Consider the following 72,089-nt stretch of genomic DNA (forward strand, 5'->3'; position numbering starts at 1 on the left):
CATTTAATCTTGTCAACCCAAGGACATAAACTTGAAATGGTTGACATAGTATGTGCACTAGGTCTCTTAATGAGTCGGTAAGCTTATGTTGTAGGAAAGTAAAATGCAAGAAAAAGAACTTACACTATTGTTGCATAAAACTGACACATTTAACTCTATGAATACTGGAAATACAATAAAAGGATAACAAACATTCCAACTTGGTTCATTCGCAATAATTATTCTCACATATGCTACAGGAACATTCACAAAATGCGATGCTACAGGAAGGAACTTACAACTTCTAATTATGAAACTAAGAATGCTTGGAAATAAATCTATTCTATCCTAATCTAATCCACCTTCCAAGTGGTCCCCCTTGGTCAGCTTCACTAAACTACTAACACAAGATAGAAGCCAAAAACTATTTCATTAGATTTTAGAAATTTATTACATAACACAGAATTGTAAAAACACAACTTTAAAAGTCAACGGTCTATTCTCTTAAACTATTTCTTCTAACTAGTTCAAAACATAACACTTAGGTTGATTCCTATATATATAGGAAATCGACATTTATTCCATAATAGAAAAGTAAATGACCTAGCTTTAAATTTGCAAGAGAGAAAATAAGAACAATTGAAGATGGGAAGAGAGAATAACAACTAAAAGTGGGAATAATAAAGTCTGAACATCTTCTCGCCAAAGAATAAATGTAGAGAAGGTAATAAGTCTTCATAGCTCCTTCTTACTTGCTACCATGTCTTCTGGAACCGTTGCAACTTTTATCTACCGTGGTTGCTCCTTAGTGTTCTCTTCTCCTTGAATGCTATTGGCATTTAACTTTTGAATTCCTCCAATCATCTTTCAGTCTTCATTAAGAATTTAGTTTCAATATAAAGACACATTTGCAAATAAACATTTATCAAATTAAATTCAAATATAAGAATGCACATTTTGATAACTATATGAAATACTGCATATTATATATAATATTAGGAAAAGATTGCATAGTTCCTACCCATAGGTTTATCATAGGTTCGATAATCATTTGTCCACAAATGTTTTGACAAAGATAAAACAGAGTATCAACAAAGTATCTTAAAACTATCATAAAATAAAGGCAAATTTTGGTCTCATCAAGGTCTATGAAAGTTTTTGGCTATAAAGAGGGTATAGATCATCAAAAGGATCAAAGTAAGTACACAAAAACGATCTAAAACCCCATTTGAGAAAAACCCAAAAATTGTTTTCAAAATTGAGAACTTTGATTTTTTGGCAAATTAAGCACCTTGCACAAATTTCTCCTAGGTGCGCTGGTGCATTGGCGTGTAGGTGGACTACTTCTCCTAAGGTGTGTTTCTTCCAAGGTGCATTGATAGTTAACTACCAATTCTAAATTTAGAGCTTTCCATGCATTGAAAATGCATTCTGACGATAGTTTAACTCCTACAAACATCCAAAGAAGGCTGAGCTTCTATTTTTGGCATCTCTAGAGACTCCTACATCATTTGGTAGCTTTCTTCTTCTTATTTTCTCATGATTTTTTTTAAGACATGTAAAGACTCATGCACCCATTAAATGATATAAACAAGGGTGGAGTCCTACTTAACACCAGTTAGAGAGTCAATTTGTACATAAATAGATTTGTTTTATTAGTTTAGAAGCATATATTTGCATAAAGGGATCTCTCACTCTTAACACAAATTAAGGAGATGATTTCCTATAAATTCAGGAATGTAATATGTATTCCAAGTCACCACCATTATTTTGATGCAATAATATATGCTATTGGTGCTCGCATTTGGAGCATAGTGATTCTTTCCTAAGTGTGTTATATTTTGTGAATGTATGTTCATGGAATATAATTGAGCCAATAGCTTTATTGTGATATTGTTGTTGTGTGATCTTTTAATTCTAGTATTTTCTATGGGTCTACAAATTCTACTGACATAGAGAAGAGATCACCATTTTGTTCTTGCATAGCTTTTTTTCTCACATGAGTGAACTTTTTGTGGCCTTACAATTTATGAAAAGTGAAACATCTTACGATTATTGAATTCTCATTGGCGATTGCATTAGTGGAATTAAGGAAGTGCTGCTCATATTTTCTTGGTTACCTACCAATCTTTTCAAAGGCTTAACTCACAGACATGTTGTTATCATGGTTTATGTCTATTAGGATTTACTTTTCATGTTATTTTCTTAAATTTATTGTTTTCCTACCTTCATTATTTTCTTTACTATCCCTTGATTAAATTAGAAATTCATATAATTGCACTGTTAGATTGCATTCATTTAAAAAAAAAAAAAAAACCAAAAAACATATCTCTTTTGTGGTTAATCTTGAAACAACAAGCAGATTGGTCATCTTATCCAAAATTGGTTCAAACCAGCAAAGGCCATCTCATGAATACTCACATTTATCTTCTATTGAGAAAATTCCAATAGATCACAAGATTGCCTAGAACCTTGAAGTTGATCCCAGATTAACTTTACAAGAGAGGAGTTCAAAAGGATTCATACCATTAAGCATCATAAAAGATGAAAACTCAACACCTTGAAGACCAAGTCACAAACCTTAGATCCAAATATCAAACCTCGAATCACTCAGCAAAACCTCAATCATGAAGTTTCCTTCACTTCCACTCTGTTCTGCTCAACTTCGCATTTCACTCTTACTGCTGCTTACCATCAATTTCAACATATATCATGATAAATAAAAATGTCCTTCCTTTATACTAAGTCCATAAAATAATTCTTTGAGTCAGCTGCTGGACCTTCTCAATTAATTATTATAGGACCACATTAAGAACACATTACACTGAGCAATAACATTGATCTTCTACATTACAACTTGAATAATTTTCTGTACACATAATATTATCACTAGAGAACTTAGCCATGTCATCACCAACATGTCTTCTACATGTCCTCAACCTCAATTCTTGAAATATCAACTCTGCTAAGAGATATAAAAAGTTTACCAAAACATGCTTTTCTATACTCTATCTCAGAATAGACATCACCAAAACTTACATAACTTCTTCTATATTTATCCTTTTTCTTCTAATGTTAACTGCATATACTAGATACTCAAAAGTATCTCCCATAACCTTAGATAGTTAGAATACTCAACTAGCCATCTGTACCAACTTGATCTTTTCACTGTTCTTCTGTCATATACCACAGAAAATTGCTATGTTGACATCAATGACAAACTTAATCATGAATATAACATATCATCATAGTAACATATCTACAATACTCCCCCATAGGAATATCATTACAATTCATGTTTGCAACACATTCTATACAAGAACATAGGGCATATTAGTTTGGACTTCATTGAAGCCACTAAAGAGAATGGAGAGAACTTGCTCGTGCAAATGTGGACTTTCTTTTGGTAAAGGTTTTATCCATATGCCGATGCTATTGCTTTTTACAATGATGTTGTTTTCCCTATTACAAACATGTTAGTAGGTATTACTCAAAGAGTACCTAGAGGGGTAAGGATGCCAATGAGACAATCTTCTTTCCCAAATGGAGATAGGGTACTAAGTAATGATTGGGGTAGTTTGTTTCTCTTTGAAATTTTTTAAGTTACAAGGGTTTTTAGTTGTCCACAACCCCCTCATGTATTACCAAAAATTATCCCTAAAAGGTTAGGCCAATTACAATTTTGGAAATTGCTAATGATGAATAAATAATATTTAGCTCCTACTATTAAGAAAGGCTCTTTTGTAGCAAGGAATACAAAGGTAGGTGATTTTCTAATAGAAAAAGATACTATTGAAGAGATAGATCAGTGCATGGGAGAGTTCAATCTTCCCTCAACCCAAGCTAGGACCTATGATCCAAATGATTTGGTGAGACATGCTCTTAAATAGATGAGGAATTACACCATCCCTAGTAGAAAACCAAATTGGTAAGAGGACTAGATAGTGAACTATTTAGAAACAAAGTTTTGTAGGGATAGAACCCAAAGATGGAGTCAAATAATAAAAATTGAAGAAGCCATGAAGGTAGTTGATCCATCATTTCAAAGTTTCTACCATGAGGCAACATACCTAGATAGATATAATAGGTGCCTTGACAATTTTGATCAAATAATGGCACAGGTGCCTACTAAAATCAGAGATAGCGTAGAGCCTCAATCCTCTCAATAGGAGGATGTCATAACTATTAAGGTTGATGATGATCAACTAGAAATTTCCTCATGGGCACAAGGGAGGAAAGAAGAAAAAGTGACCGAGATCCCTGACAAGGTCAGAGAAAAAGGACTTCAAATTTTTCTTAAGGGATTCAATTTTTTTGATAGACACAATTTCTTGCTAAAGCAAGTAGGGGAGAATAAGAAGATCCCTAATAAAACTAAATTTCAAATTTGGATGCTAGATGATAAAATCATTCAAGCTCAAGAGTTCATGAAGGATGATGAATTTATTAATTCAGATGAATTCAAGACATTCTTATACAAGGTAAAGCAAATTGAGCTTACCTTACAACTACAACTAGGAGATTTCCTTGAGAAGACTACAAAGCTAGTACAAAGGTTGTAGAAATATGATCCTAGTAGTGAAGTTGTCATAGTAGAATAAACTAGAGAGCTTGTAATAAGAAGTGGGATTCTTCTCTTTCTAGAATGGGAGATGAGTTCATCTTTCATGCTAGGCCAGATTAAAAGACATGATAAGAAAATCTCTTTTGAAGAGACCAATATTGTTGGTGAGCTACAGGAGTTTTGATTCAACATTGATAGTAAGAAAATGGATGTATGGAGCATGGTTCTTGAGTGAAATAAGACAACCCTCATGGAGATAAAGGATTCTCCCCAAGGCAATGTAATATTTTGGAATGTCACTAGTATATCCAATGATCAAATCTATAATTTGTAGAATACAACATCATTGATGGGGAAGAACAAAATGGATATGCTAGAAGAATAAATCTATCAAAGATAAAACATTCCCATTGATGCTAGGAAGAAGTATGAGGAAGAAATAAAGAGGACTTATGTCCTAGAATAGAGGGTGGTTTCCTTAGAAGAAGAGACAAGAAGCCTTAGAACTATTACAAGGCCCATCATAGAGGTGAGAGACTAGGAAGCCCAAACAAAAGTTGATGAAAAAAATGTAGAAGAGGGTCAAAAGATGGATATAGATAAATGGGATGGTGCCAAGAAGGTAGAGATCAAGACAATTAAGAGCTTGAGTATGCACAAGATAGGTGCTCTACAAATTGTATCACAAAATGTGCATAAAAACTACATTTATCTGCAAGGAGCTGAGTTATAATGCTTAGAAGAAGTATCCCTTCTATCCTATTTATTATTTGATAGCTTGGTTCACCTGTTACCCCAAAAGAAGGAATTACCCAAGGCAGTAACTATTAATGCAAGAAAGATGATTAATAGGGTGAAAGAATTACATGGGTTTTTCTTAGGAAAAATGCAATTAATACAAGGTAAGATGAAGATAAATTCCATGGGGATTAAAATTTTTGTTCCTAATATTCTAAATGCTAATGGTGTTATAAAGGAATGGCAGGAGTGGTCTTCCTCTTTTGAGGATATTTTGAGACATCCACGGTTTGTGGCCTATTGCAATAATGAGACATATATAATAGTTGTCTATGACATGATTGACTTTCTATTTAGAATTGAGTCAGACATGAGAAATATTACCAGAGAATTGAAAGAGATAGCTGATATTAAATGGAATAAATACCTTGAAGAGTTGGATGCAGTTAAGGATTCCACATGGCTAGATGTGGATACTGATATTGCCATCTAGGAAGTCATTGCTGATATAAAGGCTATGCCATTTTTTGACAGTGACTAGGAAATGTAGGAATATAGTTGGAGGCATACGAAACAAGAGAATGGCAAGTAAAGAGATAGGAGCATGAAGACTAACAAAATTTGCAAGGATAGCTGCTAAAAATGCCACTTGCCAGTTTTGTAAATAGATCCATATTTTTGATCAAGTACAAAGAATATTTGTCATGTAACAAAAGTTTTTGACATTTGTCCTCCCATCTGAAGCTTGTTTCAATCCTCTATATAAGGATTTCTAGGATGTGGAGTGAGGGTTTAGAGTCTGTATAATTTAGTGCTTTTTCTATTCACAAGCAATCTAAATTTTGTCAATCATATGTTGTATTCAACTTTGTAAATCTAAGAATACAATGAACATTGAATGATTTAGTTATGTACCCTTATTTGGGGAACTTCCAAATTGAATTTGAGTCTAGATGTACTTCATTTATGCTATTACTATTTATAGTCCTGTATTCTAAATATTGGAAATCATGGAACAAATTTTTCAATACAACCCTACTTTTCTCAATGGTTATTTTCTTCTAATAATTTTTTTTAATAGGGAGACATGGATTATTACCTAAGGGACATAAAAAGGATTGAGAAATATTTTGTAGAGAAACCAATCAAAACTATTACAAAGAAATAATACAACTACTATATTTGTACTTATTTTATGTGGATCTTTTATTTGCACCAACTATAAATAAAATGAAACAATCAAATAGAGTAAAATTCATACTGATATACTAATCAAAATTTAATGTAGTGGTTGAACAATACTATATTTGTACTTTTTTATGTGGATCTTGTATTTGCACCCACTATAAATAAAATGAAACAATCGAAAAGAGTAAAATTCATACTGATCTGCTCATCAAAATTTAATGTAGTGGTTGAATAGTACTATATTTGTACTTTTTTATGTGGATCATGTATTTTCACCAACTATAAATAAAATAAAACCCTAATAAAAAAGAAGTAAAATTCATATTAATCTACTCACCATTATTGTCATTTGATTACTGCCAACAACCACATCCTGCATGTAAAACTATTGTTTCAGAGTCAGCTCTAGATCTAGCTACAACACCCAAAATGAGGCAAGTGGTAAAGCTATTGAATGAAATTGATTAATTAATGAACGCATGTTAGTTTGAGCTTCACTTTGTTTCAAGAATACTTTAATATTCTCTACTTAACAAGGCCAACAATGTGAAGGTGGAAGCTCATTTGGCCTTACCCCCTCCCCCTAACATCAATCTAAACTCCCCATTATCATCTAATTACATAATTCATTCATTGATTCATCCATTTATGAATTATAACATTCAATCAATACAATCACATAACATCCATTAATATGATATAAAATTCATTAATACACAATACTAATCAAGACTTCATTAATACATAAAAATATTCATTAACATGACATAAAAATCAATATTAATAAAAAAAATTCATAGATAATTACTTAAAACAACGTTCTTTCATAATCCAACAAAGTTTATCAAACAAGGTTTATCAAAGAGCATTTAAAAAAAAAAAGTTCTTCTTTTTGTTTTTTCTTAGCTCTCTTAAGGTAAAGGCTGATTGGAGCATCAATATCTTCCTCATTCTCCTCCTCTTGTGGCACATGTAATCTCAAATTATGATGCCTTATTCTAATTTGAGGAGTAGGAGGCTACTGCACTGAAGGGGGCTCTATTGTAATAACAAGTAAATGGGTTAAATTGGCATACTCTATTTCTTTTTTTTAACTATTACAAGTATTTAATTAACCAATAGAACACAACATGCATTTTTCTTACCTAACAATGCCATATCATGTACAATAAAATTTTTATCTGTTGCCACCTCAACATGCTAAACACTTGGAACATACTCTACTCTTTCACCATGATATTCAACATGCTCTAAAATATTCAAAAAAGGTTACACATCAAATTGCAATTGAAGATGTTAAATTGTATTCATAATTGCATAATTAATTTCCAATAGAAAGTGGATACCTCCACCACTATGATGGACATCATGGCCTTCATCATGCACAGGTTTTGTGATAGGATATGAAGGCTGCAATGAAATGTTATGTGCATTGTTATGCAACCAATTTATGTTGGAAACTAACACCAAAAAAGAAATTTCTCATCTATTCAATTTGATTTACTTTTCATTTGAACAATTTACCTATGTCTCATTTGGTGCACCAGATTCTTGGGTATGGATTTCAGAGTCTTGTCGTAGGGGTGCAACCATGACTTTATAGCCTTCCCTCAAGGCAACTTTTTTATCTTCATCTGTAGGCTCTACATTGAATTCTGTGCCCTATATTTTTTTCTTAATATCATTAGTTTTTCATGTATGATTTGATTAAACAATTTTTTTTGCAACATTATATTAAAAAATATATATGAAATTCCATTACTACTACTTACAAGTCAAGACCGAAGATTCGTATAGCCACCAGAGCAAAGTTTGTATTGGCCAACCTTTTCTAGTCTCACTTTTGTAGCCGTTGATGTGTCCTATAGTCTATGAACAATTTGAAACATGTTAGATTATATATTTACAAAGATCACTAATTAGTGCATGATTACATTCTACTTAATACTATCATGACATACCTTCTTTTTCCTTTTTCTGGTTCATTTTCTTTACCATGTAGCCTTTTCTCTTTTGTATCTTCTATTATTTCATTCCACTCCATCAGTGGAATCATAGGAGGATGGTTGTAATTTGGCTTATCCTTTAGATGCTCTTTTGAAAAGTAGGGCAGTGTCAATTTTTATATGTTTGGATACTCTTTTGAAAAGTAGGGCAGTGCCAATTTTTTTTTTCCAAAATAGTTGTCAAAAGATGTAATGAGCTAATTTTTTTAATTTAGGACCCTATTCATTCCACCTTTGAAAAAAAATAAAAAATTGTTAAATCAATAACTTTATTATAGTATGATAAATGGAAGAAAAGAAAAATATTTTGGCAATGATATGAAACTGTGTACCTTTTACGTATGGTGGTTCCAAATAGCTTCAATGTCATTTGAAAAACATGATCAAAGAATACATCATTTCCTACAAAAACATCATGGGATTATCAGTCCAAAAAGAGTTATGTGCAAATAAACTACAATTACACTATAAATAATAACAATTTTAAAGCACCTGGAAGTTTTCATAATTTTAACGGAAACATATTTTTCTTATTCAACAATAATGTCCCTACAAATGAACTAGTTATAGTCACATGAGCTGCTCCAGGAAATGGTTCAGCTTTAGTAGTACTATTTTGTGTAGTTCTATAAACTATAGGTTTGTCTATTTGTGCACAAAATAGGTCCATCAGTATAAAATCCACCCAACCAAAAAAAAGTGCATGATTAGCACATTACAAAATATAGAAAAACAAGGTTTTACCAGTTGTACTTGGCATAATCAAAGATGTTTGCAAGCTCCTTGTTGCCAACAATGCACTCAACAATATTAGAGCGATGATCAAAGGAGGTGTCCACACTTCATCATGAACTGATGAATACATTGTTAGCAAAGACAATTGGAATTGATAAAGATCAAATGGAATACTAGCTAGAAGTATCCAAAAATAAAAATTAAGTGTTATAATGTTGATGAAAATAAACAATGCTGCACTAGTAGGGCCACACTCTTCTGCTATTGCTCATATTATTTCACAATTTGTACATCTATTGCATTCTTCCTTCTCATAGGAATACGAGAAAGTATTAATTAAAGAGAAAGTGTAATAATACTATAATTTTTAGTAATGTTGAATATATGGATTAAATATATATACCAAGTTGGCACATATCTAACTAGTTCAAATAGAGACCCAATTATCAAATAGCACTCAGTCATAACTAAATCTACCTTAAATAAACTGAGTGATGTAATAAGATTGCAATTTTCAATAATGTTGTAAAGAGAAAGTGTTACTTACATGAAGGATATGTGTTACAACCCTCACCATGTTCACCATGTGATCTTGCAGGTGTCACACAATCCTATATAAGAACACATAATATTTTAGATCATGATCCATAAGATACTATAAAATATACACATCTATTGAACTTCTATTATTTCTTAAGATTAATTATTGCTTACTTTCAAAGAATTGACTCTAAGTATGCATTCTTCTTTCAGTGCCTCTATCTCCTCAGTTAGGTTTCTCTTAAGGATAATGTTAAGAATTTCATCACTATATCTTTTTATGAGTTGGTGGGCCATGAATATGGGGTTAGCACTACGAGAAATGCCATCTAGAAATGATTCCATTTTTTCAGATTGGATTTGATCTATTGCCACTTTCTCTTTTCCCTATCAATAAGTATCAAGCTGTGACATCAATATCAATAAAATTCCATCAAAATAGCTCCAAAGCCACAAATAAAAGAACATAATAATATGACATTTATTTCTATATAATTTGTACAATTACAATAATTAAGGTTTACCTTTGCTAATGAAGATGTGTGAACTGGTACATCCTCGCCTGTGCCTTGTAGTGTATCCATGTTGCCCTATGAAAAAGATTAGTAATTCTTAGCAATCAACAATGAAATGAAAGTAATAGACTTACCAAAAAAATCATTAATAGAACGACCGATAAAATTATTAAAAGTAGACTTATCATAAAATTATTTATGATATAGAATGTGATTATTGGGACATGCATGTATTGTCTGATACTTCATTCCAATTTGATTCATAATGGTAAATAATTCTCTATATGAATGAGGCAGAATGTTTGATGGTGATAACAAAAACTCACCTATAAACCTACAAAAAAAATATGAATTATTAATATAATGAATAGTAATGGTATTCTAGCATTGAAGATGACAAAAATGACATATCTTAGCATACGTGACATTACTACATTGGATAAACCATTCATAAACTTCAAGTTCACTAATAACACCACAATAGAGAGAAGAGTTGTTTAGGAGCCTTGGTATAGGGGCTTACATGCCTTCTCAAGTATAGGTATATCAAGACCATCTTCATCATCATTATTAGATGCACTAGTACCATCATCATGAACATCTTCATCAGCTATGCCAATACCATATTTTTCAAACATGTCCTCTAGAACATTATCATCTTCTTCTAGGGGAATTTAATCCTCAGTTTGGATATTCATACCTCCATGTTCCTCCAATTGGAAATCCACATTCACCAATCGACAAAAATCATGGCCCCTTCAATGTGACCATGTTGCCTATAATGACTCTAGGCTATTGTGATTAGAATTCTTCAATTAATACCACAATCTAGCAATTGTCTTGTTATTTTGTTTTGGGTTCATATTGCCAAGTGTGGTCTTTCTTTACAGAAAAATATATCTAAAAAATTATTAGACATGTTGTACTTAATGTTTATATTTACACAAATGGTTTTGAAAGAAAAATTTGGTCACCTCGTTCAAATTCACCCATATTATCTGCTGAGAGAAATTGTTCTTAGAGATGTGACCTAGGTATTAGAGGTTAATGATGATGCTAAATGGACCAAAATAAAAGATAATCCTTAGAAATATTGCATTTATCTATATTTCTTAAATACAACTCTAAGTTATATAAGAGCAAGAAGATCTTAGTATATTTAAACTATTACATTCATTCAACTTCTCTCTTGCCAATTAGTGAGTGTAGTCATTCATTGAGTGGTAGTAGATCATAGAATTTAGAATTTTTTTATGTGTAACCTTTCATTCCTCATCATTCTCCCAATGGAATCTGTATATTCAATGATTACACCATGCTTCAAATCAGCATTATGTCCTGACTCTAGAGGCTAGACCTTCATGATGCTCAGGTTGCCAATATTTAGCATGGGAGAGGATCTACACTAAGTTTCAATGAGAGGATTTTATCACATCATACCTAGGTTCACCATGCTCCAAAGAATGAAGAGGGTGGAAATTTTCTTATTCTCTTCAACAATTTTTAAATTTATCTTAAATACCATAGTAACAAGTATATACCTTCTAAACTGTAAAACATGATAATATTATACATTATAGGCATTCAAAATCTACCAAAAGCATATACACAATATAGTGATACAGTGATGAAGAGCCATGCACACCTAAAGAGCACAAATTATGATGCATGAGCTTGTATCTATGGCAAGTTTCAATGAAAGGATTTAACCCTAAATATGTTTGCATAGATTTTTTGATGCAAAATTTATGTAGTTCTGTACAATGAAAATACTACATATATACCATTTCAACCCGTAAACATTTGTAAGCTTTGAGCAATAGGAATTTACCCCAGGGTCTTGTTATACCAAGAGGTGTTCCTATACAATTCAAACACATACCAAACGGCAAACTCCCACCTCCAAACAAACCCGCCAAACAAACTTGCCAAATAATGAAATGGTGAATACGATTTTTTTTCATTATGAACCCAATTTGGTCAAAATTTTGACCAACTTGGGCATAAAAAGCCTAATTTGGTTGAAATTGCAACCAACGTGGGCATAAAAAGAAGAAGAAGAAGAAATCATAGGCCAATATGGCCTTTGGTCAAAATATTTGGTTGAAAAACAAGGGAAAATGTACTAGTGTTTTCTTGAATTGCTCCCTCAAGTAATGATACTTGATTGATACATACTTTCTCTTTGTATGCATCACTGAGTTTTTTGAAATATTTATAGCCCTTGTGTTATCATAGTAAATAATGATAGGCTTAGGTACTTTTTCTTGCATTCCTTCAAATAATTATCTAATCCATATAATATTTGAACAATTGATTGTAGAAACAACATATTCAACTTCAATAGTAGATTGTGAAACACAACATTATTTCTTTCTTATCCATGTGATCAGCTTTCCTCCTATTAAAAATGCTCCTCCACTTGTTCTTTTTCTATCATCAAAATTTATAGCCCAATCAACATATTTGTAGTCTTTAAGATTAAGCCATTTTCTTGTTTATACCATAGGCCATAATCTTCATTTCCTTTGAGATGTTTGAATATCCTTTGTACAATAGTCAAATGTATTTCCCCTTGGATTAGATGAAAACCTTGCAACTATTCTAAAAACTAGAGTAATATTTGGTATACTATATACAACATACTATTAACTTTCCAATCATAGATATGTATTGTGTTTGATCAACTTCACCAACAATGTCTTCCTTTGACAATTTTACTCTGGTCACCATAGGTGTACCAACTGGTTTAGAATCATCCATCCCAAATATTTTCAATATTTTCTTCACATGGATTGAGTAACATATATACCTTTAGGTGTTCGAAAAACTTGTAAGCCAATGAATTTTTTTTATTATATCTCCAAACATTGACATTTCAAATTTAGTACTCATTTGATCAACAAATGGCTTACTCAACATATCATTTCCTCCACATATTATGTCATCAAAAAATATTTCAGCAATCAACAACTTTTTTGTGATTCATTCTTCAAATGCAAATTACTATTTTCACTTGTTGTAGAAAATGTTATCTTAATTAGATAATAGTGTAACCTTTCATAACATGCTCTTGGGGCTTACTTCAGTCCATACAGTGCTTTGCTCAACTTGCATACCATGTCCTTCTTTCTAGGTTTAGCAAATTCTTTTGGCTATGCAATGTAGACTTACTCTTCAAGTATTCCATTAAAATATGTAGACTTAACCTCCATTTGTATACCTTGAATTTCTTGTATGTAGCATAAGCCAATAGAGTTATTACTCCTTCCAATCTTGCAACAAGTGCAAAAGTCTCACCATAATCAGTTCCTTCTTCTTGGGCATAAATTTTGTAAACCAATCTAGCTTTGTTTCTTACCACTTATCCATTCTCATTCAAATTGTTTCTGAATATCCACTTGTTGACATTAAGTCAAGTTTTTTATTAGTGACAACACTTATTCAGATTCTATATGGTTACCAAGCTCATTGAACAATCTACAGTGTTTGCCATGTAATTCAGTAGCCACTGAGCTTTACAGTTCCTACCGAGCATCCTAGTGGTTACCAAACGAAGTTGGTGTTTACCAAGTGTAGTCATGATAATTGTGTAATTTAGTTTCTATCAAGTTACATAGTATCTACCAAGTCACCTGTGTAGACCGAGTTTGAGACTACTCTGAGATGATTAGTATGGACCGAGCTTCTACTTCTACCAAATGCATAACGATGCCTAGTAATGACATTGGATGCCATGTATCAGAACTTCACCAAGTCAGTCTTCAGTACCTAACTGTCTTCATTTGAGTCAACTTTATAATATTGGTGTTAACTTGTATATTGGCTGAATTTGTGATTTTGTAAATTGGATATATATACATACATACATATGTATGTATGTATGTATGTATGTATATACATATATATACATATATATATATATATATATATATATGTATGTATGTATGTATATATATATATCCAATTTACAAAATCACAAATTCAGGCAATATACAAGTTAACACCAATATTATAAAGTTGACTCAAATGAAGACAGTTAGGTACTAAAGACTGACTTGAATTTGTGATTTTGTAAATTGGATATATATATATATATATATATATATATATATATATACCAAGCTTCTACTTCTACTAAATGCATAACGATGCCTAGTAATGACACTAGATGCCATGTATCAGAACTTCACCAAGTCAGTCTTCAGTACCTAACTGTCTTCATTTGAGTCAACTTTATAATATTGGTGTTAACTTGTATATTAGCTGAATTTGTGATTTTGTAAATTGGATATATATATATATATATATATATATATATATATATATATATATATATATATGTAATGTATTATATCACATCCATATAGAAGAATGTATGTATGCATGAATGAAAAGTAAAAGAAGCATGTGAATGTGAACAAGCAACAAAGTATATTGTAAGGCCATATCGAAAAAGGAGCAACAAAGTTATATCTATCACATAAAGGTGATTAGTACTTCAAGAGATCTCAATCAACAATTCAATTGTAAGTCAGAGATCTATTGTTTCATCCTAATAGGTGAATGAACTTCAAATCCTTTTGCAAGTAACCTAGCTAGTCTTGAATATTTCCAATAATTGGTATTAGAGAATTGTAGTTCTCAGGATAAAGCTTGATAGCTTGAGCAAGGATCAAGGACAATGGAGATATTCAGACTTAACAAAGCCATTAACAATGAAAAACTAGATCTAGAAATGGCCATAGCTTAACTCAAGAAAGCAAAGGAGCATCTTTCCCAATCTTTAAGAAGAAAGGAACTTGTAGATAAAATGAATGACCACCAGTATATTGAAGAGAAGGCTGAATATTTTCTCCCTTCAAGAAGTTTAGATGAAGCAAATGACACAATCAAAGAACTCCTAGAGAAGAATAGTTCCTTGCAAGAAGAGGTAAGGAAATTGAAAAGAGAGCAAGAAATTCAATCAATAAGATTATGTGAAACCTTGGAATAGAGAAATAAGGCAAAAGAAGAATTGGATGGAAGGAACAATGAAATTAAAAACCAATCCTTTTAGCAAGAAGACCTTATTGATCAACTCTCCAATACAAATGAAGAAATCATGAGTTTGAGGTCTGAAAGTGAAAGGTTAAGGAATGATATAAACTCTAAAAGAAAAATCAATGAAAGATTAAGGAATTATCTAAATATGAAAGATAAATCAATGAAAGGTTAAGGAATGATTTGAATTCTAAAAAGCAACTCAATAAAAGGATAATGAAATCTCAAGCCGATATGGATCAATTGAATCAACAGAATGATCAAAATCTTTATAGGCAAAAGGGAAAAGCAAGAATTTGATACAAAGAAGAAGGTGAGTCCTCCAAACAAGGTGCACAAAAGAATAAAAAATATACTTGCAACCACTATGGTAAGATAGGTCATACATCAAATAAATATTGGAGTAAAGGTAAAGCCAAATTCAATGGAAAATTCTATAATTGCAGTCAGCATGGTCATAGGGCTAATGAACATAAATTGAAACCAAAATTTGAGGGCAAGTGTCATAAATACAAGAAACAAGGTCACAAGGCATCTGAATGTAGATCTAAGTCAGTCAATCCAACTAAACAAATTTAGAAGGCAATATTCAATTGGGAAGACAACACTTGGTGTAGATGTCATTATTGTGGAGAATATGGATGTATTGGCATGAATTGTGTTAAACATCACATGAGAAGAAAGGATACCACCATATGATGTTACACATGCACTAAACTTGGTCATATAGCTAAGAATTGCATGAATACAGATAGAATTGAAGATGAAAAGAAAGAAAAAGTAGATAACATCAGGAAGCAGATGAGACAACAATGGATTCCTAAGTCTACTGAGCATGTTAGTTTAAGTGATTATAGTCATGTCTCTCAAGAAGTGGGTGACTCCTCCATTTTCAATTAAGTTCTTAAGAAAGAACTAGAACTGCATTGTCAAGGTCACATCTTAATAGTTCCAATTGAAAAGAAGTAAAGATCCAAATTGGTATTCAAGATACAAAAGAATCATCAACAAGATTGGTAATAGTTATCACTGAGTTGACTTCTCTACCAAGCAAGGTTGGGTTATGGACTCTATTGAGCAAAGTCAAGAGTAACATGGTATGTTTGGTTAACAAGTTGTAAAACCTTTATTGAGTAATCTGTATAGGTAGTGGATGATAGGCTATCACACACATGTCATCATAACTAACCGTTGTACCAAGAATTAATGAGAAGTTTTATCAAAAGAGTAGAAAATTAACTTCATTTTCACCAAGAATTCAAGTATTATTGCAATTAGAGTGATTTGCAAAGCATCAAAGTGGCTTTAATTGGAATTTGCAGTGAAGTTTTTTGAAGATTTTCTCAGCTTACTGAGTCATCATGGCATCTAGTAGCAATAGCAAAATGAAGAAAGGTTCAAAGATGTTGATCTGAGGTGTTGAATGGAAAGCCCTTGATTTTAAACATGTGCCAACAATCGCCGAAACCCTTGACCCAAATGGAGCACAGTCACAAATCCCACCAAAGGTACTTCTCATAAATGATATTCGAACTCATTTTAAATGTGCAATTCAGTAGATAGGTACCCTTAAAATGGATAAATCCCTAGGTGAACTCTGTGTGAATAGAATTCTCAAGCTCGAGCACAAACATTTGGAAGAGAAAGGCTTGAATCATATTCCTCACCTACCTTAGAGCTTCAAAATCAAATGGATTAGGTATATTCTAAGCTGATCTCACAATGGTCAACTATGGTTAGAGAAACCAATCTTAATCACCAAGAAAATGATATGTGGCATTACTGGTCTCCCCATGCTCACTAAAGCTAAAACCACTAAAACCCTAGGTCAAGCTGAGTTACAAAAGAAAACCCTAGTTGAATGGGATGGTAGAGGAATGAAAATTAGTAGTGTGATCGATGAAAAATTGAAATTTGACATCCATGTGATTGCACACAATATTAATGGTTTGATTCGGCTCAATAGTGTGTCATGCAAAGCAGTTGAGTTAGCCTACAAGGTTGTGAAGAATAATATGTAATATGACCTAGCAGATTTGTTGTTGAAGTAGTTGAACAAAAACATGGAAAGCATTAGAAATTCAAAAAGTAACCCATGTAAATTTGGTTCATTGTTGACATGTTTTTTTTTCTATGTACAAAAGTTTTTCCCTTCTAAAGGCACAATCGTATGGAGAAAAGATGTGCCAGCTTTGTATTAAATTAAAGAATATATTGCAAAAATGGGTGAGAATTTTGTCAGCATAATGGATAACTAATTTGATGTCTTCAAGGAGAAAATGAATAACAGATTCAAGATTTCTAGGAAATTGGTTGAAGATTACAAAGATGATGTTTGTTTCATGGTAAACAGTGACAAAATCTACATTCAGGCAGTAAAACCAAGATTTGTATGGGTAAAACCTCTTCCCTATGAGGTGAAATTTGATGAAGCAAAAGATATAATTTAATCTTTGATAAAAAAACTTGTTGACCCAAAGGCACCACACTTTGGAACATATGATGAGGCCAAGGCAAGAATAGAGCTTGAAATCAAGCTTCCACAGGCAATTAACAAACGCAAGAGGAGAATAACAAAACTCAAAACTAGCACATCTCTTATGTTGATTAAAGGTAAGGGAGAAGACAATGATGAATCAGAGCATGAAGAAGAGTCAAAAAATGAAGAAGAGCCAGTAAAGAAGAAAGGCAAGGTGATCATCACCATGCCATCCACTATAGTGTTTACCAAGAGATCCAGGAAGAAAGGTAGTGAAGTTGTGTTTAGCAAGCCTCCTACCACCTTCTAGGAAAAAATGAAACAATTGGAAGAAGGTGCAAGAATAATTAACTTCAAATCACTAAAGTATGAGACTAGGATAGAGGTTGAGAAGAAGCAGATTGAAGAATTGGTACTAACCAAGATGGGTAAATGGAAGTATTCCCTTGATCAGATAGCCTCCCAGATTTCTAATGATCTATTAGAGAGATTGAAGCCAAGATGGGACTTAGCTATGCAAACAACAAAAGATATCTATGAACAAACCCTGAGGTAGTTGTTACTAAGCATCACAGATGCTAAGGTAAAAGAGTCTATGGAGAAAAATGAAAACAAGATAACTCTTACATTCAATGCTTGTTTAATTCTATTAAAAGATATAGAGCATGTATTCAAGAATGCTATAAGTATGTGGAAGAATATCCATCACTTGCATAAATAGAGTGACTCTCTAGTAGAAGTCAAGGATGATGATAGTGGTGATGAGGAAGTAGGAACATACTTTGAGACAATACAGTTTGACAATGAAGGAGTTGAAGAAGATAAAGAGGAAGAAGCTATCAAGGAAGTCAAAGAAGATGATGAGGAGACTGATCCTATGAAGATAGTAGCTACAGTAATTGCCTCACTTCCTCATTCTCTAAGAAAATCAACAACTACATCAAGTTCAAAGACAACTTCAACAAGTTTGATTGTGACCACATCAGATACATCAAATGTCCAATCACTCTTCGCTCCCTCATAGCTCAACACATCACTAATGGAAGTATCTACCACTTCATCTACCAAGCTCCAACGTCCCTCTTCTTCAGTTCTTGAGTCAAGTTCATCATGTTGGAAATGATTGAAAAGATTATGAATGAAGAATAATCGAACTGGTAAAGAATGTTTTCAATCATTGTTTTGTCATTGATGTCAAACTTGCTACTTGTAGGAATAAAAATTGCTTAAGTGATCCAAATACTATCAATTGGTTGATTATCAAGGAGGTGGCAATCAATAAGATGTAACTAGAGTACCTAGAGAAAGGTTGAAGTTATGATGTTGTAATGAAGTATAAGGATCAACTAAGCCATTGATGAAATAGTGTATTGATGAAATAGTCTAAGAGGATGGACGCACTAAGACACATCAAAGATGTAAGGTTTAACTAAGTCATTTGTAAAGCCTAACTAAGTTCATTGGAGAGAGCCGAGCAAGCTAGTTAGAGACGAGTAGATTCTTAGTTGAAGTTGAGCAAGTTCAACTTTAGCGTGTGCCAAGAAATCCTTTAGGTGCTGAGTGATCTTTAGGTGCTGAGTGACTTTAGGTGCTGAGCATGATATAAGAGCTGAGTGATATTTAAGTGCTGAGTCACAGACAATGCCAAGCAAAATAGAAATGCAACAGGAGCTGAGTGAGATAGTTTTGTTACATGTGTCGAGCATCAAAAATTAATAAGTGCTAAGTAACACAGAATGCACATATGAGTTTGTAACATCAATGATTCAGATATAAACCATTTTTATGGCTGACATTGAAGGATCTAGAAGAATCAAACAGATAAGATCAAATCTTTTATTTTTCCTATGCAAACGACATGCAACCAATAACAAAAGTGCAAGGAATGAGAGGGAAACATAGATTCAATATGGATCGTAGATCTACACCTAACCCTAAGTCCTTGAATGTATTTATAAGGAAAAAAAATCTAATTGTATTATGAATGTATGAAGGAGTGTGAGAAGGGGGAGTTGGTCACAAGTGTGGTCAAAGCCAAGAGAAGGCTAATGTGAAGGAGGATACAATGAGGTATAAATACAGAGCATCAAGACTATAAGTTGATCAAGTGATCATGGAGTGCATTGGCATAATGAGTGGAAGAAATTAAGGAGATAGATCTTGAAGGGTGAACAAGCTGTCAGCACTACAAGCGAGGTAAGCAAAGCAAAGAAAAGAATTGAAGAGTGATCTGAAATCTACAAGGTTAGAGTTGCAATATGTATCAGGTCAAAACCTTTCTAATACTCTCTTACCATTGTATTAGATATTGAAATCCTACATTTCTAGGTTAGCTTAACAGCTAGGTGGATAAGCCTCAGGAAAAGGATAAAGAGATCCTTAGGAGAAGGATAAAGAGATCCTCAGGAAAAGGATCAAGAGACCCTTAGGAGAAGGATAAGAGATCCTTAGGAGGAGGATAGTAGATCCTTAGAGAGGGATGAAATATTCTTTTGAGAAGGTGACTATAAATTGCATGGACTTGGGTTAGCCTAACAACTCTATGTAAATCCTTTAATAGGGTGACATTCCAAGTTGAATGTTCTTAAGTCCTCTAATAGGGCACACTCCTAACAAGGTGTAGAAATCCTTTAATAGGGTCACATTTAACAATGTGTTGTAACCTTTAATAGGGCAAACCATCAGGAGTGGTTGAAATCAATTGCACAATCATTCTGTGGGTATCATCCCCACCCCAGTTTTACCTTCTTATTCTTGGAGGGTTTGTAGGTCATCAAAATCCTTAGTGTTATGGTGTGATGCATGTTTTCTTTTATGGTTGTTTAATGTTTAATTGCATGCATGATAATTTTAGTTATGTGCCATTAAGGATTAGAAGAAATATTTGTATTGGACATTATTGGACCTTGAATAACTAATTGACCCCCCACTCTCAGTTATTCTAAAGAATTCTAACAATTGGTATCAGAGCACACTGCTGATTTGTTTCAAGGTACTAGCTGCAGGAAGATCAAGATGTCCAAGAGAGAAGTTCCCAAGCTGAACAAAGACAACTTTGTTGCATGGCAAAGTCTAATGAAGCTACACCTCGGATCAATAGGTGACTATGCATAGACCTCAATCACAATTGATCATGTAGACCCTATAGGACCTCTCACTGCAGATGACATGAGCAAGAAGAAGGAGCACAATCAAGTGATGTTAGATATTACTTCAGCACTAAGCTATGCTAAGTATGATGATGTCAAAGGTTGTGATACTGCACATCAGATGTGGAAAACATTATCACAAATCTATGGAGGAGATGATAATGTCAAGAGAGCCAAAAGAGAGAGCCTAAGAGAAAAATTTGATGATATGAAAATGGAAGAAGGAGAGAATGTTGCTCAATATGGTGCAAGGATGAAAGAAGTAGTAAGTGCCATAAGATGCCTAGGAGGATAGTTAACAGAAGAAACAATATGTAGCAAATACTTGAGAACTTTGCTTCCTATCTATGCTCTAAGAGTATTAGCCATCTAAGAGCTAAGGTGTGTACCAAGAAACACATTGTCATTTGAAGGAATAATTGGAAGACTCACTACTTTTGAGCTATCCAACTTTGACAACTACAAGCCATAAAACTTTGAATCTACATTCAAAGCTAGAATGACTATAAAAGACAATGATGAGGTGCAAACAAAGAAAAAGAGTGGAAAAGGAAAGTATGTATCGAGTGATAGTAGTACTAATGAAGATGATGTGGACCAAATGGAGACATTACTAGCAAGAAGATTTCATAGAGGAAGGGGCAAATTCAAAGGTAAGCTACCAATCATTTGTTTCAATTGTAATGAGGTTGGTCACATTGCAGCTAGATGCACACAAAAGAAAAAATTACAAGGATGGAGGCAACCTCAAGAACAAGAAAGAGGACAAAAAGGACTACAGAGGAAAAGGAAAAAGATGCCACATTGTTGAAGAAGACTCTGACGAGAATGATGATGAAGTAGTCTATGTGGCAATGAAAGATGAATCAGATGAAGATGAAGCAACTATCCTGGTAACCTGCATGAACAAGAATGACAAATGGATCATAGACAATGGATGCTCTAATCACATGACTAGAGATAAAAGAAAGTTCATCACCTTTACTCAATATGAAGGAAATAGTGTTAGATTTGGTAACAATGCACCATGTCAGATCAAAGGGAAAGGTAGTATCATGCTTACTAAAAATATATCATGTGATAATGCATACTATGTTTAAGGCTTGAATTATAACTTTTTAAGTGTCTTACAGTTAGGCAACATAGGATGTAAGGTTGAATTTGAAAAAGGAGTTGCTAAGATTTATAATTCTCAAGGAAGTCTAATAGGAAAAGGTGATTAGACTAGGAGTAATTTATTCTACCTAGACATGGAAGATGCTTCTTGCCTCATTGTTCAAACTGATGATGTATGGTTATGGAGCAAGAAGCTATGTGATGTAAATTTTGACAATCTGGTAAGCATTAAAAAAAGGAAGAAAGTCAGAGGTCTACCAAAGTTGAAGAAACCTGATAACGCCATGTGCAAACAATGCCAACTAGGGAAGATGACCAAGTCAACTTTCAAAAGCAAGGCTTATACTTCTAATGAAGTATTAGAGTTAGTTCATATTGACTTGTGTGGTCCTATTGAAGTGCAAAGCTACAAAGGTGACAGATACATATTGCTATTGTAGATTACTATTCAAGGATGATGACAGTCATGTTCCTAAAACTAAAATTAGATGCATTTCAAATGTTCAAATGGTACTTGGCTAGAGTTGAGAAAGAAACTGGAAAAAGCCTAAAATTTCTCAAATCTGATAGAGAAGGTAAATTCACATCAAGAGAATTTGAAGAGTTCTGCAATGAAAGAGGAATCAAAAAACATCAGCAGCTAGGACTCCACCTCAAAATGGTATAGCAGAGAGAAGGAATAGATTAGTTATTGACTATGCCAAGACCTTAATGATGGAGAAAAATGTTGCACTCAAGTACTGGAGAGAAGCTGTAAGTACTGCAGTCTACACACTCAACAGAGTTCAAGTCAAGAAAGGTACAAATGCAACACCTTTTGAATTATGGTATGGAAATTCTCCTAATATAAAACATTTCAAAATATTTGGATGTAAATGCCATATATATAAAGAGTCTAGAAATGGAAAGTTTGATGCAAATAGTGAGGAAGGCACATTTCTTGGTTATTCTACTAGAAGCAAAGCTTATAAGTGCTTGAATGTTAACACTAACAAAGTAGTAGAAAGCACAAATGTGAAATTTGATGAGCTTGCAGAAGTTCAAAGTATTGAGGACACCAAAAAAATAGAAGAATACAAGACCTTTGTATACTTTTATGTACATCAAATCAGAAGAAGGTAAGGATATCATTGTATCTAAAATATTTGTGGATGATATAGTTTTTGGAGGAAAGGAAGCACTTTGCAAAAGTTTTGCTAACAAAATAAAACATGAGTTTGAGATGTCTATGTTTGGAGAAATCAAATTCTTTGTAGGATTGCAAGTACATCAACTAAAAAATGAAATATTTGTGACACAATCAAAGTACATCAAAGAGATACTTAAAATGTTTGGATTGGAAGACTCCAAACTAGTCATCACACCAATGGCAATAGGACATAAGCTATCTAAAAATGATGAATCAGCTAAAGTATATCAAATAATGTATGGATCCATGATTGGAAAACTAAAATATGTTGTACATAGCAGACCAGACATAGCACTAGCAGTTGGAACAGTGGCTAGATTCTCTGCTAATCCTAGATGAAATCATCTCGTGGTAGTAAAAAGGATAATGAGTTATCTCAAAGGAACTGATGATTATGGCCTATATTACGAAAAGAATGAGAAGTTTGAGCTCAATGTATACACAGACATAGATTGGGGAGGCAACATTGATGATAGGAAAAGCACAAGTGGAGGAGCATTATTCTTAGGTAAAAGGGTAGTTACTTGGACTAGTAAGAAACAAACATGCACATCTCAGTCCACTACAGAAGCAGAATATGTGGTAGTAACAGTTAATTGCACAAATATTGTGTGGCTTAAACATCTATTGAAAAGAATGAAAGAAGAGGTAACCAAACCTGTGAGACTATATTGTGATAATACAAGTGCTATAAACATATCCAAGAATCTAGTAATGAATGCAAAAACCAAGCATATTGCAATCAAGTATCACTATGTCAAAGAATTGGTGGAAAACAAACAAGTGAAGATGGAATACATTCACACAAAGGAACAAATTGCAAATATCTTCACCAAACCATATCCCAAGGATCCTTATGAATATCTTAGAGGCAAGTTGGGGGTAATGCCCCTAACTCAAGAAATCTAAAGAAACAAAGAAGCTACCCTGCATCAATAGGAGTAGATCACTGAAATATCAGAAGAATGATGCAACAGATCACAACAAGGACAACACTTCTAGATCAGTCACAAGCATGGTGACAGAGGGAGAAAACATGAAGATGCAAAGCTTATATTTAGCATGTTGAAGATGTTACATCTTTGGCATTTATGTCAAAGAGGGAGATATGAGAAATTGATCAAAGAAAGGTAAGAGGGAGATGTATATTTATGAAAGGAGAGATGATAGAAGGAGATTCAGAAGAGATAAGAATCAACAAGCAACTATAAAGGATTAGGAATACAACGTAACGATGCAATAGTCCAGAGGGAGAAGCAAAACAAAGGATTCAGTTTGTATCAGCAAAAGAAGGAGTTATATACTGAGTAGAAACGTATGTAATTTTGGTGGTAACTAAGTTGATCAATTCACTAGTTTGGTTTACCATAATGCCAAAGAGGGAGATTGTTGGAAATGATTGAAAAGATCATGAATGAAGAATAATGGAACTGGTAAAGAATGTTTTCAATCATTTTTTTTTCATTGATGTCAAACTTGCTACTTGTAGGAATGACAATTGCTTAAGTAATTCAAACACTATCAATTGGTTGATTGTCAAGTAGGTGGCAATCAATAAGATGTAACTAGAGTACATAGAGAAAGGTTGAAGTTATGATGTTGTAATGAAGTATAAGGATCAACTAAGCCATTGATGAAATAGTGTATTGATGACATACTCTAAGAGGATGGACACACTAAGACACATCAAAGGTGTAAGGTTTAACTAAGTCATTTGTAAAGCCTAACTAAGTTCATTGGAGAGAGCCGAGCAAGCTAGTTAGAGCTGAGTAGATTCTCAGTTGAAGCCGAGCAAGTTCAACTTTAGTGTGTGCCAAGCAATTCTTCAAGTGCCGAGTGATCTTCAGCTGTCAAGCAACTTTCAAGTGCTGAGTGAAGATCAAGTGTCGAGTGACTTCAGGTGCCGAGCATGATATAGGAGCCGAGTGATATTTAAGTGCCGAGTCATAGAATATGCTGAGAAAAATAGAAATGCAACATGAGCTGAGTGAGATAGTTTTGTTACATGTGTCGAGCATCAAAAATTAGTAAGTGTCGAGTAACACAGAATGCACATATGAGTTTGTAACATCACTGATTCAGATGTAAATCATTTTTATGCCCGACATTGAAGGATCTAGAAGAATCAAATAGATAAGATCGAATCTTTTATTTTTCCTATGAAAATGACATGCAACCAATAAAAAAAGTGTAAGGAATGAGCAGGAAACAAAGATTTAATATGGATCGTAGATCCACACCTAACCCTAAGTCTTCAAATGTCTTTATAATAAAGACAAAATTTCATTGTATTATGAATGGATGAAGGAGTGTGAGAAGGGTGAGTTGGTCACAAGTGTGTTCGAAGACAAGAGAAGGCTAATGTGAAGGAGGACATAGTGAGGTGTAAGTACAGAGCATCAAGACTCTAAGTTGATCAAGTGATCATGGAGTGCATTGGCATAACAAGTGGAAGAACTCAAGGAGACAGATCTTGAAGGGTGAACTTGCTGTCAACACTGCAAGGGGGTAATCCAAGCAAATAAAAGAACTAAAGAGTGATCTAAAATTTGCAAGGTTAGAGTTGCAATCTATATTAGGTCAAAACCTTTCTAATACTCTCTTACCATTGTATTAGATATTGAAATCCTACATTGCTAGGTTAGCTTAATAGCTAGGTGGATAAGCCTCAGGAAAAGGATAAAGAGATCCCTAGGAGAAGGATAAAGAGATCCTTAGGAAAAGGATAAAAAGATCCTTAGGAGAAGGATAAGAGATCCTTAGGAGGAGGATAGGAGATCCTTAGAGAGGGATGAAAGATTCTTTTGAGAAGGTGACTGTAAATCCCATGGACTTGGGTTACCCTAATAGCTCTATGTAAATCCTTTAACAGGGTGACATTCCAAGTTGAATTTTCTTAAGTCCTCTACTAGGGCACACTCTTAACAGGGTGTAGAAATCCTTTAACAGGGTCACATTTAACAATGTGTTGTAGCCTTTAACAGGGAAGACCATAAGAAGTGGTTGAAATCAATTGCATAGTTATTTTGTGGGTATCATCCCCACCCTAGTGTTACCTTCTTATTCCTAGAGGGTTTCTGGGTCATCAAAATCCTTAGTGTTATGGTGTGATGCATGTTTTCTTTTATGGTTGTTTAATGTTTAATTGCATGCATGATAATTTTAGTTATGTGCCATTAAGGATTAGAAGAAAAAGTTGTATTGGACATTATTGGACCTTGAATAACTGATTCAGCCCCCCTCTCAGTTATTCTAAAGAATTCTAACACATCAACAATGAGTACAACATGTTCTACAATTTTGTGTTCTTCAACAGTAAGCACAGTTTTGAGTTCTACAATTTTGGATTCTATAGTTTTGTTTTCTACAGCTTTGGATACTTCTATAAGTATATCAGTTTTGGATTTAGTAAGCATATCAGTTAGTATTCCATCTATTGGTGCTATATCAATTTTTACAGCTAGCCTTGCTATCTCCACTATTGTTCCCATTCTAAATTCTAAGGAATTATGTACAAAGGTAGTTGAAACTAAGGCTCAACCAAGTACAAGACTTTTTAGTGGAAAGGAGATAGAGGAGGATATTGACCTAGATGAAGAGATTGAAATTCCAAAGTGGGATTTTGATAATGCCATTGCAAATCAAATGCAAATAGCTAGTTAGCTCCTCCAAAAGAAAGCCAAACAAAAGAAATTGAGAGAGGAAAGAGACAGAGAATATAAAATCATAGAAAGTGCTAAGAATATTTTGACTGAGGTAATAGGCGTTGAAGTTGATACTTCTCAACACATCATGTTTCAATTAGAAGAATTAGTCTAGAATTTTAATGAGGACTCTAGTGGTCAAGACAAATTGATTGATAAAGCAGAGAAGAAATTTGATAAAAAAGTTCTTGAGCACATTGCTCAACAAATTTCCATCTAGCAAGTCGAGCTTTCCTCAATTTTGACCAATCTAGAAAAATCTTGCAGAAATGTAACATCACTTTTTAGAAAATTATTTAAGGTTACTAAGTTCACAAAGGAAATAAAGAGAAAACTAACAAAGATTGATGAAGATCTAAAGGCTAGTGCACAACTGTTCCAACTTGACCCTAGTTCAAGCTCTGCTCATCATATGCAAATCAGATTCTTGTTAGATATGCAGGGAAAAATATTGAGAGAAGAAGCAAGGATCCAATCTTCACTAATAGATATTCATAATATGATCCTTCCCATCATGGACACAATGTAGAAGCACATTATTTACTCAAAAAAATTGATCCATGACAACAACTTCTCAATTGCAGATCACATGATAGAACTCTCTGCAAAAGTCCAAGTTGCTCTACATACGTGCAAAGTTTTGCAAGAGAATTGGGATAAAAATTTAGCACTCATACTTAAGGTACATTCTAAGTTTCTTTCTTATATTGGTGTCTCTATGTAAATAAGTTTTGAATAAATCTTTGGCATTATTATCAAAAAGGGGGAGAGACAATATGTATATATGGAAATAAATAGTATGAATATTGTATGGTGGAGAATCATGCAAAGGAAAGGAAAGTATATTGTATATACTTACAAAGACAAATTTAAAAAAATCTGAAAAATAGCACCGAGCCAGTATCACACTGTAATTTATATAAGTTTTGGCTGATAATTGTTTTTGTCACTAATGCCAAAGGGGGAGATTATTGACATTAAGTCAAGTTTATTATTAGTGACAACACTTATTTAGTTTCTATATGGTTACCGAGCTCATTGAACAGTCTACAATGTTTGCCATGTAATTCAGTAGCCATCGAGCTTTATACTTCCTACCGAGCATCCCAATGGTTACCAAGTGAAGTTAGAATTTATCGAGTGCAATCATGATAATCGAGTAATTTAGTTTCTACCAAGTTACACAGTATCTACTAAGTCACCAGTGCAAACCAAGTTTAAGACTACTCTGAGATGATTAGTATGGAGTGAGCTTCGTCTTCAAAACCTGAGTGTCTTCATTTGAGCCAACTTTGTAATATTGGTGTTAACTTGTATACTAGCTGAATTTATGATTTTGTGGATTGATATATATATATATATATATATAAGAATGTATGTATGCATCAATGAAAAGTGAAAGAAGCATGCAAATGTGAACAAGTAGCTATTAGAAATTCTTTAAAATAACTAAGAGGGGAGGTTGAATCAGTTATTCAAGCTCAAAATGTCCTAATAAAACTTTTTCACCAAGTAAAGTGAGCTCATTAAACTGTTCATGCATCCAAGCTTAAACTTTCCTACTTAGCAAGTTACTATAATATCAACATGCAAGAATAACACATGAAAGATAAACACATAACACAATGATTTATTTAGAAATCCAATTTGGGAAAAACCACCATTAACATGCTACTAAAATCTCTCTCTTCTAAAGTGATTCCTTGTGAAGGCCTACCCTATTAAAGGCTACAACACACTATTAAATGTGACTTGGTTAAAGGATTTAACCACCTTGTTAGAAGTGGACCCGGTTAGAGGACTTTGGAACATTCACTTGGAATGCCACTATATTAAAAGATTTATGAATGGTTGTTAAACAAACCTAAGTCTATAGGATTTTACCCTAATAGGTACAATTGTTAGAGAGTATCAAAAAGGGCTTTTGATCTGATACAACTCATAACTTAACTTGCAAGTTTCATATCTCAGTTCAACTCTTAATTTTTTCCTAGCTTTCAATCTCTGTGGCTCTAAAAACTTGTCCACCTTTCAAGCTTTGTCTCCTTGAGTCTCCATGCTCGATGTACCAGTGCAATCTCCTATATGACCACTTATCGAAGCAAAGTCTCTGTGATCTATTCTTCTTCTTCTCTCGATGCCTTCTCCTTGACACCCTTCAACGACTTCAATCCAAAAACTCTAGCTTCTTGGCTTGTGACTCCTTAAATAGAACTTTGGAAACCTTTTCCCACTCTTAATCTTCCCACTTTTAATTTTAGATTGAATGGATTAGGTAGGATTCAATGAATCTAACCCATATCTTGTTCCTTCTAGAAACATCACAAAGAATCCTCCTGAATTTGCCTAAAAATAGTTTACCTAAGATTCTGTGCCACCAGCTCATCATCTTTATCCTCCATCTAGTTCACAAAATTCAAGGTAACAAACTTGTTAGCTCAAATTTGGTGAATCTTTGACTTTTCACATAATGCAGTAGCTCAACATCATTGAAATTCTAGTGCTCAGCTCATACTGCATTACTCAACACAACTATGTTTTACTGATGCTCAAAACCTATTGTAGATTTACTCGATATCAACTAAATTTTTTGATGCTTGATACCTGTTACTTTTTTTGGCACCTAAACTTTCTCAGCTCCTTTTGTATCACTCGACACACACTAGATTTTTCATTTACTTAGCACCAACTAAAAATTTGCTCGGTTACTTGACACCCACTTGTTAGAGCTTATTCTTCCAGTGTTTCTAGGTGTGGCCAACCATTGTATCTTTAAGTATATTGTCCATACATAATTTTACCATTTTCTTAATTGGTCCTTGTAGTTCATTACAAAATCATAACTCAACCTTTTCCTTAGGTACTTTTGTTACATCTTGTTAATTAAATCCTCTTCATCAATCAACTAAGTGATAGTACTTTGGATCTTATAAGAAATTGTCATTCCAACAAATAGTAGGTTTGACATTAGTGACAAAAAAATGATTGAGAATATTCTTTATCAATAATCTTCCTCTTTGGCATTGATGGCAAACCAAATTGATCAACCAAGTTATCAAAATACTAACTAGGTTAAAATAGTAAATAAAATGCCAAAAAGAAATTTTGTTACCATTTCTATCAACTTTCATGTTTCCCTCTCTAATCTGCTATCCTAATTTCTTTGCTTCTGCTTCTCCCTCTTAGCTACTATTTCCTTTCTCTTTCCTTTCTACAAACAATCTTCTGCATGTCTAATTATTTCCTATATGAATCCCTCCTTTTTGTAGCTTACTACTTTGCTCTTCTTAACTACAATTTCTCCTTCTTACATTTACTATTTTTTATTCTTACATTTTGTTCCTTTAAATGTTCCATTTCATGCCATTTCTCCCTCTATATGCATTGATCAGTTTTTGCTATTTTGGTATCACCTTCTTCTCCCTTTGTCCATTTGATGCTGTAGATTTGATCAGTTTCTATTATTTCTCCCTCTTTGGCAACAATGCCAAAGACATATTATTTCATAATCTTATTATGCAGGTGTAACATTTGTAGGAACTCTAATCTCTCCCTCTATCATCTTACTTGTGACTAATTTGGAACTTTAGCACTTTAGTTACTTTAAGAAAAATCCTAAAGTAAGTATCCTCTACATCAATTTGTAACATTTCAACAATCAACCTATTTGATGTAGGGCAATTTTGCTGTTGCTCAAACAACTTGGGTTAGGGGTATCACCCCTAAATTACCTCTAAGATACTCAAATGCATCTTTAGGTAATTCCTTTGTAAAGATGTTAGTAATTTGTTTCTTTGAACTAACATATTCCATCCTTACTTGCTTATCTTCCACCAATTCTCTTACACAGTGATACTAAATTGCAGTATGCTTTGTTTTTGCATGCATCACAAGATTCTTAGATATGTTGATGGCACTAGTGTTATCACAATATAGTATCACAAGTTCAATCATCTCTTCTGTCATACCTTGCAATAGATGTTTGATCCATACAATATTGGTGCAATTGATAGTAGCAACAACATACTCAGCTTCTATTGTGGACTATGAGGTACAAATTTTCTTTTTTCTAGTCCAAGTGACTAATCTTTTACCTAAGAAAAGTGCTCCTCCACTGGTGCTCTTTCTGTCATCAATATTACCTCCCCAGTTTGCATTAGTGTAGGCTCTCAACTCAAACTTTTCACTCATCTTCTAGAATAATCCAAAGTCATCAGTCCCTTTTAGGTACCTCAATATTCTCTTTACTTCCATTAGATGGTTTTCTCTTGGGTTAGTAGAAAATCTTACCACTATTCCAATAGCTAATGTAATGTCTAGTATACTATGCACAATATACTACAACCTTCCAATCATTGATCTATACAATGATTGATTCACTTTAGCTGACTCATCATTTTTGGATAACTTATGTCTTGTTACCATTGGTGTATTGACTAGTTTTGAATCTTCTAATCCAAAATTCTAGTATCTCCTTGATATATTTTGATTGGGTCACAAATATGCCATGCTTCAGTTGATGTACTTGCAATCTAACAAAGAATTTGATTCTCCAAACATTGACATCTTAAACTCATGCTTCATTTGATCAACAAAGTCTTTGCAAAGAGCATCTTTTCCTCAAAATATTATATCATCAACAAAGATTTTAGATATCAGAATATCTTTACCATTTTTTGCCTTGATATATAGGTTGTTGTTGTCATCTATTCTCTCAAATCTTATCTTTAGAAGATATTTGTGCAGTCTCTCATACCATGCTCTAGGTGCTTGCTTCAAGCCATAAAGTGCTTTGTGAAATTTAAAAATCATATCCTTGTTGTTTTCATCAACAAATCCCTCTGGTTGTTCTATGTAGACTTCCTCTTCCAGTATACCATTCAAAAAAGTAGACTTTACATCCATTTGGTAGACTTTGAAACCTTTGTAGGCAACATATGCAAGTAGTGTTCTTACTCCTTCCATTCTTGCAATAGGGGAAAATGTTTCTCCATAGTCTAGTCCTTCTTGTGCATACCCTTTGCAAACTAGTCTGGACTTATTTCTTGTGATCTCACCATTCTCATCTAGCTTGTTCCTAAATACCCATTTTGTACCAATCACATTCTTATCAACTGGTCTTGGAACTAAGGTCTAGGTTTTGTTCTTCTCTATCTTCTCTATCTCTTCTTCCATTGCTTTATTCCAATCATCATCTTGTAGTGCATCTTTCACAATTTTGGGTTCAATGTTTCTCAATAGACATGGTTCATTTCTTAGCCTATTCCTTGTCATTGGTCTAGCCTCCTTGTCACCAATGATTTGTTCTATAGGGTGATGTCTTTTCACATATTTGGATAGTCTTGGTTCTTTCTTTCTTTCCATATTTGATTCTTTAGCTTCAGATTCACTGAGCACATCTTTGTCTGGTATTTCATCATTTGTTTCATGTGTACTAATTTCAAAATCAAAATGTACATTTTTTCATTCTGCAACTCGGCTTCTGAATGCAGCTCAACATTTACTAGTTATGACTTGACTGATACTAAGACTTGTTGTTGATTCCCAACTTGATTGGTAGCTTCATCTTCATTAGGAATTCCTTCATAGAAGTATACAAAAGATTTGTATCCTTTTGGTTTCTTAGTTACATCAACCTGAGCTTCTGCATGCTCATCAAAATTTACATTTGCACTCTGCACAATCTTGTTAGTGTTAGTATTTAAACACTTATATGCTTTTCTTCTATTGGAGTATCCAAGAAATATGCCTTCATCACTCTTTGCATCAAACTTTCCATTTCTAGTATCTTTAAGAATATAGCATTTACAACCAAATACTTTGAAATGTTTTACATTGGGTGAGTGACAATACCATAATTCAAAGGGTGTTGCATTAGTACCTTTCTTGACTTGAACTCGATTCAAAGTGTAAACAACAGTGCTAATAGCTTCTCTCTAGTACTTTAGTGAAATATTTTTCTCCATCATTAATGTTCTGGCACAATCTATCACTAATCTATTGGTTCTTTCTACAATTCTATTTTGAGGTAGAGTTCTTGGTGTTGATGTTTGTCTTTTGATTCCTTTGTCATTGAAAAATGTCTCAAACTCTTTTGATGTGGACGCACCTCCTCTTTCTGATCTTAGGCACTTCAAACTCTTTCTTGTTTCTTTCTCAACCCTGTCCAAATACCACTTAAACATTTAAAATGCATAAGATTTTTGTTTTAAAAACATGTCAGTCATCATCCTAGAGTAGTCATCCATAAACAACATTATGTATCTATTTCCTTGGTAGCTTTGCACTTCTATTGGGCCACATAAGTGTGTACGGACTAAATCTAATACTTCTTTAGAGGTGTAGATTTTTCTTTTGAAACTTGACTTGGTCATCTTTCCTAGTTGAAATTGTTTGCACATTATATTTTTAGGCTTCTTTAGTTTTGGCAAACCTCTAACTTTCTTCATTTTGCTGATACTAATCAAATTTTCAAAGTTAACATGACATGGCCTTTTATGCCATAGTCACACATCATCAAGTTTTACAATAAGGCATGTTACATCTTCCATATCTAGGTAAAATAGATTGCTCCTATTTTGTTCACCTTTTCCTATTAGATTTCCATCAGTGTCATAGATTTTGGCAATTTTGTTTCCAAATTCTACTTTGCAACCTATATTGCATAGTTATGACACACTCAACAAATTATAGTTCAAACCTTCAACATAATATGCATTTCCACATAAAATTTTCTCTATAAGTTTAATAGAACCTTTTCCTTTGATTTGAAATGGAGCATCATTTCTAGACCTAACACTATTTCCATCAGATTGAGTAAAGGTAATAAACTTACTTTTGTCTCCTATCATGTGATGTGAGCATCCATTGTCTATGATCCACTTGTCATTTTTGTTCACATAGGTTACCAATGCTATTGCCTCATCTTCATCTAACTCATCCTTCATGGCTACATAGACTACCTCATCATCATTATCATCAGAATCTTCTTCTTCAACAATGTAGCACTTTTTACCTTTGTCTTTATAATCTCTACTATCATCTTCTCTTTTGTTCTTGTTCTTGTTGCCATCTCTGTGATTATTTTTCTATGTGCATCTTATAGTAATAAGTCCCACTTCATTGCAATTAAAAGATATGATATGCAACTTACCTTTGAATTTACCTTTGCCTCTATGAAATCTTCTAGCCAGTAGTGCTTCCAATTATTCCACATCTTCTTCATCTATGTTGCTATCACTGGTTGCATATTTTATCTTTTTCTTCTTCTTTGATTTCACCTCCTTAGTTTCTTTTAATGATAGCTTGGATTTGAAAGCATATTCAATATTCTCAAGTCTGTAGTTATCAAAGTTGGACAACTCAAATATAGTAAGTCTTCCTACTATACCTTCAAGGTCAATGTGTTTCCTAGTACACACCTTAACTCTTGGATGGCTGAAACTCTAATAGCATAGATAGGGAGTAGGGTTCTTAAGTATTTGCTATTAATAGTGTCATCTTCTAAATGACCACCCAAACTTCTTATTGCACTTACTACTTCTTTCATTTTAGAGGCATATTGAGCAGCATTCTCACCTTCCTCCATTTTCATGTCATCAAAATTTCCTCTGAGGCTTTCTCTTTTTGCTCTTTGAAAATTTTGATCTCCTCCATAAATATCAATCAAGGATTTCCACATCTTGAATGAAAAATCACATCCCTTGATGGCATCAAATTCAACATAGTTGAGGGTAGAGGCAATCTCCAGCATTGCCTGATTGTGCTCTTTCTTTTTCTTCATATCTTCTACAGTGGATACAGCTAGATCAACATGTTCTACTTCAATTGAAATTTGTGCATGATCACTTATTGATCCAAGGTGCAGCTTCATTAGATTTTCCCATGCAGTGAATTTATCTCTATTAAGCTTGGGAACTTCTCTCTTGGACATCTTGATCTTCCTGCTTCTAGTGCTTTTAAACTAAATCAACAAATGGCTCTGATACCAATTGTTAGAAATGCTTTAGAATAACTAAGAGGGGGGTGAATCAATTATTCAAGGTCCAAATGTCCTAATAAAACTTTTTCACCAAGTAAAGTGAGCTCATTAAACTATTCATGCATCCAAGCTTAAAATTTCCTACTTAGCAAGTTACTGTAAAATCAAAATGCAAGAATAACACATGAAAGATCAATGCATAACATAGTGATTTATGTGGAAACCTAATTTGGGAAAAACCACCAGTAACATGCTACTAAATTCTCACTCTTATGAAGTGATGCCCTATGAAAGACCTACCTTGTTAAAGGCTACAAAACACTGTTAAATGTGACCTAGTTAAAGGATTTAACCACCTTGTTAGAAGTGGGCCTAGTTAGAGGAATTTGGAAGATTCACTTGGAATGCCACCCTATTAAAGGATTTACAAATGGCTATTAGACCAACCTAAGTCCATAGGATTTTACCCTAACTGGTATAATTGTTAGAGAGTATCAACAAGGGCTTTTAACCTAATACAACTCACAACTTAACTTATAGGTTTCAGATCTTAGTTTAGCTCTTAATTTTTGCCTAGCTTTCAATCTCTGTGGTTCTAACAACTTGTCCTCCTTTCAAGCTTTGTCTCCTTGATTCTCCATGTTTGATGTACCAGTGTAATCTCCTATATGACCACTTATTGAAGTAGAGTCTCTGTACTCTATTCTTCTTCTTCTCTCAATGCCTTCTCCTTGACACCCTTCAACCACTTCAATCTAAAAACTCTAGCTTCTTGGTCTATGAGTCCTTAAATAGAAGTCTAGAAACCTTTTCCATCTCTTCATCTTACCACTTTTAATTTTAGATTGAATGGATTAGGTAGGATTCAATGAATCTAACCCATATCTTGTTCCTTCTAGAAACATCATTAAGAATCCTTCTAAATTTGCCTAAAAATAGTTTACCTAAGATTTTGTGCCACCAACTCATCATCCTTATCTTTAATTTGGTTCAAAAAATTCAAGGTAACAAACTTGTCAGCTCAGATTTGGTGAATCTTTGACTTTTCACATAATGTAGTAGCTCAACATCATTGAAATTCTGGTGCTTGGCCCATACTACGTTTCTTGGCACCAACTACATTTTATTGATGCTTGACACCTATTGTAGATTTACTCAACATTAACTAAATTTTCTGATGCTTGACACCTATTACTTTGTTTGGCACCTAAACTTGCTTAGTTGCTTCTACATCACTCGGCACACACTAGATTTTTCATTTGCTCGACACCAACTGAAAATCTTCTCGACATGAGCTAGCTTACTTGGCATCCACTTGTTACAACTTATTCTTCCAGTGTTTCTAAGTGTGTCCAACCACTATATCTTCAAGTATATTGTCAATACATCATTTTACCATTGTCTTAACCAGTCCTTGCACTTCATTACAAAACCATAACTCAACATTTCCCTTAGGTACTTTTGTTACATCTTATTGATTAAATCCTCTTCATCAATCAACTAAGTGATAGTACTTTGGATCTTATAAGCATTTGTCATTCCAACAAATAGCAGGTTTGATATCAATGAAAAAATAATGAGTGAAAACATTCTTTATCAACAATCTCCCTCTTTGCAAACAATATGATCTTTTCAATCAGATTTCCAACAGAAACAAAGTATATTGTAAGGCCATGTTAGCAAAGGAACAACATAGTTATATCTATCACATAAAGGTGATCAATACCTCAAGAGATCTCAATCAGCAATTTAGTTGTAAGTCATAGATCTACTATTTCATCCTAACAGGTGAATCAACTTCAAATCCTTTTTCAAGTAACCTAGCTAGTCTTGAATATTTCCAACACCACTTTGTTCCAATCACATTCTTATCAATAGGTCTTGGTACAAGTTTCTATGTATTATTCTTCTCAATTTGACCAATCTCTTCATTCATAGTGTTAATCCAAAATTAATCTTCAATGCATCTTTAATTGATCTAGGCTCAAAATCAACTAGTAAACATGTGCCTTCTCTTGTTTTTCTTCTTTTTTGTACTCTCATACTTCTATCTCCAATTATTTATTCAAGTGAATGGTTCTTTCTCACATATTTGACTAATGTAGGTTTCTATGATTCTCAACATTTTATTTGCTTGGTGGAAGTTTAGCTTCCTACTCGAGTTTTATTATCTTGTTCTTAGGTATAACTTTCTGAGACTTGGGAACCATTATTTGATGCTTGGGTGTGCTATTTTATGTTTGGGCACAACTATCTATGACTCAAGTGCTACCATCTAATGCTTGCTAGGCCTGTGTTGTAACTCAAGTAGATTATATGGTGCATCATCATAAACATAAATTAAATTGTTGTAGTCTCTGCGTTCCTTCTTTCTTTCTAGATCATTCTTCTTTGTAAACTCATCAAATATCACATTTTCACTTTCAATCATCTTGTTAGTAGCCTTGTTCAACCATTTGTAAGACTTACTCTTAGATAAATATCCTAGAAATATACCTTCATCTCCTTTAGCATCAAGTACTATTCCTAGTATCCTTGTGAATATAGTATATACTTCTAAATATCTTGAAATAACTTACATTTGGTGTATGACCATACCATATCTCATAAGGTCTCTTTTTTGTTCTTTTCTTCAATTGAACTTGGTTGAGTGTGTAAACTATAGTATCGACTGCTTCTCTCCAAAAATTCTTAGAGACCTCCTTCTCAATCATCAGTATCCTTGCACAATCCATGATAGATCTATTTCTCCTTTCAACAATATAATTCTATTATGGAGCCTTTGGTGTAGAGAATTATCTTTTGATATCATTATTAGCACAAAAGTTAGTGAATTCAGTAGACATAAATTCACTAGCTCTATCACATTTTAAACATTTCAAACATTTTATAGTTTCCTATTCTTGCTTTGTACCATTTAAACATATCAAAAGAATGTGATTTCACTTTCATAAATAATACAATCATTATCCTTAAATAATCACCTACAAATAATATAAAGTATCTATCACCATAATAACTATCAAGTCCAGTTGGACCACATAAATTAGTATGCACTAATTCTAGAATATCATTAGAAGTGTGTGTGTTTCTAAAAAAAGTTGACATTCTTTGCACATAGCATCATCAAGTTTTTTCACATTCAACAAGCTTCTTACACTTTTCTTTCTACTAATTTTCACCATATTTTCAAAGTTTACATGACACAACCTTTTATGCCATAGCCACACATCCTTAATTCTAGCAAAAAAAATGTATCAACCATATGATCAAGGTAGAATAATTTACCTTTGGTTTACACTCTTGTTCCAATCATCTTACCTTAATCATCAAATATTTTGACCTCCCTTTTCCCAAATTTAAGCTTATGCCCTAAGTTATTCAATTGTGCAACACTCACAGATTATATTTGAGTCCTTGAACCCAATATGCATCATCACATATGATATTTTCATTCACAATTAATAATCCTTTACCTTTCACTAAGTAAGGAACATCACTACCAAACTTAATAGTTCCACCATCATCAATTTTTTTCAAAATTTTCAAACTTAGATCACCAGTCATATGATGTGAACAACCACTATCAATAATCCAAGTGTCATTCTTTGTAACATTTGAAATATGGGTAATTTCATTCTCATAACTTTCAACATTTTACTCTTACTTTATTGCAACATAGGCCATTTGAACTACTTCCTTGTCATCATCAGAACTTGTCTCGACATGCTCTTCTTCAACAACATAGCATGACATCTTGCCTTTGCCATTGAAATATTTGCTCTTCCTTTACTTGTAATCCCTCTTATCATTTCTATTATTTCTATTTGATTTTCTTCAATTAGGAATTTTATTAGAAAAGTGACCAACTTCACTACATTTGAAATGGATCAAGGGAAACTTATCTTTATATTTATGTTTACCTCTTGATAACCTTATTGTAAGAAATTCTTCAATCTCATCTAGATCATCTTCAATTTTAGACTCAATTTCTTCTTTGAAATTTTTTTATTTCTTTGAATTTTTGATGGTTAGTAAATATTTAAAATTATTTCCAATTGTAACCGTATTGTACTCATAATTTCTCAACTCAAATTCATTCAACTAACCAACTAGACCATCAAGTGTCAGATCATTACCAGGCATAGCTCTTACTTCTTGAATAAAAAACACTTTGATAACATAAATAGGAAAAATAGTTCTCAATATTTTATTTACAATTTTAGATTACAATATTTGTCCTCTAATAGCTCTTATTGCACTCACACCATCCTTGATTCAGTTCACATAATGTGCAACATTCTCACCTTTTTTCATTCCCATGTCATCATACTTACCCCTCAAGCTTTTAGCCTCACCTCTTCTTACATTGTTATCTCCTTTGTATACTAGCTTCATTTTTTCCCAAATTCTCTTTTTAGTAGTAAAGTTGTTAATATCATAAAATTAAACATTAGTGAGAGAAGACACAATACCAATTATCATATTGTAATGACTTCTCTTTTCATTCATTTGATCCACAGTCAGAGGACCATAAGGTGTAACATATTCATTTTCCAACTAATGTGTGACATCATCTCCAATACCTAAAAGTTGTAGCTTCATTTTGTATTTCCATGAAGAAAAGTTCTCCTTGTTGAGATTTGGTGGCTCTCTCTAATGCATCCTAATCTTTAGCTTAAATATCTTTAAACTTGCTCTTTGAAGCCTAAGTGGTCTGATACCAAATTATTGGATAACTAAGATGGAGGAGTGAATCAATTATCTCTAGTTATCTCATAGTCCCTTCAATCATTTCATTATCATAAAAGTAACATAAACATTAACAATAAACAAATCAATATATCCAATCACTCGATAGACATGTCCAACATAAACTTTAACTCATACATCAAATTCTTCCCAAATTGTTAATAAATTATTCCTTGCATTATTAACATCAATGATAATATAAAAAATATTATGACTATTTTATATAATTCATACCATCATCAATTGAAATATCACTTGGGGTTAACAGGTTATTCACAATAGGAAGAGTTTGAATTTGAAGAAACTTTTGCACCTGTTGCTAGATTAGAAGTAGCGAGAATATTTTTGGCATATGCAGCTAAGAAGAAATTTAAATTTTATCAAATTAATGTCAAATTAGATTTTCTAAATGGATATATTGAAGAATAGGTATACATTGAATAGCCTAATGGTTTTCCTTTGATTGATAAAGAAGATATGATTTGTATATTGAAAAAGATATTGTATGGATTGAAATAGGCACCTAGAGCCTAGTATGCGAGATTGGACAAACACTTGACAAGTTTGGGATTTATGAAAGGTAATGTTGATAGTAACTTGTATCTGAGAAAGAATGATAGTAGCTTACTGATTGTTGAAGAATTTTTGGATGATATTACTTTTGGAGGTAATGATGAACAAAGAAGATATTTTATGAAGAAATGAAGGAATTTGAGATGAGTATGATTGGAGAAATGAAATATTTACTGGGATTTTTCATTGTATAGAACAAAAATTGAATTTTCATATCACAAGCTAAGAATCTTAAAGATGTTTTGAAAATATTTGGATTGGAAAGTTGAAAACCTATTGGGATACTGTTACCTATTTTTGCCCCCCACAAAAATTTGAATTTTAATACTTGAGCCCACCCAATGGTCACTTCCCATCTTTAATATTATTTTAATGCCCTGGAAATAAAAAAAAAGAAAATGATTAAAACTTTATTGTATTTCTTTTCTCTCCTATTTTGTTTTTGCTGGCTTGCAACTTTCCCCGCCGTTGGATCTTGTTAAGATCTACGGATGTTGCATACTCGCTATGAAAATTTGCAAGGTTGTTTTCCTTAGCAAGATAGTGACCATTTAAATTTTGCTATGGTACTAAAAAATGAGTTCTAGCCCCAAATTAAGCATATTCATTAGAGATCGCTATGTTGCTATCGAGAAATTTGTGTTTCTCACCGTTAGCGACATAGCGCCTTGACAGAAAGTAATCTTGTGGCAACTTTTTCATAAGATGGGTCCTAGAAAATGCTCTATTAGATATTAGTTATAAAGTTTTGGCACACAATGGAATCTAGTGAGATACACATATACATTGGGAAAAGTGACGACATCAGAGGTCACTATATCACTATCAGGAAACTTGTTCTTCTCGTTGTTAGTGACATAGTGCCCAACCGGTAAATAAACACATGGTGGGACCTCAAACGACATGGAATGGTGATTAGGATGAAAGAAAGGTTTTGGTTTGTTGCTAGTAGTGCATATTATTTTGCATCATCAGTGCCCCAGACCCATGCCCATTCATAAAGCATGCCAATGATCTCGATTGTCAGATCATCTCAGATCAATAGTCCTCATTATCTCACTATGGAAAGTTGCAAGATGTTTAGTCTATGTGACATAGAGAGTATGGGACCCACCAATCTTTAGGGTACTTTGTGTAGTTTCTCTACCCTTGATTTGATATTAGATCTACGATTGTTGTTATCTCCCTATGGTGAGTTGCACGAAGGTTACAAACAATGACATAGCGATAAGGGGCCCACCATATTTCTCTTCAGTAATGCATAAAATGTCTTTCGCATGATCAATGTAGAATCAATGATGGTCACTATCTTATTATCGTAAGGTGCTCTCTTTTTATGTATAGTGAGATAGCGATTCAACAACATGTATCCTTGCGGGCCTAGGGAGATAACACTGCGGTTAACATTGGCAGTGAAGACTGGTAGTTATGTGACATCATGATCAGAAAGTTGCAAGGTGGCTCAGTTAGTTGGTCAACCATGTGGAGACCTTGTGAGGTGGTGGAAAAATAAAAGGCTATTGGTCCACATGGCCCATTCTGGGTGCAGTATTCTATTGACTGCTATTTTTTATTGATTCATGAGCCAGAAACAAAGGAGATCAAATTTTCTTGCACGATCTGATCCCTGTGATCAATGCCAACCACTCCTAAATGAATGTTGGACCCAGTAAATAGCAAGAAAACACTCCACCACCCTAGTTTATCTATCCACTTGGTCAAAATGGTTTAATGGCATCACTTCTGTCAGGGCCCTGTTTCAACATAATATCAAGTTTCATTGTATCTGAATCTGTACCCAAATTAGATTTTCTCCAGATCCTTATCAAGAATTAATGGTAGTGGTTATCAAGTAACTTTAGTTAGAAAGTATCTCAGTTATGCCTGAGCTATAAAGGAAATTTTTGTAGATTTTGAAATGGTCAACTCTTCTCTAACTTCTCTGATATTGCTCTATAATTTCACTGTAAATTCCCTTTGTGTCTAAACTGTATGACATTCTACCTTATCTCCTTCAACCATTGATGTAAAGTGCAAGAACTATTTTCCTCTCATTGGTGTATTGTAGAGATCTACAATCTTGCATGACTATATCTCTTTTGGCCTATGAATGGTATATAAGTGAATCCTCTCTTTCCTTGTGTCATTCATTTGGGTTTTCTGATCTACATGTGATTGTTGTTAGATTAAAGCAAGTTTGGATGTGTATACCTTTTGGTGTCATAATGGTTCAATACTGCATGTATGGATAGAGATTTTTTTGAAAACTCTATTTTGGTGCATCACCCCCTTAGGTTAGAGTAGGTAGATTTTCTTTCATGCATTCTTTCTCCCTTTTCCTCTCCAAGAGTAGTTAGGTGCACCCTAATCGTAAAGGAAGCTGACCTTCTCCAAAGACTCAACCTCACAATTCAAGTCCCACAGCTTGGAGGTTGTTTCCATGTTTCAAAAGGTTGTCCTTAGGTTAAAAATTTGGACAATGGTGCAAACCTTTGTGACAATAGTTTTTGGCATGCTCAATGGGACAATATTCAAAAAGTTTCAAGTCTACTGGTGTCAAAAGGAAGATTTCAAGATTAATATCAAGGAGATAGTACTGGTTTCTATGTTCAAGCCTTCAAGAGGTCCATTCTTCAAGTACTTGGCAACTCTAAGCTTCAAATACATCTAGTTCTAGACCAAAGTTGTAGTAATTCATGCCCAAAGCTGAAACAAAGGCATCTTCTAGAGGTAAATTTTAGTACCAAGAGCTTTCATTTTCAAATCCTAGAAGAAGGAAGAGTAGAGTATCTTTATTACTAGTTAGGAGTGCAATAGCAACCAATAAACCCGCAAGATCCATCTCTACTCCTCCTACTATTAGATCTTAGCTTAGATTGCCATCAACACATATCAATAGATCACTTGTCTATATGGCACAGCCTAGAGCTCATGATTTTGCCACCTTTAATGGTGGGAGTCCTCTTTTATTTTCCCAAAGACATGACATACCAATAGCTGCACTCAAAAGTATACCAGAGTTTACTGGTGAAACTTCTATCTCTCCCTCAGAACACATTTAAGAAGTTTTAAATGTCTATAATATCCATGGTATTACAGAGGATGATGTTGTAGTTAGGCTTCTAGCCTCATCCTTGAAAGGAAAAGCATTACAATGATATAGAAGTTTGGCTCATGGTTCTATAATAGATTGAGATGGATTAGGAGTAGGACTATGCAAACACTTTGAGGACAAAAAGTGACCATTTGTCACTTTTATAATAGTTGACTACTATAAAAAGAGCCCTTCATGAATGTATGACTAATTTCAACTATAGATTTCAAAAGACATGGGATAGAATACCTACTTTAGTAAACCCTACCCTTGGTAATGCCTTCTTGCATTACCTTAGAGCTTTTAATAGTGACATTGCCACTACAATCCAAACTATGGGAGGAGATACCTTACCTAATGCTTATGACATAGAACTAAAGTTATAAAACATCCTAATACAAGGAGGTAAGCTAGCTCCAAGGCCTCCTATGCCCTTTTTCCCTGATGTTCCGAATCACCAACTAGCAATGGCTCCTCTTCCCACAACTTCCACATCAAAATCCCTTGCTCTAGTCCCTCAAGCTTCCACATCTTCAAATGGAACAGATGAAATAAAGGAAATGATGTAATCTATGATGTTGAGCATAGATAAGAGATTGCAAGGCCAAGAGAAGAAGTTGGAGAATAGCTTCTCTATGATGCAAAAAGTGAGCAACAAGGTGGTGACTTTAGAGAGACAAAAAGCTCAAGGTACTAAGGCTCATCAATTGTAACATCAAACTCTGAATAGTGGTAGGCCTCCAAATCAGAATTATGGGAACAATTCTTTTGATCAAAATAGGCAGAATAGCCATGCTTCAACCTCAAATGTAAACCAAAGTAGGGCCACAGTTCCTCAAAACAACATGGCCCAAGATCAAGATTTTTGTCCCTCCATTAACTACTCCTATTCCCATTGCATGTGTCAGAAGGCCGAATCTTATTTGGCTTTGACCATCCAAGAGCCTGTAACAAGACAATCATACAAGGAGGACCAATTTAAAGATGCCTCATTTATGCAAAGACAAGGTGATTGCTCCTTTATGAATCATCAGGTGGAAGAGCATTGTAATGTAAACTATGATTCCATTGCTCACAACACTAGGAGCAAAAGAAGAGCTATTGAAGATGCTACCCCTCCTCCTCCCAATTAGGCCTCAACTTCAAATGTAATACCTCATGAAAAAGCAATAAATGATCAATCAAATACTCTTCAGTAGTAGAGATGAAATAATGGCAGAAAGGATGTAAGTGATCCTCAGGTTGTTCCACCTCAACCTCCTACACATGTAGCTCCCAAGGCTTCTACCAAAGTACCTACTATTCCATTCAGTGTGGTAGAACAAATGAATAAGAAAAATGTGAATATTTTCATGTGGGATGATTTTACTACTATACCCATGCAAAAGAGGTTGCTGCAACAAGAATTGGAAAGTATTGAACCAAAGAATCATCCACCTAGCATGGAAAGTGCCACAAGCCTAGTACAACCATCAAGGGAGGAAAAAACAAATAAAAAGGTTAGACCCCCTCCATTTTATGTTTCTCTAATTATAGGGGATAAACTAGTCCACAATTGCATGATTGATTCAAGGGCTAGTAGTTCAGTGATGGCTAGGTGTGTTGTTGATGCTTTGGGAATGAAATATGAGCCCATTGTTAGGGATGTATTATAGTTGGATGGTAGTACTGTCAAGACTATAGGGATCCTTAGGAATGTGGAAATGGCCCTACATGCATGCCCTAGTTGTACTATAACTCAAGATATATCCATTGCTAAAGTCAAACCACATTTTTCCATCTATCTATCAAGAGACTTCACTGCCCAAATAGGTGGTTACATATCTTCTGATTAGTCATATATGTCTTTTAGGACAAGGTATGGGACCAAAGCTTCAATTAGAGTAGAGCCTCTAGCCCTCCATCATACTGAGCCCTACACCCCTAATCTCATCAATATGAACTATACTATCCTAGAAATGGATGAGAATGACATAATGAATGAGCCTACTACTTCCCTAGCAGAGATACCTAATTTTCTCTTAGATGAATGGGCTAATGCATATCAATTTGATCCCATGCTAGAAACTCTTGAGACAGGCCTTAGTACATATTGTATATTAGAGAAGGATGCTCTAGTTCCCAATCTTGTGGAGACTAAAGAGTATGTGAGTAGGATATGGAGCATGTACTTTGATGGCTCAAGGAATAAGAATAGATTAGGAGCTGGTGTGATGTTGATTTCTCTTGCACAAGTAAGGTACTACTTCTCCTTTAGGCTCCATTTCAGTTGCACTAATAATGTGGCTGAGTACGGATCCTATATTTAGGGTCTCCTACTTGCTTAGAAAAGAGGAATTCAAGCTTTAAGCGTATATGGAGATAGTGAGTTGGTGGTTAATCAAGTGAGATATCAAAATATCACCAAGAATGGTTTACTCAAGTCTTATAAACATAGGGTATGGGACTTTCTTGAGGGTTTCAATGCATTTAATATTCAAAGCATCCCTAGAAGAGAAAATAGACATGCTGATAGACTTGCAGTAATAGTTGCATCTTATGCTGTGCCAGGGAATCTTGAGGAGAAGAAAAAGAAAAAAAATCAAAATCGTAGTAAGGCCTGCCATCCTTGACAACAATATCCATTGGCAAGTGTTTGAATCTGATGAACAAATTGTAAGCTTCTTGCAGAATGAAGTAGAGTTTTTAGATAGAAACTAGTTGAGACTATAGGATTAGTATGGTGATCAAATCATTGATCTCAGTTCCAAAAAATTTCCTAAGGGTCTCATTACCTTAGAGAGTGTTTTTAATCCTAATGACCAAGTAAGAGGTAGATTCATGAACTTAGCTATTGACAAAGATGATCACACCCCAATCATGGTTGCTGATGGAAAATCCTTAAACATGGGGAAGGTATGTTCTGAGATTGAGCAAGAAATTTTTATTCATCTATGTCACGAATTTAATGATATATTTTCTTGGACATATGATGATTTAAAGGGTTTTGACCCAAGGTTGTTTCAGCATACCATAGATTTAATTGATAATGTCAAACTAGTAAGACAAAAATAGAGGCTAGTGAATCCCAAGATTGAACCCTTAATGAGAAAAGACCTATCCAAATTGATTGAGGCCAATATAATTTTCCCCATCAAGCACTTGTCATGGGTAGCAAACCTTTTCCCTGTTAAGAAGAAGAATGGAGAAATTAGATTGTGTGTGGAATTTAGGGACCTTAACCAAGATTCCCTTAAAGATCACCATCCTCTCCCTTCCATGGAGTAGATTTTTTCCAAAGTCAGTGATTCAAAGAGGTTTTCATTTCTTGATGGATTTTTTGGCTACAATCAAGTACTGATCAAAGAGTCTGATAGGTACAAGACTGCATTCACTACCAAATGGGGTACCTATTCTTATTGTAAGATGCCATTTGGGCTAACCAATGCAGGTGCTACATTTCAGAAGGCAATGGAGATGGCTTTCAAAAACATGATTGAAAAGTTTGTATTAGTTTACCTTGATGATATCATAGTGTATTCAAAGAGTGTAGAAGATCATTTTGATCATTTAAGATAGGTGTTCTTAAGGTGTAGAGAGTTTGGGGTATCCCTTAACCCAAGAAAGTATGTCTTTGCTACCAATCAAGGAAAATTATTAGGACACATTGTATCTAAGGATGGTTTAACCATTGATCTAGAAAGAACAAAAGCAATACTTGCTATCCCTCTTCCTAAACATAAGAAAGGGTTGCAAATTTTCCTTGGTAGGATAAATTTTGTGAGAAGATTTATCCCTAATCTTGCTACCATGGTAAAACCCCTTACAACTATGCTCAAGAAAAGAATGGTCTTTGCAAGGACCAAGGAAGGGAAGTAAATTTTTGGAGAGATCAAGGTAGCCATACCATCAGCCCCCACTCTCATTAATCCAAATTTTGAAAAGGATTTTATCCTTTATACCCTTGGTGGTGAGTCAAGCATTTCTGTTGTCTTAAGTTAAACAAATGATAAAGATGAAGAGCAACCCATAGCCTTCTTTAGTGAAGGGCTTAAAGAGTATGAAGATAAATAAAGCTATGTAGAGAAGCAAGCCCTTGCAATCATCAGAGATTTAAAGAAATTTAGACACCTCCTATCTCATAATTAAATTCATTTGTTAGTACCCCATGCTAGTGTGAAGGATTTCCTTTTGAGCAAAGATATTAGTGAGAAGAGAGCTGGTTGAATTACTGAAGTAATGGAATATGATGTTGACATCCAAATCACCAAGTTGGTAAGAGGGAAAGGGTTGTGTAAATAGATGATATCATGTCAGGAATCAGATGAGGAAGTTGCTATGATACTAACAGAGAAAAAAGAAACAAGAAATGATGACCCAAGGAATTGGATGGATGATATGAAGAATTTCTTATTAGGCAATGGATACCCTCAAGGATTAGATAAAACTAAAAGGAGACATTATAGATTACAGTCAATTCCTTATGTTATAGTTGACGGCATCCTTTTTAGGAAAGATTTTAATGGAGCCCTATTAAGATGCATTGACATAGATCAAGCTGAAAGAATGATCAAAGAGCTTCATGATGGTTTTGATGGTGGTCACTTCTTAGCAAGGACAACTACAATGAAGGTCATGAGGGCTGGTTACTACTGGTCATCCTTGTTCCATGATTGTCATGGGTATGTGAGGAAATGTGAAAAATGTGCCTTCTTCTTTGGTAAGAAAAATCTTGCAGCTCTTCCTCTTCATCCCATTTAGGTGGACCAGCTTTTTGCTAAATGGGGATTGGATTTCATCGGCCCTATCAATCCTTCTTTTAATTCTAGTCACAAATGGATTTTAGCTACTACAGATTACTTCACTAGATGGATAGAGGTAGTTGCATTGAAGGATGCCACAAAATCTTTAGTTGTTGAGTTCCTTGATGGAATTGTGACCAGGTTTGGTGCCCCTTCAACCATTATTTTAGATAATGCAAAATCTTTTGTAGGAGCTCAAATTTGTGCATGGGTAGTTGACCATAACATCTACTTGAGCACATCCTCAAACTACTATCCTCAAGACAATGGTTTGGCTGAGTCATCCAAAAAGAACCTAATTAAGATTATGAAAATAACTATAGAGGATAACTAGAGGTGTTGGCATCAAAAGTTGAGGACTATACTGTGGGCTAACAGAATAACACCTAAGAGGTCAATAGAAAATTCACCATTTATTTTGGTATATGGTAGAGAAGAAAGGCTTTCAATTTCATTAGAATTTCCATCTTTAGAACTAGCTCATCAACTAGAGCTAATTAAATATGATTCCATGATAGTAAGAATGGTAGAGGTGATGGAGTTGGACAAGAAAAGAGGTCAGGCCATGCAGACCCTAGAGACACATCAACAATAGGTGAAAAGGAGCTTTAACAAGAAAGCTAGGGCCAGAGCCTTCAAAGAGGGTGATTTGGTTTTGAAATGGGATGCAGATAGGGAAAAACTAAGAAGACACTCAAAATTTTGTGTACTATGGAGTGGTCCCTATTTGATTGCCAGTTGCAAGCAGGCCAATGCTTTTCAATTAAGTAGGCCTAATGGTGAAGTTTTTCCTATCCTAGTCAATGGGATCTATCTCAAACCATGTTTTTGATAGGGTTTGAGGTTTCATGTACAAAGGTAGCTTAGTTTTCTTTCTATTGGTTTCCTACTTTCCAAGAAGTGCACGAGCACAAGTTTCTCTCTGTGAGATAGCTAGTTTTTTTGAGGTTTTGAAGGTTGCTGAATCTAGTTGTAGAGGGCAGGTTTTCTAGGGTTTTTCTCCCGTAGAGGTAGGGTTAGGGTTTCATAGTGCATTGATCCAAATATTTTGTGACTCTATAGCCCAATAGATGTATAAGGTCACTAGTCACATGCATAGCTGGCTTGCATCCCCTCTAAGTTGCCACAAATGTTACCTTTTTTTGCCCCCTGCCAAAATTTGAATTTTAATACTTGAGCCCAACCAGCGGTCACTCCCCATCTTTAATATTATTTTAATGCCCTGGAAATATAAAAAATAAAATGATTACAACTTTATTGTATTTATTTTCTCTCCTATTTTGTTTCCACTGGCCTGCAACTATCCCCACCATTGGATCTTGTTACGAGCTATAGATGTCACGTACTCGCTATGAAAAGTTGTGAGGTTGTTTTCCATAGTGAGATAGTGACCATCAAAATTTTTTTACAATACTTAAAAATGAGTTCTATCCCTTAATTAAGCATAGTCACTAGAGGTCGCTATGTCACTATCAAGAAATTTGTGTTTCTCGCCGTTAGTGACATAGCGCCCTGACAGAAAGTAATCCTGCGAAAACTTTTTCAGAAGATGGGTCCCAAAAAATAATTTTTGGCACATGATGGAATCTAGTGGGATACACATATACATCGACAAAAGTGATGGCACTGGAGATTGCTATATCGCTATCAAGAAACTTGTTCTTCTCCCCATTAGCGACATAGTGCCCAACCGATAAATAAACACATGGTGGGACCTCAAACGATGTGGAAAGGTGATTAGGATGAAAGTAAGGTTTTTGTTTGTTGCTAGCAGTGCATATTCTTTTGCATGATCAGTGCCCTAGACCCACGCCCATTCATAAAGCATGTCAATGATCTCGATCATCAGATCATCTCAGATCAACAATCCTCACTATCTCATTATGGAAAGTTGCAAGATGTTTAGTCTATGTGACATAGCGAGTATGCAACCCAGCACTCTTCAGGGTGCTTTATGCAATTTCTCTACCCTTGATTTGATCTTAGATCTATGATTGTCATTATCTCGCTATGGTGGGTTGCACGAAGGTTACAAACAATGACATAGTGACAAGGGGCCCACCATATTTCATTTCAGTAATGCATAAAATGTCTTTCACATGATCAATGTAGAATCAATGATGGTTGCTATCTTGTTATGGCAAGGTGCTCTCTTTTTATGTATAGTGAGATAGCGATTTAGCAACATGTTTCCTTGTGGGCCCGGGGAGATAACGCTACAGTTAGCATTGGCAATGAAGACTAGTAGTTATGTGACATCACGATCAAAAAGTTGCGAGGTGGCTCAGTTAGTTGGTCAACCATATGGAGACCTTGAAAGGTGGTTGAAAAATAAAAGGCTATTGGTCCACATGGTCCATTTTGGTTGCAATATTTTGTTGACTACTATTTTTTATTGATTCATGAGCCAAAAATAAAGGAGATCAAATTTTTTTGCATGACCTAATCCCTGTGATCAATGCCAACCACTCCTAAATGAATGCTAGACCTAGTAAATAGCAAGAAAACACTCCACCACCCTAGTTTATCTATCTACTTAGTCAGAATGGTTTAATGGCACCATTTTTGTCAAGGCCCTATTTCATTATATCTGAATCTATACCCAGATTAGATTTTCTCCAGATCCTTATCAAGACTTAATGGCAGTGGTTGTGGAGTAACTTTAGTTATAAAATATCTCAATTATGCTTGAGCTATACATGCAATTTTTGTAGATTTTGAACTAGTTGACTCTTCTCTAACTTCTCTGATATTGTTCTACAATTTCACTGTTAATTCCCTTTGTCTCTGAACTATATGACATTCTACCTTATCTCCTTTAGCCATTGATGTAAAGTGCAAGAACTATTTTCCTCTCATTAGTGTATTGTAGAGATTTTTAATCTTGCATGGTTGTATCGCTTTTGGCCTATGAATGGTATAATAGTGAATCCTCTCTATCCTTGTGTCATTCATTTGGGTTTTTTGATCTGCATGTAATTGTTGCTAGATTAAAGAAGGTCTTGATGTGTATATCTTTTGGTGTCATGATGGTTCAATAGTGTATGTATGGGTAGAGATTGGTTTGAACACTCTATTTTGGTGCATCACCCCCTTAGGTTAGAGTAGGTAGATTTTATTTCATGCATTATTTTTCCCTTTTCCTCTCCAAGAGTAATTAGTTACACCTTGATAGTAAAGGAAGCTAGCCTTCTCCATAGACTCAACCTCATAGTTCAAGTCCCATAGCTTGGAGGTTGTTTCCATGTTTCACGAGGTTATCCTTAGGTAAAAACTTTGGACAAGGGTGAAAACCTTTGTGACAATAGATACCTATGGTAATTGATTGTAAACTATCTAGAAAAGATGAATCCCCTACCATTGAACATAAAACGTATAGATCTATGATTGGTGGATTGTAGTATTTGACACATAATAGACCTAATATAGCTAATGCAGTTGAAATTGTGGCAATATTTTAGGAAGTTCGTAATGAGACACACTATGCAACAGTTAAAATAATTTTTAGATATTTGAAAAACACCTGATTATTATTTATGGTATGACAGATCACATGATTTTGCATTATGTGCATATATTGATGCTGATTGGGTAGGAAGTGTAGATGATAGAAAGAGAACTAGTGGTGGATTATTCTCCTTGGGAGCAAGATTGGTTTATTATCTAAGCAAGAAACAAGATTTCATTTCATAGAGCACAACAAAATTAAAGTATGTAGAAGCAAAAAATAATTATAATCAAATTATTTGGATGAAGTAAATGCTAAATGATATTTGAATAGAGTTTACTAAAATTATTATCATAAATTATGATAATAAAAGTACAATGAGCATGTCAAAGAATCTAGGTTTACATTCAAAGACAAAGCATATATCTATAAAGTATCACTATTTGAGAGAGAAAGTTGTAGAGAAAGAAATCAAATTGGAATATGTTGGCATGAAGGAGTAGATAGAAGACATATTTAAAAAGCCTCTGGCTAAGAACACATTTGAGTACTTGAGAGGCATGATTGGGATTATACCCCAACCTACTTTTGAGTAGTTGATGCATAGTTTGCATTAGTTCAATTGGTAGCATAACATTATTCTTATTTGGACTAGATTCTTGATGCTTCTCCTATGGTGGAGTATCTATCATTAAATTGACTCATCAAAGATTCTTGCTATTGGTATTTAATAATATCTTTGGACATTGGAGCTTGGAAAAATTGTTTTGAAAGTGATTAAAATTAAAGAATTGACATAATGATACCTTTTTCATCGATTTCAATGGGGAGAGATATATACATGAAAAACATCCTTTGAGGAAGAGTAAAATTCATTGGGAGAGAGTGTTGATTGTAGAAGATTTGAAGATACTTATGTATGGGAAAGATTAACACCTCCTTTATGCATGTTGGTTACTTGATATGATAATGTACTATTTGAGACTAAGATGTATGTTTACATTCATGAGAAACATGAATGGAGGAGCAACGGTAGATGAGGAAGAAGTATATTTGGTATTCATGGTACTTAGATATTTTCATCTATGTTTCCATCAATGCAAAAGGGGGAGATTGTTAGAATGAATGCTGATGATATTCCTATGGGGGAGTGTACTAGCATTTCTTGAGACATGATTTAGTTGTTATGTGTTGAATTCATGGAAATGTTTATCATTTATGTCAATATACTTGTTATTTTGTGAAGATTAGAAGAGCTATAGAGGAAGAATTGTTTGGCCTAGTTTGTAGATTTAAGATAAGCTTATGCACCCTTGAGGTTATTTTCTATAGTATGTCTAGATGCTATAGCTAAGAGTACATGTAGAAATATGAAGACTAGAAAAAGTTTCAAGTGTAAGAATTTTCCTTAGGGAAAAATCACCCAAAACCAAGAAGCTCAACAACTAGCACAAAATAAACCAACAAAGTATGATCAGTATAACAATATGATATTCAATTGATGTATTGATTGATGTACAAGTAAACTAGGAGTACCTATATATAAGTGCCTATAGAATGCTTCTAAAATTTCTAGGAGTTAGCAATATGATAAGCCTCACAACTAAGCACATGTCCACCAAGAGTGGATTATCCTCCATTGAGCACAGGAGTTAGTGCGATGATGATAGGATAAGCCTACAAAGGTGTGTCATGTAAAATTATGTTGTAGATACCATGTGATTAATTAAGAGTGTGAACAAATGTATTGTCAACATGACAACTCAGTTGATTATGCAAACTCTAGTGTTGTAGACACCATGTGTTGAAATAGAGTTGCTTACTCCTGTGTTGTCAACATGACAACTCATATGAGTATGCAAACTCCTAGGTGTCTAACCTAATAAATAATAAAACAATGCATTTATCATAAGTAAACTTAAGTAAAGTGTAAATAATAATTATTTACACGAACACCCTCCCTTATGTGCAACTTAGGGGAATGCACTTAAGCTCACAAAAGCTATAATGAAATGCATAATGGGTCCTAGCTACTAGGCCATGTTAGGTACCAAAGTACAAATGCAATGTTGAAATGCAATGAAATCTCTCTGAAAATTGAGAAAGAGGGAAAACCTCATGGGAAAAACCCTCCTCCCAAAAGAGAGATATGTACAATATAGTAGAGAAGGATCATGTGACCCCCCTAGTAAAAAATACCTCACCCCTAAGAGATCTCACAAATGAAGATACTTGACCTCTGTGAAGGGCTTGGTGAACATGTCAACTACCTGCTACTCAGTAGGACAATACTACAATGTGATAACCTACTCATGAATCAGCTCTCTGATGTAGTGCATATGAACCTCAATATGTTTGGTGTGCTGATGTTGCACTAGATGTTTTGAGATTTCAATAGCACTTTGGTTATCACTTTGGATGATTGTAGGTTTGGGTAGATCAAAATAAAACTCCTTCAAAATCTACTATAGCCAAATAGCTTCTATCACTACAATCACAACTCCTCAATACTCAGCCTCAATCTATGAGAGAGCAATGGTGTTATGCTTTTTACTCTACCAAAAAATGGGGCTAGAACCAAGATGAAACATATATCCTAAAGTAGACTTATGAGAATCAAGGTCCCCTACATAGTATGAGTCTGTATATCCCACTAACTAAAGTTCAATACCAACTGCATTGTGTATCCCATGTGTATGTGTACCATAGATATAGTGCAAGATTCATTTGGCTACCTTCTAATGAATTTCATGTGGCTCTTGCATTAAGCAAGAAACCATGACAACAACAAATGAAATGTTAGGGCATGTATGTGTCAAGTAGATGAGGCTTCCAACCAACTATCTATACAAAGTCACATCAACAAGTGGAATGGAACACTTGGTTTCTAACTTAACACTTGAAAGAAATTGGGTAGATGCAACCTTGCAGTCACTCATGTGAAACTAAGCAAGAAGATCAAGAGCATACTTGGGTTGTGATAGGGTGATCCTTGATGAAGATTGATGTGTCTTGATACCAAGGAAATAGTGTAGTAGACCCAAGTTTGTCATCGAAAACCTATCATGCAAGGTAGCCTTGACACTTTTAATAATGGATGATGTGCTCCCTATAATGATCAAGTCATCAACATAAAGCACCAAAAGAAAATGTGAATCATGCCTTTGAAGAATGTAGACATTTGGATTGGAATGATATCTGGTGAACCCTACTAAGAGAAGAAAAGAATCCATCTTGGCATACCAAGCTCTTGGAGCTTATTTAAGTCCATAGATAGACTTCTATAATTTGTAAACCATGGTAGAATCTTGGATGAATCCCCATTCAAAAAAGTGCTTTTCACATCCATTTGATGAACAACCCATCTCTAAGCTACCATATAGGTAGTGTCAAATGAATGGAATTCATCTTTTCCATTGGTGCAAAGGTCTCAGTGTAATCAATGCCAGGTACCTAAGAAAAACCTTTTGCAACAAGTTGAGCTTTATGTTTATCAACACTTCCATCTGTAGATGCTTAAAAATGGTTCGCATCTATGGTTTCATCACTTCTTCATACTAATTTGTCCCATTTTCTCATTCTACTAACTTCGATCTTTTGGCCAAAATTGATTATACTTTATCATTTGTATCCTTCTTCACATCAACTTCATGTTATTTCAAAATCATTTCATATCAACCTAGAATCACCCCAAATCAACTCAGAATCAGCCCTAATTAACTCAAAACCTATCAAACATTCCAAATCAATCTTCATTTATTTGACCCTAGGCATTGTTGTGGCTTTCAGTGTCTTGGAAACCTATCAATCTTATCAATCTGACCTTAGTGCTATTGCGACTCTCAGTGCTAGGTCAAACTATCATTCATCTCATCTAATCTTTGATTTTGTTGAGGCTTTCAATGTTCAATCATGGGATTATCAACCATTTTAATAATATTGACATTGTCTGTCAATGTTATTATGATCAACCTTATCAACCAACCTCAATCCTATAGCATTTGCAATGTCAGTTAAATGTTACGTATTAATCAATTCATGTCATGTGTCCTTGGTGTGCTATCAACTTCAATCAATCAATTTGACCATGGATTTGGTCTACTTTTCATCATCTCATTTAGTCTATATCATCATCACATTTTCATCAAAGGATATCATCACATTTATTTAAAATTTGGCCAATCATCTACTAATTTTCCCTATAGGATTAATTAACCCATAATTTAATCCTATTATTATTTCTAATTATCATCCTCAATTAATTAATTTTATTTGTTAATTGATTCATTATCCTCTAGCCATGGAAATTCTTAATTTCCTAAGTTCCATTTTCCATCCTTAATCCCATTTTCTATTAATTCTTAATTTGTGGAATAAAAGGATTTTTAATTCAAATATTCCATAGAATATTGCATCATAGTGACACTTGGATATAACACCTCGTGGATTCTCCTTTGACACTTGGATAGGATTTGTCATAATCAAATATTCTTATTCCTTACGCATGTCCCTATTTGGCTTCTTTGTCATAGATTCTTGGCTTTAAGTGGGTTGAGGTGTCTTATGACGCATCATAGATTCTCTTCCACATTTAGCCAAGTTTGACTTCCATGCATCATAGAATCTTACAATTGGCATATTTTGTCATATGCATCATGGATTCTCAAGGGAATCTCTTGCCACATTGCATATCTATGGGTGAAAAATCCAAGGCTCTCATCCTCCATGCCAATTATAAAATGAGCATTCTTCCTCTCATTTTGGGTTTGAATTCTTGAGTCTTGAAAGTCCTTAGATTCTTACCTCCTAATTCTTGAGTCTCTAGTTTCTTTGCATTTTGAATTCTTGCTCTCACACTAAAATCACACTTCAAGTATTCTCATGGTATTATCCCTATCATAGACTTTGCTTCAATATTGTGTGCACTATAGGCAAGTTGGAGCTACAATCATTTGGAGAAGAAAGAAGGACATGGGAGCTACAAATGAAAGAGGGGGTTTCTAACCTTGTGTTTGCTTCTTTTGATTAGTTTGGCTTTCATGGTAGACTAGTGGGTGCTAACGTATGTTAATTGAGTTTTGTGATTTTCTCATAGTATTTTATGCATTTAACCCATTTTCTAGGCTCTACATTTTGGTGAACCTGACGTGAACATGCATATCTAACTTGGGTTTTCTTGTTTTATGCTTGTAGGTACAAGTAAAGAGCTCACTTGGAAGGGTATAATGATTATCTTCTCTTCCTTTTCACACCTAGATTAATTAGGGGGTCTCGTAATATGGTTGTACCCTTTCATTCTATGCATTCTGTCAACTTGCTGTCCTAGGGTGCACTCTGCTCTGTCAAGGCTCACTTGAGACCCCTAGGAGTAGTTTTAGGAGTCTAGAAGCCACCAAAACCCCTTTCTACTATTTCTAACTTACCAACTACATCCAAAACTTACCAACTATGGCATTGATGTAGTCTGCACTATTTGGGTGCACTTGGTAGTATAGGTGTAAAAATATTTCTATTTCTAGGTCTTGATTAGGCACCATTTCCCCACAGTTTGCACCTAACCTCCCAACTGTGCCCTAAAACTACCAATTATGACCAACTAGGACCCAACTATGTCATTTATGTAGTCTACACTATCTAGGTGCACTTTGGGGTGTTCTCAACCATTTTGGCCTTTTGGGTTGCAATCTGCTTTGTCAAAGCACACCTAGTTCACAAAAAAACACACACATCAATCAAAATCTAAATGTAAGGATTTCATTTTCTTCTAGAACATAGATTAGATTTTTTTTGTTACTAATGGTCTACTTGCAACATGTGCCAATCATGGGATGAAGACATTATCATAATAGACTACTAATGCTTTGTTTGCAGGATGTTGTCGAAGACATTATGTGTTTGCTAAAACCATGTATGTGAATTTCCTAGATTAGATAACACTTCATTTGGTGTTTAAAATGAACTTTTTCTTTTTTTCTTGGCATTTCTATAGTGTTTAAATCCCTAGGAGTTACATTGGACATATCCTCTCCCCTCTCCATTCATGGATCTTGGGTGTAAGAGAAATCTATGTAACTTCTATAGGAGGCCTGCCTTGGACCAAGATACTCAATATTGGGTATGCTAGGTGATGACCTCAGAGTGGTAATAGGCCAAAAGAAAAGTCAACATTCTAGCTGCTATATAAAACTCAATTACGGTGAAAGCTGTGTTGGCAGTATTGCTACGTGATAGCTCTCCTCTAGTACCCTTGTGGTGTGTCAAACCCTAGTTCTCGGGGCTGGTAGAACTTCTACGAAAGTTTATCATTCACTTGCCAAATGGAATGCCCTTACTAAAAACCATTTTTTAGTGGCCAAAATCCTTTCTATCCACTGGCTCAAGGGGTCACTCATGCTTGTGAAGACATCCTATATTCTTGTGGTCCTTAGTAGAGGCAACAGTCCCTTGGAAAGTCATGCCCCTTGGGAGGTAGATCTAAGTAGCCCCAAGAAGTGAGTACGCTATAAGGGGGAGCCTATGGTGCCAAGATCCTAGATTGTCTACTCTAGATAAGCATGACTAAACTTTGGTTCAAGTAGGTATTCAGTGGATACAGTCCTAAAAGCCTAGGTTATGGTGTGCTTGTTCACTTTTAACAACAACTATTCTTGTCTTAATGTGTTTTGCGTGTGTGTAAAACATAATCAAGATAATAGCCAACATTCAAATTTACACCTTGGAAACTTGCAAACACTTCTCCAAACATTACACATTGTCAAAAAATTTCAACATTTTTCCAAACTTTGCAAACTTTGGTTCAACATGTTCAAACTTTGGAAAACATGGTGACTTGTGCTCCTAAACGTGCTTGGCAGAACGTAGATCTCATCCTTGAATAGACTCCACTTATCTTCACCCTAGTCTAGTCCTCATACTTGCATCATATAGACTTCATATTTCACCTTTTAGTCCTCATTTAGCATCCATTACCTTTCATATTGCATCCATTTAGGTTTAGTTTACCTCCCTTAGTTTTTTGCATTTCCATCTCAAAATCAGTACTTTGCATTCACCACCTTGCATCTTTGCATACCTATTCATCATCTTGACCACTTTAACCACCATTCTAGGTTTCCTAAGAATCATTTTGAGCATTCATACTAGTTTTAACACTAACCCCTTACTATTTACCTCTCTATGACATCAATCCTAAAACCATAGCTCCCAGAATTGCCATAGTTTCAGCCTAATTTACCAACTGCGTCTAGAAATTACCAACTATGTCATTGATGTAGTTTGCACTTTTTGGGCACACTTGATGATTTTTAGACCCATTTTTGGATTCTAGATAACATTTTGGGGCTTCAACTGTCTCTTTAGGTACCTAGTTAACTCCCCTTGCACTAGCTTGCCCATATCTACATTCTACATCACCTAGTCTTCATTACCTTCACTTAGGACATCATTACTTAGGTTTTAACCTCTATTTAAAATCTCCCAACCCATCCTAATATCAATCCCAACATCTTAGCTTCCTAACATATTGGTTTGGCAACCATACCCTTCAAAATCAACAAACATTCTTCCTGACTTACCAAGTGTGCCTAGAAACTACCAACTGCATCCAAAACTTACCAACTACATTATTGATGTAGTATACACTATTAGGGCACACTTGGGCACCTACATGACCATTTTGGGCCCCCAAACTGCACTTTAGGACCCCAAAACTGCATCTAGGAGCCTCTGTACCTCCTCATTCTGCACTTGACCCAAAATTGCATCTTGCACCCAAAATCTCATTTTGCATCATAATAATTGTCCATATTACATATCCACTCAGCATAAACACCATTTTGAGTCCCCAAAACATCATTTTGAACCCCCAAAACCTTTTAATTTAGTCAAAAATCTAGACAAAGTATGAGTCTTAGAGTATCTCCCAGTGTTGACAAATAATGGATCTTGACTAGTCTTTTTATCTTTTCTTATCATTTTCTTTGGTCAAAATTTGTCTATGTCTTGATATATTTTACCTTGTCATCTTTTATCAATTTGATCTTTTTGTCTTTTATCACTTTTTAGTCAAGATCCAAAGTCCTTTATCACAAGGTTAAACTCCTAGACAAAATACTTTCTAAAGGTTTTACCGAAGTTCAAAAATTTCCATATACCCCTGTAATTAGCATAATCATATTCCTAAATTTCATTTTTACTTACCCTAGTGGTATATCCCCTTCATCTTACATTGATCAAAATCCTAGCATCATTTTCATTACCAAACCCTATCAAGTTGTCCATCAACCAAATTGCTTTCTTGAGCATTTACCCTCATTTTTCATATCCCAAATGTCATTATGAACCCTAGAACAGAATCAACTTCATAGTATAGCTTGCATACATCAAACTTTGGCATCCTTACCAAGTCCAAAACATAACCCTAATTGTCATTTTGCGTACCTTAAAGTCATTTTCATCCCCTCTAGTCAAACTTCAAAACAACACCTTGCATTCGCATTTGCATAATATCCCTAGCACATTTTCACTATGCATGTTAAAACCCTAATTCATTTAGCATTTCCTCACATTTAATAACATCCCCAAACACTTAAAAATCCCAAAAACACTCATATCTTGCATACCCACATCTTAATTATCAAATTTTGACCTCTTTTACCAACTGCAACCCTATTTTACCAATTACTCACTTCAAAGTGCGCAGTTGGTATTTTTAGGATGCACTTAGTAATTTTAGGATGCACTTGGTAATTAGGTGTTTTATTCTAGGTTCAAAAACCTCAATCTTCACTTCCACACCTTGCATTGCATCCCAAGACCTTAATAAACACTCTAAATCACTCAAAACACTTAAAATTTGCATTTTAGGTAGAAAAGTCCCTTTAGGTTCCCCTCCATTGCATCTGCATTCTTAGGTATCATGCCAATGCTTACTAGGACACAATCAGCTCAAAGACTTGAAGAACTTTACCAACCATTTTTTTGGAGACATCAATGCAACCAAAACCTCATCCAAGATAGAAGAAGGGCAAGAAAACCCAACCAACATTTGACGAAGATGAAATAGAGGCGTCACAACCATTGCTAGCAGACCCCTTGAACATGTATCCACAAGATCATCATAATCAAGTTATGACACAAAAAACTATGAAAAATGCACCTACCATGAGGTTTCCTTTGAATACTTCCCCTACACATGGGATGGTTCAATGGAGTCCTAACTTTGAACCTATATTCATGCCGATACGACCAAGAGGAGGAAGTGTGCCAACCACACCCAAAGATGAACAATCACTCTCCTTCAAATTTAGTCAACCTAACACAAGTACCTTCCTCTATAACACATCAAACATACAACAAGGTATTGTACACCTAAGTGATGACTCTGACACTGATTATGGCATCGCTGATGAATAAATGGCTAGGACATATCAAGATAATTTTTTTTGCAAGAACTTTAAACTTTTGGTAGCCCAAGAAATTGTCAAATTCAACCCAAATGTGGAAGGACCTAAGTCCAAACATCAAACCAACACAACCATTGAAAACATACAACCCATGATCAATTTGGACTTAGCTAAGGGAAAACAACCTTTGGAGTTTTCAAACACGATAATGATACCTATAAGCTCCCATCAAGAATCAACCATTGAAATCCTCCAAAGTACATTTGAATACATCAATGTTAACCCCTTGTTTGATGAAATACCACCAATTCCTAAACACCCCAAATGGACACTAAGACTTGATTTTAGTCACATGATGCAACAAAAAGACATGCCTAAAGGAACTTGTGCTCTAGGGATGCCAGACATACCTTCTTTGGAGGCAAATCAACAAAGTGCACCTTTTCTCCTAACCCTACCAAGTGGTGTGATGTCTAATGTTATGGAGCCTCCCATGAGTACACTATGTGCAACATCAACTACAACAATCCCTATTGAGGTTTAAAGGAAAAGTCTTATTGACATTACACCCATTCCCAACAAGAACACATCTCATAGTCAAGTCAATATGATATCACAAGGAGGAACCTCTAACACACAAAGGAGCCAAAGAAATAATACCAACATGATGATCACTTCTCAAGTACATAACCAACTACCCCAACAACATCAACCTACGATAGTCCAAGGGCCTAATCTCTCTAACACACATCCAACATATCAACAACAACATCAACCACAACAACAACAACCTCAAGTGGTGAAAACATCCAACATCCCTAATACGCAGTCCAACATAAACCCACTTGACTTCCATGCAATGTATCAACAATAATTCCAACAACAACAAGTGATGTTTACTAAACAACAAGAGCAACTCAAGCAATAGTTGGAATACCAAAGACACCTTGAGCAACAAATCGCATATCAAAAACATTTGTTGCAACAAAAACATGTGCCACAAAAACCTCAAGAAATACCTCTACACCAACAAACACATGCATTATCTCACATACAACCAATAGAGGTATCCCAACAACAACCACAACACATGGCACAACAACAACACATGGTACAACAATCGAAGTCAATCCTGAAACAAGTGCCACATCAAATACCACAAGTACCCCAACAATAGGGACCTTTCTTTCTTCAAGGTGCCAACATACCTCCACCACCAAGTGACACATCACTAGACTCATTAGACATAGAAATGTTAGAACCGAGTAGACATAGCTCCCACCATAGAAAATGGTCTACTCATTGGTACAAAAGACTTGAAGGAAAGACTATCATACAAAATCCCAATGAAGAGCTATTACAACAATTCAAACAACTTTCCAAACAAGTCGAGGCATTGGGAGTCCAAAAGAAATAGGCTCTATATATAGAAAGGAACCTATGTCCTAACCCATTCGATAAAAGTCTATATATGCCTCCATTCCCAAAACATTTTGAGGCTCCAAGGTTTGAAAAATACCAAGGAAAAGGCAACCCTATTGATCACATCAAATAATTTTGTGCCTCATGTACTAAAGTCAGTGACGAGCCCACTTACCTCATGAGACTATTCCCTTGTTCTCTAGGTGGGCCCGCACTTGAATGGTACTCCAAACTTCCTAGTAATATAAAATCCTGGTCAAAACTCATAGAAAAGTTCATCTCTCACTTTTCCTTTAACATTACAAATGAAGTGACACTTTCTAATTTGTGCTCAACTAAACAGAAGATAGGAGAACCATTTATCACATTCTTACCATGCTAGAGAAGCTTAGTCAGTCAATGCTCACTAGACATTCTTGAAGAACAACAAGTAAACTTGTGCATTGAGAACTTAGTCCTAGACTTAATGTATGAACTCAAAATCAAGAGTCCAAGCACCATTTCTAAACTGATGAAAAAAGGGGCTAGTATTGAAGATGCTCTTATCCATAAGGGAATCCTCAAGATAAACAAGGAAGAAAAAAACACTAGTTCCTCTAATGACAAGCCAAAAATTTTCTCCAAAAACAAGAATGTGACTAATGATGGCATTGTGAATGCACGAAAAATTAGCACAACCCAACCTCAACTGATTTTGAAAGGTGCAAATCCTAAAAATTCACAAACTCCTAATTAAACATCAGCCCCACAATAGAAGATTGAGACTTCCACACAAGACAAACCTCAGAGACATCCTAGAACCAAGGAAAAAAAATTCACACCATTGGGGATACCTCTTGAGATTGCATTATAACAATTATTGAGTAATAACTTCCTACAATTACCCTTAATCAAGATGAACCATTGACTAAAGCTGATTGGTGGGATGATAAAAAGTACTATGATTACCATTACACCAAAGGACATAAAACTTCATCATGCTTCCAATTGAAACATGCAATACAAGACCTTATTGATGATGGTGTAATCACAGTTGACCCATCACTATTAACATCCAACTCTAACCACACTATATTCAAAGATCCTTTGGGTAACCATGAGAAAGAGAAACCCTCAAGTTCAAACTCAAACTCACAAGGTAATGTGAATTACACACACATTAGCTATGACTACACCATCAATTTCTTTAATGAGTCTGATTCTCACATATCCACATTCACATTGAAAGCTGAAGACCCTCGTTGCACTATCACTACACATCGTAGCAAGATCATCTTACCTAAAGCCCCATATAGACCTACTACTTCTACTAGACCTACACCCCCTAGTAGACATGCTGCTCCTACTTCATTTGATTATAGCCATTTTGAACAGCTCAAATAAACTCCTATGCAAATATCCATTTTGGACCTACTGCATGCATCCCCCCAACATCAGAAGATCTTGGATCAAGCCCTTAAAGAGTCAGTAGTCCCAGATAACATTGATGTTGCCCAATTCCAAGCCATGGTTGGGAACCTATCCGCATCATAACATATCACTTTTTCCCCTTGGGATGTTCCTAAAGAAAAACCCAACCATAATGATCCCCTCAAACTCGAAGTCTTTGTCCACAATGTTAAAGTCAGATGCATCTTGATAGATGCAGGAGTAGGGCTGAATATCTATACACTTAAAGTAGTCAAAGGTTTGGGTTATTATGAGACTGATGTGGATCCCTCTTGAAGGATCACAATCAAAGCCTATGATGATGGTGAGTATTTCTCTATAGGGGTTATCACCTTACCTATCAGAGTTGGTCTAGCTACTGAGAACACTTTATTCCAGGTCCAAGATATAGAAATAAATCGCAATATGATACTAGGTTGCCCATGGATCCATGCTATGAAAGCAGTTCCTTCTACATATCACTAGTGCCTAAAGTTCTCCTATAATAATGTAGAGGTGACCATCCTGGGTGATCCAGATCCCTTCCAATTCTATGCCAATATTAGAGGAACCATTTGTTTTGGGTCTTCCTAATACTGAGTCATCCTCATCTAAGGAGGTGAATGCTTCAAATGATGACAAGGCATCTAAGAACAACCAACCTGAACCCACCCAATCAATATCTAGCATTGATACCTCCCTCGATCTTGATCATATGTTTGTAGACCTAGATAGCCTACCTATGGAAGATAAATATGTCAATCCACTTGTCACTCAAACCAATTCTTCACCTTGGATCAAAAAATTCTTGGATCCAAGCCCTCTTACTTCTAAACATGATCCTGATGACATCACTAAAGTAGATATCCATATATATGCCTTTGACCAAAGCTTATTCAACACCAATGATGACATTTCCTTAATTTTCCCTAAACTTATTGATTGGGATGAACAAGGACCACCAATGTTTGACTAGCTTGAAAATGATGATGCCATCATAGAATTCTTTGAGCTCCATGAAGATGTACCACAAGTATAGATTTTCCATTGATCTAAACATCATGGAATATTTTGGGGAGTCAACTCTATCTTGTAGTCACAAAATTGAGAAAATAACAAAAAAAGACACAAGTAGGTCTCTTGGTGAAAACCAAAAGGCACCATTAGACCATGAAAAAGGAAAAATAAAGGAAATATCCTAGGGTGAAAACCTCTCTAAGGCAGCTGAGGATGGAAGATTGGATGCACCCCCATTGAAGGAAAGATCAACACTACTTGTGGAGATGACAGAAGAGATTAATTTGGGAAATCCTAACAACCCCAAAGTTATACACTTTGTAGCTTCATTGTCACCAGAAGAAAAGGATGAATTTTTTAGATTCTTCCTAGTGAGGCAGATCAACTTTTCCTGGTCCTATATAGACATGCCCAAATTAGATCCTAAACTAGTCCTTCATCACTTGCCACTAAAACTAGGAATGAAACCAATAAAGAAAAAGTTGAGAAAAATGCATCCTCAAGTTTCCCTCCTTGTCAAAGCTGAACTGAAGAAACTATTGGATGTCAGCTTCATAAGACCCATTGGTTATGCATAGTGGATATCTAATCTAGTACTAGTAAGAAAACACTCTGGGGGCATCTGGATATGCACTAACTTTTGTGATCTTAACAAAGCATGCCCCAAGGATGATTTTCCTTTACCAAACATAGATATCATTGTAGACATGACAGTTGGGTATGAGATGTTATCACTAATGGATGGATTTTTTGGCTATAATCAAATAAGAATAGCCCCTAAGGATCAACACAAGATAGCTTTTACATGCCCTTGGGGAACATATTGTTGGAATGTTATGCCATTTGGTCTTAAAAATGTTGGGGCAACATATCAAAGAGAAATGACCACCATCTTCCATGATTTCATGCACATCCTCATGGAAGACTATGTTGATGATTTACTTTGCAAATCCTATAAAAGGAAAGATCATCAGGCATCCTGTTAGATTGTGGTGACTGATTAGGAAAGTACTATACATGGTAGCCGACATATTATGGCTGACATATAGCTGACATGTTATAACCCTAAAGTGATTTAATACTTGTATAAAAGGGCTTAGGGTTGGGCATTTTTTCATTATGTTGCGATGCAAAATTGGTTCTTGCGACGGTATTGAGCTGTAAGGGATTATAGATTGTAATCAGGTTGTAATCACTGGATTGTAATAAGATCGGACTTGCTATTTGGTGGACGTAGCCTAGGGATTGGGTGAACCACATTAAATCTTGGTGCCTTGTGTTCATTTCTATGTGATCTATTATTTTTCAATTATTGGTTATATTTGCATGTAGTTTTTTATTTCTATCCATGGTTTATCCTAACAAGTGGTATCAGAGCGAGGTTGTCTTTCAGTTATCCTCTGCAGGAAAGTCTCACGGTTAAGTGGGAGTCTCATGGTTGAGTGGGAGTGATGGCAGATGAGGGTAAGCTAAGGGTTGACAGCTTCAATGGGCAGAACTTCCAATTATGGAAGATGCAAATGGAAGACTATCTATATCAGAAGGATTTATGGAAGCCATCGGAAGGCAAAGCCAAGAATTAGGGAACTATGTCAGAGGCTAAATGGGATCTTTTGGATAGAAAGGCACTCGAAAGAATTTGGTTATTCTTGGCACCATTGGTGGCATTTAATATTATAGAAGCAAAGATGATAGAAGATTTGATGAAAACCCTAGTGACACTATATGAAAAGCCCTCTGCTTCAAACAAGGTATTTCTCATGAAGCGTTTATTTAATATGAAAATGGCAGAAGGTGGATCTATTGCAGATCATTTAAATGAGTTTAATACTATTACTAGTCAATTATCTTCTATGGGTATCAATTTTGATGAAGAAATTAGGGCTCTCTTGATTTTGTGTTCTTTACCTGAAAGCTAGAATGGCTTGGTAATGGCTATGAGTAATTTTGTTCTTGGATCTAGTACCCTAAAATATGATGATGTGATTGGTGTTATTTTAAGTGAGGAAACTTGTAGAAAATGCTTAGGTGGATCTACATTAGGAAGTGCTTTGAATGCACAAAGCAGGGGAAGAACGACTGAAAGAGGAAGAACTCTAGAAATCATGGAAAATCAAGAGGAAAATCAAAAGGGAGGAGGTCTCAATCGAGAGGACCAAATGATTGCTGGTACTATGGGAAACCAGGGCACAAAAAGAAAGATTGTTGGAATCGAAAGAAAAATGAAGGAGATAAATTAGATGGAGACAAGGAGGCAAATGTGGTAAGTAACAAATCCAAAGAGGATGCTTTGCTTCTGTCTTTAGAGAGTGTTGATGATTCATGGGTTTTAGATTCTGGTGCTTCATTTCATGCTACACCTCATAGAGGTTATTTCATTGATTATGTCCAAGGGGATTTTGGGCTTGTTTATTTGGGGGATAATGAACCCTATCAGATTGTTGGAAAGGGAAAAATTAAGATTAAGTTGCAGAATGGGAATCATTGGCTACTACATGAGGTAAGACATGTTCCAAAACTAAGTAGGAATTTAATTTCAGTAAGGCAACTCGGTGATGAGGGTTGTGTAGTTACTTTTAATGATAAAAATTGAAAGGTTTCAAAAGGTTCCCTTGTAGTAGCAAAAGGTGTGAAAGTAGGCACCTTATATCTTTGTACAGGTCATATTGTTCCTTCTACTTTGATTGTTTTAGAGAAAAATGAATGTTCAGGAACAATTGTTGCAGTTGAGCAGGGAGAACAAACAGCTGTTGTAGATTCTGATGCAACACTATGGCACAATAGACTTGGGCACATGAGTGAGAAAGGTATGAAAGTATTTCATTCAAAGAAATTTTTACCAGGTTTGAAATGTGTGAATATGGATTTCTATGAAAGTTGTGTGTATGGAAAACAAAAGAGAGTGAGTTTTCTAAAGATTGGGAAGGAAAATAAAAAGGAGAAATTAGAGCTTGTGCATACAGATGTATGGGGACCAGCTCAGGTATCTTCCCTTGGTGGGTCTCATTATATGTTACATTTATTGATAACACAACTAGAAAAGTATGGGTTTATTTCCTTAAATAGAATGGAAATGCTTGGTTGAAAATGAGACTCGTAAGAAATTAAAATGTCTCAGATCTACTAATGGTGGTGAGTATTGTAGTCATGAATTTGAAGATTATTTCTCCACTAATGGTATTCGTAGACAAAAAATTGTTCCAAGGACTCCATAGGAAAATGGAGTTGCTAAATGCATGAACAGGACTATAATGGAGTGTGCAAGGAGCATGAGATTGCATGCGCAGTTCCCCTTACACATGTGGGTGGAGGTTGTTAATACTATAGTATATTTGATTAATAAAGGTCCCTCTACTCCTTTGGGCAGTGGTATTCCAGAGGAAGCATGGACTGGTAAGAAGGTGAGTTATTCTTTTCTCAAGATCTTTGGTTGTGAAGCTTTTGCTCATATAGACTCTGAAAATAGAACCAAGCTAGAAGAAAAATCAAAGAAATGTGTCTTTGTTGGATATAGCATTAATTAATTTGGTTATAGGCTTTGGGATTTTGAAAATCTTAAAAGTGTTAGAAGTTGGGATGTCATATTCAATGAGAAAGTGTTGCACCAAGATCTATTGCAGCAACATGAGAAGAAAGAAGATGATTATGCAGTGCTGGATGATAGTCCAAAAGTTGATGTTCCAGCCATTCCTCATGATGTGCAACAACTGCAACAACAAATACCACACACACCAGTGAATGTTAGATGGTCAACAAGGAAAATTAGACCTCCACAAAAGTTTTCTCCCTCTTTGTATTCTATTTTACATACTGATGCTGGTGAGCCTAAAAGTTATGATGAAGCTGTGCAGGTGGATACTAAGATTCAGTGGGAGTCTGCAATGAAAGATGAAATGGACTCTTTGCTGAAAAATAAGACATGGGATTTGTGCAAGTTGCCTGCAGGTAAAAAGGCTTTACAGAATAAGTGGGTTTACAGGTTGAAAGAAGAGGAAGGAGGTAAGAAAATATTTAAGGCCATGTTAGTTGTAAAAGGATTTGCATAGAAAAAGGGAATTGATTTTGATGAGATATTTTCTCCTGTTGTTAAAATGACTTCTATTCGTACTGTTTTAAGTCTTGTGGCTACTGAAGATTTGCATTTAGAGCAAATGAATGTTAAAACAAACTTTCTTCATGGTGATTTGGATGAAGAAATATATATGGCTTAGCCATAGGGTTTTGAGGTCAAAGGTAAGGAGAATTTAGTGTGCAAATTGAAGAAAAGTTTATATGGCTTGAAGCAAGCACCTCGGCAATGGTATCTAAAATTTGACAGTTTTATGCATGAGCATGGATATAACAGGTGTTATTTAGATTACTGTGTTTATTTTAAGAGGTTGGATGATGATAGCTACATTATTTTGTGTTTATATGTTGATGATATGCTTGTAGCTATGTCTAACATGGATCATATTAAGGGGCTGAAACGCTAGTTAGCACATGCATTTGTTATGAAGGATTTGGGGGCAGAAAAAAAAATCCTTGGTATGAAGATTTGTAGAGATAGGAAGAATAGAACATTGACACTATCTCAAGCTGATTATGTTGAGAAGGTGTTGCAACGTTTCTCTATGGAGAATGCTAAAGCTGTCAGCACACCTTTACCCAGTCATTTGAAATTGACTAAGGAAATGTGTCCCAAGACATAGGAAGAGGAGGATAAGATGTCCAAGGTACCCTATGCTTTAGCTGTAGGAAGCTTGATGTATGCTATGGTATGCACTAGGCCAGATATTGCACATGTAGTGGGAGTCGTTAGTAGGTATAAGATTCATCCAGGATTTGAGCATTGGAATGCTATCAAGTGGATTCTTAGATATTTGAGAGGAACATCCAATAAGTGTTTACACTTTGGGGGCTCTACTACTAATTTATAGGGCTATGTTGACTTAGATTTGGCTGGGGATATTAATAGTAGGCAGAGTACTATAGGTTATGTCTTTATTGTTGGTGGGGCAGTCGTGAGCTAGGTTTCTAGGTTATAGAAGATTAATGCTCTATCCACTACAGAGGTAGAGTATGTTGCTACTACAGAGGCAGCCAAGGAGATGATATGGCTTCAATTCTTCTTGGAAGAATTGGGACATCCTAAGAAGGATAATTATTTGTTCACAGATAGTCAGAGTGCCATTCATCTTGCTAAGAATTCAGCTCTGCATTCTAAGACCAAACACATACAGTTGCGATACCATTTCATTCGGTCAGTTTTGGAGGATGGATAGTTAAAGCTGGAGAAGAAACATACCAATGATAATCTAGCAGATATGCTAACAAAGGTTGTAACAAGGGAGAAGCTGAAATCCTCTTCAGCTTCAGTTGGTCTTTTAGACTGAACATGAATAAAAGAATAGTAGAGTCTAGGGTGGTTTGATCTAGTGGGAGCCCCATGTGGTAGTGGTATTGCTACAGGATCAGTATCCAAGTGGGAGATTGTTGTTTAGTGTGGAGCCTAATCAGTCCCCAAGTAAGAGATTGTTAGATTGTGGTGACTGATCAGGAAAGTACTGTACATACTATGGCCGACATATGGCTGACATATGGCAAAAAGATTGTTAGATTGTGGTGACATATTATGGCCAACATATGGCTGACATGTTATAACCCTAAAGTGGTTTAATACTTGTATAAAAGGGCTTAGGGTTGGGTATTTTTCATTATGTTGTGATGCAAAATTGGTTCTTGCGATGGTATTGAGCTGTAAGGGATTACAGATTGTAATTAGGTTGTAATCATTGGATTGTAATAAGATCGGACTTTCTATTTGGTGGACGTAGCCTAGGGATTGGGTGAACCACATTAAATCTTGGTGCCTTGTGTTCATTTCTATGTGATCTATTATTTTTTAGTTATTGGTTATATTTGCATGTAGTTTTTTTATTTATGTCTGTGGTTTATCCTAACACATCCTAGATTAGATATTCACCAGAATGGAAAGCTATAAGCTTCATCTAAATCCAAAAAAATGTGTATTTGGAGTTATCTGTAGAAAGCTCCTAGGCTACATTATTTCTCAATGAGGTATTGAAATGGATCCTGAGAAAGTGAAAGAAATACTTGACATGCCTCCTCCGACAAATCTAAAAACCTTAAGAGGATTGTAGGGAAGATTGCAATCTATCTGCAGATTCATTGCATAATTGGCTGATAAGTGTCACTCCTTTCAACACCTCTTATGTAAAGGAGTATCCTTTCAATGGAATAAGCAGTGCCAAGAATCTTTCCAACAACTCAAGGATTATCTTCTACATCCACTAGTTTTAATGGCTCGTATTCCAGGGAAACCATTCATTTTATATATATCTACTACAGATACAACATTAGGAGCTCTCTTAGCACAAAATGATGAACAAGGAAGAGAGTAGGCCATATATTACATTAGTAGAACATTTTTTGGCTATGAGATAAATTATTCACTAATTGAATGAGCATGCCTTGCTATTGTCTTTGCAGCCCAAAAGCTCAGACATTACATACTCCATCAAAAACTAATTATCATCTCTAAGATCAACCCACTGAAATACCTCCTTAGCAGGGTTTCTCTCATAGGATGCTTAGCCAAATGGGTCATGTTACTTAGTGAATTTCACATAAAATATATAGATAGAAAGGAAATCAAAGGGCAAGTGATAGAAGATCATTTAGTAGAAGCCCTTATATCAGATGATCATTCCATGTTGATAGACCTTCTAGATGAAGCCATAGTTCACATGGATGTAGCTAATGAATGGAAGCTTTATTTTGATGGATCACATACACGAAATGGTTTAGGAGCTAGCATCATGTTTATCATTCCTCAAGGAGACATAATCCCCAAGTCATACAGGATTGCATTCTATTGTAAAAAAAAAACATAACAAAATATGAGGCATTGATCATGGGACTCAAGATAGCCATCCAATGGAACATTCAACATTTACAAGTCTTTAGGGATTCCCAGTTGGTTATCCACCAAGTCAATGATGACTATAAGACCAAAGATGATAAACTAATGCCCTACAAGCAGATGGCAGGCTTCCTTAAGTCTAAGTTTGTTACTATCTCTTTTTGTGAGCTCCCAAGAATACACAACAAGCAAGTTGATGCTATGGCTACCATCACTTTTATGATTGATATGCCTCAAAATGTGTAATGCTATGAATTCCTTGTTGAGCAACTTTTGATTCCAGCATTTGAGCTCTATCAATCTGAGTTTGTGTGTGAAC

Source organism: Cupressus sempervirens, chromosome 6 (genome assembly GCF_028749045.1).
Source record: "Cupressus sempervirens isolate cs-2001-9-10 chromosome 6, ASM2874904v1, whole genome shotgun sequence".
Taxonomy (NCBI): Eukaryota; Viridiplantae; Streptophyta; class Pinopsida; order Cupressales; family Cupressaceae; genus Cupressus; species Cupressus sempervirens.